Here is a 72089-nt window from a genome sequence, read left to right on the forward strand (position 1 = left end):
GGTCCTCTACAGAGAGTTGTGCCTTGGCTTCTCTTAGCTTTCGCTTCAAGGTCCTTTCAGGTTTAGGATCAGCCTCAACAAGAATGCTTTTGTCCTTGCTCCTGCTCATAAGAAAGAGAAGAGAACAAGAAAATGTGGAATCCTCTATGTCACAGTATAGAGATTCCTTGAGGTGTCAGAGGAAAAGAAAAATAGAAGGCAGAAGTAGAAAATTCGAACTTATCAAAGAAGATGGAGTTCGAATTTTGCATTAAGGAATAGTGTTAGTCCATAAATAGAAGGATGTGAGAAGAGGGGAAGTAATTTTCGAAAATCAAGTAAAAAATTTTGAAAACATTTTGAAAAACACTAATTGATTTTCGAAAATAAAAGTGGGAAAGAAATCAAGTGATTTTTGAAAAAGAATTTGAAATTAGAAATCAAAAAGATTTGATTGAAAGTTATTTTGAAAAAGATGTGATTAAGAAGATATGATTGGTTTTAAAAAGATGTGATTGAGAAGATATGATTTGAAAAACATTTTTTTTTTAAAAAAAAAATTTTTGATTTTGAAAATTAATGACTTGGCTATCAAGAAAAGATATGATTCAAACATTAAACCTTTCTCAACAGAAAAGGCAACATACTTGAAATGTTGAATCAAATCATTAATTGATAGCAAGTATCTTTGAAAATAGAAAGAAATTGAATTTGAAAAAGATTTGATTGAAAAGATATGATTTGAAAAAGATTTGATTTTGAAAAGATTTTGAAAACTTGAAAAAAAATTTGCATTGAAAACAAAATCTTCCCTCTTGTGCCATCCTGGCGTTAAACGCCCAGAATGGTGCACATTCTGGCGTTTAACGCCCAAAACTCTACCCTTTTGGGCGTTAAACACCCAACCAGGCACCCTAGCTGGCGTTTAAACGCCAGTCTGTCCTTCTTCACTGGGCGTTTTGAACGCCCAGCTTTTTCTATATAATTCCTCTGCTGTATGTTCTGAATCTTCAATTCTCTGTATTATTGACTTGAAAAGACACAAATTAAAAATATTTTTGGTTTTTATGATTTTGTAAATTTTTTTTGTGCTTTTTCGAAAATTAAGTGGAAAAAGAAAATGAAGGTATCAAAATTCTTAATGAGAATCCCAGGAATCATGCAATGTTAGTCTAAAGCTTCAGTCTAAAGGAATTAGACATGGCTAGCCAAGCTTCAGCAGAACATTGCATTCAAGAGCTAAATTGATGAAGATCAATCAGCTTTGGTGATGATAAGAACATCACCTTGAAACACTAGAATTCATTCTTAAGAACTCTGAAGAAAAATACCTAATCTAAGCAACAAGATGAACCGTCAGTTGTCCATACTCGAACAATCCCCGGCAACGGCGCCAAAAACTTGGTATGCGAAATTGTGATCAATACTTTTCACAACACAAATAATCCCCGGTAATGAATCCAAAAACTTGGTGTTCAATACCATGGCATAAACACAACTTCGCACAACTAACCAGCAAGTGTACTGGGTCGTCCAAGTAATAAACCTTACGCGAGTAAGGGTCGATCCCACAGAGATTGTTGGTATGAAGCAAGCTATGGTCACCTTGTAAATCTTAGTCAGGCAGACTCAAATGGATATGAATGATGATATACGAATAAAACATAAAGATAAAGATAGAGATACTTATGTAATTCATTGGTAGGAATTTCAGATAAGCGTATGAAGATGCTTGTCCCTTCCGTCTCTCTGCTTTCCTACTGTCTTCATCCAATCCTTCTTACTCCTTTCCATGGCAAGCTTATGCAAGGGTTTCACCGTTGTCAGTGGCTACCTCCCATCCTCTCAGTGGAAATGTTCAACGCACCCTGTCACGGCACGGCTATCCATCTGTCGGTTCTCAATCAGGCCGGAATAGAATCCAGTGATTCTTTTGCGTCTGTCACTAACGCCCCGCCTTCAGGAGTTTGAAGCTCGTCACAGTCATTCAATCATTGAATCCTACTTAGAATACCACAGACAAGGTTAGACCTTTCGGATTCTCTTGAATGCCGCCATCAGTTCTAGCCTATACCACGAAGACTCTGATCTCACGGAATGGCTGGCTCGGTTGTTAGGCGAGCACTCGGTTGTCAGGCGATCAACCATGCATCGTGTATCAGGAATCCAAGAGATATTCACCCAATCTAAGGTAGAACGGAGGTGGTTGTTAGGCACACGTTCATAGGTGAGAATGATGATGAGTGTCACGGATCATCACATTCATCAAGTTGAAGAACAAGTGATATCTTGGAACAAGAACAAGCGGAATTGAATAGAAGAACAATAGTAATTGCATTAATACTCGAGGTACAGCAGAGCTCCACACCTTAATCTATGGTGTGTAGAAACTCTACCGTTGAAAATACATAAGAACAAGGTCTAGGCATGGCCGAATGGCCAGCCTCCCAAAGAGGGTTCAATCATAAAAACATGATCAAAAAGCTCTATATACAATAGTAAAAGGTCCTATATATAGAGAACTAGTAGCCTAGGGTGTACAGAGATGAGTAAATGACATAAAAATCCACTTCCGGGCCCACTTGGTGTGTGCTTGGACTGAGCATTGAAGCATTTTCGTATAGAGACTCTTCTTGGAGTTAAACGCCAGCTTTTATGCCAGTTTGGGCGTTTAACTCCCATTCTTGTGCCAGTTCCGGCGTTTAACGCTGGAAATTCTGAGGCTGAGTTTGAACGCCGGTTTGGGCCATCAAATCTTGGGCAAAGTATGGACTATCATATATTGCTGGAAAGCCCAGGATGTCTACTTTCCAACGCCGTTGAGAGCGCGCCAATTGGGCTTCTGTAGCTCCAGAAAATCTGCTTCGAGTGCAGGGAGGTCAGAATCCAACAGCATCTGCAGTCCTTTTTAGTCTCTGAATCAGATTTTTGCTCAGGTCCCTCAATTTCAGCCAGAAAATACCTGAAATCACAGAAAAACATACAAACTCATAGTAAAGTCCAGAAAAGTGAATTTTAACTAAAAACTAATAAAAATATACTAAAAACTAACTAGATCATACTAAAAACATACTAAAAACAATGCCAAAAAGCGTACAAATTATCCGCTCATCAGTGATACCCCGGTTCAACCAAGGGGATACATCCCGCTCCACACAACCTTTGGAAAGGGAAGTCAGTCAAGAACACTCAAGATAGATTACATCATCGTTGACGTAAGCTCAGCCTACAATGCCCTAATAGGTCGGGAAACGTTAAATCAACTCGGCACAATAGTTTCAACTCCGCATCTATGCATGAAATTCCCAACGGCAGAAGGAATAGCCACAGTAAAGGCAGATCAGAAGATGGTGTGCCGTTGTTACAATGAAAGTCTAAACCTTAGAGGCAGGGGAGAAGAATTCCACACAATCGAGCTCGATGGAGTTCGGAGGCGGGAGGAGCTCCACCCACAACCTGAAGGAGAAATAGAGAAAATCCAGATCAGGAACACCCCAGACCAAACAACCAACATCGGCACACTCCTAAAAGGGGACATAAAAGAATCACTCATACAGTTCCTACGCGACAACGCCGACCTCTTCGCATGGAAAGCCGCAGACATGCCAGGCATAGATCCCAAACTAATGTGTCACAAGCTAGCAATCTACCCAGGATCTCGGCCGGTACAACAAAGGCGTAGAAAGCTAGGACCAGAATGCTCTCAAGCGGTGGAAGAACAGGTACGAGCTCTACTGGAGGCAGGCTTTATAAGAGAAGTCAAATACCCGCTATGGCTTGCTAATGTCATTTTGGTAAAAAAATCAAATGGGAAGTGGAGAATGTGCACCGACTATACCGATCCCAACAAAGCTTGCTCGAAAGATCCTTATCCACTCCCAAACATCGACGCACTAGTAGATGCCTCCTCCGGATACAAATACCTCTCCTTTATGGACACATACTCGGGATATAACCAAATACCAATGTACCCACCCGACCAAGAAAAAACATCTTTCCTAACCCCAAAGGCAAATTACTGCTACATTGTTATGCCCTTCAGTCTCAAAAACACGGGAGCCACTTACCAAAGATTAATGAACAAAGTTTTTTTGAATCACATCGGAAAGATCATGGAAGTCTATGTAGACGACATGCTAGTGAAAATGCAAAATGAAGAGATGTTATTATCCGACCTGACACAAGTATTCAACACCATAAGACGACATGGCATGCGACTCAATCCCACAAAATGTACCTTCGCAGTAGAAGCTGGTAAATTCTTGGGTTTTATGATCACACAGAGAGGAATCGAGGCAAACCCGGACAAGTGCAGGGCCGTACTCGACATGAAAACCCCGACTTGTATCAAAGAGGTATAACAACTCAACGGGCGGTTGGCAGCCTTGTCCAGGTTCCTGGCAGGATCCGCAATAAGATCTCTCCCCTTCTACGCCGCTCTAAGGAAGGGAAAAGAGTTTGAATGGACAATTGAATGCGAGCAAGCCTTCCAAGACTTCAAAAAATTTTTGGGACAACCACCTATATTAAGTCAGCCATGGGTAGGGAAACCACTCATCTTGTACCTCGCAGTGGAAAATCGGGCAATAGCCTCAGCACTGGTCTGAGAAGACAACAGTGGGCAACAACCCATATACTTTATCAGCAAAGCATTACAAGGGTCCAAGCAGAACTACCAGAAAATAAAAAAGTTTGCTTACTCTCTCATAATAACATCTCGACGACTTCACCCATATTTCTAGTCTCACACTATTAAAATTCGGACCAACCAGCCCATAAAAGGAATCTTACAGAAAACAGACTTGGCAGGTAGAATCTTGCAATGGGCAGTCGAGTTGTTCGAATTCGACCTTCAATACAAAGCTCGGACGGCCATCAAATCTCAATATCTGACCGAGTTCATTGCAGAATTCACAAACACACCGAAAGTCCCCACAGAATGGAATCTATACGTGGATGGCTCCTCAAATAAAATGGGAAGTGGCGCATGCGTAATAATTGAAAGCAACCAGGGGACCCAGATTAAACTCTCCCTCAAATTTGGGTTCCCTGCCTCAGACAATCAAGCGGAATATGAGGCACTACTGGCTGGTTTGAAGCTGGATAGGGAGGTTAGAGCTCACAAACTTATCATCTTCAGCGACTCACAGGTAGTCACTTCACAGATAATAGGCAGCTACCAAGCCAAAGATCCCACTATGAAAAAATACCTGGACAAAACTAGGGAACAGCTCGGACAACTTGGAGACTATGAGATTTGACACATACCCCGAGAACAGAATGCCCGGGTCGATGCACTCTCAAATCTAGCCAGCACCAAACCAGGAGGCAACAATAGAAGCCTTATCCAAGAAATTCTACAGAAGCCATCAATCTCAAAAGAAGAAAAGGTCCTAGCCATAACAGGTCGCGATCAGGGATGGATGACCCCCATAATTAATTACCTCACAACAGAGGCCCTCCCTACAGATGAGAAAGAGGCAAAGAGGTTAAAACGGGAAGCACAATACTATACTATCATAAATAATACTTTATACAAAAGTGGGATTTCAACACCATTGCTAAAATGCGTGCCGACTTCCAACACTAAGGATATCTTAGAAGAAGTACACAGTGGCATTTGTGGCAATCACCTTGGAGCGCAAGCACTCGCTAAAAAAGTAGTACGTGCAGGATTCTATTGGCCAACCCTACAAAAAGAAGCCACAGAAATCGTAAAGACATGTTCGCCATGTCAAAAGCATGCCAACTTCCACACCGCTCCGCCAGAGGAACTCATCAGCGTAACCTCACCTTGGCCATTTGCTAAATGGGGACTCGATCTCCTCGGACCTTTTCCTCAAGGATCAGGACAAGTCAAATTCCTCATAGTAGGAATAGACTACTTCACAAAATGGATCGAGGCAGAACCCGTAGCCAATGCCACAGCTCAAAGAAGTCAGAAATTCCTGTATAGAAACATCGTCACAAGGTTTGGAGTTCCATACTCCATCACTACAGACAATGGTACCCAGTTTACAGACATAGGCATCAGAAAACTAGCAGCCGACCTGAATATAAAACAACAATTCACCTCTGTTGAGCACCCCCAAGCCAATGGGCAAGCCGAAGCTGCTAACAAAGTTATATTAGCAGGGATAAAACGGAGATTGCAGGATGCAAAGGGAGCCTAGGCTGAGGAGCTCCCACAAGTCCTATGGGCGTACCGAACGACTCCACATTCCACGACAAAGGAGTCACCCTTCCGATTAGCTTATGGAATGGAGGCAATGATTCCAGTAGAGGTCAAAGAAAGATCACCCAGAGTAATCCATTTTAGCAAAAAAGTCAATTCCCAACTTCAAAGGGAAAAGCTCGACTTACTTCCAGAAATCCGAGAGAAAACTCGGATAAGGGAAGAGGCACTGAAAAGACGAATGGCCTCCAGATACAACCGAAAAGTAATACACTGGGCCTTTATTGAAAATGACCTTATCCTAATCCAAAACGATATAGGAACAACTCGACCTGGAGAAGGAAAGTTGGCAACAAACTGGAAAGGACCCTTTCGAGTCATAGAAGTATTGGGAAAGGGCTACTACAAACTTTCCGAACTCGACGGGCGAGAGCTTCTTAGATCATGGCACGCCTGCAACCTAAGAAGGTACTATAGCTAGGGATGATAAAAGATCTTGGACAAGGCGCACTCTTTTTTCTGAAAAAGGTTTTTTAACGAGGTGCCCCGCCAAGACCTACAAATCACCCGACTTAGGAAATTAACTCCTCATGTATATTTGCATTTTCCTTTAATAAAATTTGTTCAGATTCTCTACAAAATTCTCAAGTCGTATTATTCTGAAAACATTCATCTCCCGATTCTAAAGCTATAAGATCGACAAAAAGTGAAAATCAACTTCACTACGCGATCACGATAAAAACGAGGGCTAAAAACCCAAATTCTACAAAATCGGCAAAGATGAAAACAGAATAATGCAAGAAGTTATAGAAAGTGATCCATAGAAAGGACCTGATGAGGACCTAATAAAATGGATTGCTATAAAATAACTTAAAGACTAGCCGACACAAAAAGTTGGACCAGCCACAACAACCCAAGTTATAAGTAAAGCCCTGGAAAGAGGTCTGGCCAACCCTATAAAATAGGATTACTATAACTTCGAAGAGCCTGACATGAGGAAGTCGGACTCCTACAAAAAGTTACAAAAAAATAATCCCTGAAAGAGACTTGAAACAAGGTCCAAGAAAGAGGATTATCAAGTAACTCGACAGGGCCCGACGTGACAAAGTCGGCCTTGAAAGAAAAAGTTACAAAAGATAAATCCCTGAAAGAGACATGAACAAGGTCCAAGAAAGAGGATTATCGAGTAACTCGACAGGGCCCGACGTGACAAAGTTGGCCCGGAAAGATAAAGTTACAAAAGATAGTCCCTGAAAGAGACCTAAAACAAGGTCCAAAAAAGAGGATTATCAAGTAACTCGACAAGGGCTCAACGTGACAAAGTCGGTCTGGAAAGAAAAAGTTACAAAAGATAATCCTGAAAGAGACCTAAAACGAGGTCCAAAAAAGAGGATCATCAAGTAACTCGACAGGGCCCGACGTGACAAAGTCGGCCCGGAAAGATAAAGCTATGAAAAGTAATTCCTAAAAGATACCTGAACAAAGTCCAAGAAGAAGGATTACCAAGAAAACTCGACAGGGCCCGACCTGACGAAGTCGGCCCAGAAAGACGTAAAGCTACAAAGGTAAATCCCCAAAAAGAGACCTGAACAAAGTCCAAGAAAGAGGATTACCAAGCAAACTCGACAGGATCCGACATGATGAAGTCAAGCCCAAGACACAGAAATTACAAACGAAATCCCCGAAAGAGTTCTAAATGAGGTACAAAAAGGAGGATTACAAACGAAATCAAACCAAATAATCAAGATGATTATGTTGGACAAAATCTCAGCCTACTAAGGTACCAAGATAAGTGCAAGCAGACATGATATAAAAGCTACTAAGTTATGATAATAAACTCCAGAGGCCATCAAAGACCAGCCCCGAAAGCTCGAGAACTACTTTGTTTTTCAAAATAAAGTTTCTAAACGAGCAACCAAAGGAAGTATCAAACAAGTCACCAAAACACCAGTTACAAAGATAAAGAGTTCAAAAGCCCACAAAACAGGCTATACACAAACATGATAGAGAAATCATAGAGGATCCAAAGGCTTCCCAGTAGCAGCATCTTGGGGAGAAGGAGGGCGAGTCTGGAGAGGCACCGCATCCACTGTTCCGTCGCCTCAATTCAAGATCTGACAATCAGGATCTGGCTCAACTACGGTCAAGGGGACTGAAGAAACCGGCATAGCAAAAGCTTTAAGAGAAGGTGCAGGAGGAGGTTCAATGTCATCATCGGGATCATCCAGAGCAATCTTGCCATCCTTTATTACGTTATCAAGACTAACGAGAGTCAAATCAGCATCAAATGCAACAATCCGGAACTGCTCCACCAGATTCTCATAAGCAGCAGTTACACTACCTACAAGATGACCTTGGAGCTCGGCATAATCAGCTCGGGCAGACTCCAACTTCTCCCTAAGACCCATCAGCTCCTTATAAGTGGTAACATAGCTATCCTTGTGTTTTAGCGCCGTATCCTCGGCCAGTTGCGCAGCAGCTGCCAGAACAACAAACCGGGCCTTCTCCCCCTTCAGCTCCTTTTCCAACTCGGACACCTTCACCTCGAGCTCCTCCTTCAAACCCTTGATTCGATCAAACTCTGACTTTGCCTCCTCCATAAAAGCCTTGGTAGCATGAATAGGAAGATCTTGAGCAGTTCGGTATAGAGCCGCTCCCATGTGTGCCAGCGTAATACTGGTCTGGGTAATATAATCCAAATGACGAAGAATGGATACATCGTTAGTAGGCATGACACCATAGGGAGCAATCTGTTGATCCACAAATCTAACTGCATCAAAGTAAGTAGCACCAAGATTAAATGGCTCGACAGTCTGAGGTCTTTTTGGAGGAGGACCGATTGAAGGAGCAGAGGTACCAACTGAAGTTTGAGGCGGATCAACCAAATGAACCTGAGGGGTCGGGATCATCCTCCTCGGCCCAGGAGAGCTCGGGACAGACGGCTTCAACAAAGCCTGGGAGGACCCTTCCCTGACCACCTTGGCTGGGGCGCTTTGAGCCGCGGTAGCTTTCCTCGCCTTCTTAAAGGCCTTTAGTGAGTCATTATTCTTCGACATCTCTAAAAAACAAAGAAAAATACAAACGACTTATGAATACTGATGAGCGGATAATTTATACGCTTTTTGGCATTGTTTTTAGTATGTTTTTAGTATATTTTAATTAGTTTTCAGTATACTTTTAGTAGTTTTTAGTTAAAATTTACTTTTCTGGACTTTACTATGAGTTTTTGTGTTTTTCTGTGATTTCAGGTATTTTCTGGCTGAAATTGAGGGTTCTGAGCAAAAATCTGATTCAGAGGCTAAAAAGGACTGCAGATGCTGTTGGATTCTGACCTCCCTGCACTCGAAGTGGATTTTTTGGAGCTACAGAAGCTCAATTGGCGCGCTCTCAATGGCGTTGGAAAATAGACATCCTGGGCTTTCCAGAAATGTATAATAGTCCATACTTTGCTCGAGATTTGATGGCCCAAACCGGCATTGCAAATCAGCTTCAGAATTCCCAGCGTTTAACGCTGGAACTGGCATAAAAATTGGAGTTAAACGCCCAAACTAGCATAAAAGCTGGCGTTTAACTCCAGAAAAAGTCTCTACACATGAAAGCTTCAATGCTCAACCCAAGCACACACTAAGTGGACCCAGAAGTGGATTTTTACGTCATTTACTCATTTCTGTAAACCCTAGGTTACTAGTTCACTATTAATAGGATCTTTTGACATTGTATCAGTACCTCATGACACTTTACACGTTTCTTTGTGTACCTTCTACGGCATGAGTCTCTAAACCCCATGGTTGGGGGTGAGGAGCTCTGCTGTGTCTTGATGAATTAATGCAATTACTACTGTTTTTCATTCAATCATGCTTGCTTCCATTCTAAGATATCACTTGTTCCTAAACCGGATGAATGTGATGATCTGTGACACTCATCATCATTCTCAACTATGAACGTGTGCCTGACAACCACCTCCGTTCTACCTTAGATTAAGTAGATATCTCTTGGATTCTTTAATCAGAATCTTCGTGGTATAAGCTAGAACTGATGGCGGCATTCAAGAGAATCCGGAAGGTCTAAACCTTGTCTGTGGTATTCTGAGTAGGATTCAATGATTGAATGACTGTGACGAGCTTCAAACTCCTGAGGGCTGGGCGTTAGTGACAGACGCAAAAGAATCACTGGATTCCATTCCAACCCGATTGAGAACCGACAGATGAATAGCCGTGCCGTGACAGGGTGCGTTGAACATTTTCACTGAGAGGATGGGAGGTAGCCATTGACAACGGTGAAACCCTACATACAGCTTGCCATGCGTGCTTGAAGAAGAAGACAGTAGGAAAGCAGAGATTCAGAAGATGGAGCATCTCCAAAACCTCAACCTGTTCTCCATTACTGCAAAACAAGTACTTATTTCATGTTCTTTTACTTCTCACAATCAACCCTGATAATTATTGATATCCTGACTAAGATTTACAAGATAACCATAGCTTGCTTCAAGCCGACAATCTCCGTGGGATCGACCCTTACTCACGTAAGGTATTACTTGGACGACCCAGTGCACTTGCTGGTTAGTTGTGCGGAGTTGCAAAAGTGTGATTGCAATTTCGTGCACCAAGTTTTTGGCGCCGTTGCCGGAGATTGTTCGAGTTTGGACAACTGACGGTCTATCTTGTTGCTTAGATTAGGACTGTTCTGTTTTTGTTGGTTTAGAGTCTTTTAGTTGAGTCTAGTTTTATATTTTAAGTTTGGTGTCAATTGCATGCTTTTGTTTTTCTTTTAATTTTCGAATTTGCATATCCTTAGTCCCTTTTTGATCTTTAAAAATTCTAGGTTTGGTGCCTTCCTTGTGTTTTCCTTTAGGTTTTCGAAAATTAGTGTTTGATTTTCTAAAAATTTTAAGTTTGGTGTCATTTTGTTGTTTTTCTCTTTCCTCATTTCAAAAAAAAATTCAAATCTTTTTCAAAATAATTTTCAATCATATCCTTTTAATTGCCAATTCCAAAATCTTTTTAATTAGTTGATTGATTTAGTTTTCAATTTGCTTTGATTTTATTTTTCTTTTAGTTTTCGAAATTTTATTTTATTTTCCTTTTATTTTATTTTATTATTTTCGGTCATTTTTTAAAAAAAAATATATACTTTGCTTGTGAATTCATATCATATTCCCTTTCTCCATCATGGACCTAAGTGGAATTGAGCAGTCCAGAAGGACTCTGGGGTCATATGCTAACCCCATTACAGCTGCATATGGGAGTAGCATCTGTACACCTCCCATCAAAGCAAGCAGCTTTGAGCTAAATCCTCAACTCATTATCATAGTGCAGCAAAATTGCCAGTATTCCGGTCTTCCACAGGAAGAACCTACTGAGTTTCTGGCACAGTTCTTACAAATTGCTGACACAGTACGTGATAAAGAGGTGGATCAGGATGTCTACAGACTATTACTGTTTCCATTTGCTGTAAAAGATCAAGCTAAGAGGTGGTTGAATAACCAACCTACAGCAAGCATAAAGACATGGAAACAGTTATCAGACAAATTCCTGAATCACTTTTACCCTCCAAAGAGGATGACACAGCTAAGGCTGGACATCCAAGGCTTTAAACAAGAGGATAATGAATCCCTTTATAATGCCTGGGAGAGGTATAGAGGTATGCTAAGAAAATTCCCCTCTGAAATGTTTTCAGAGTGGGTGCAGTTAGACATCTTCTACTATGGGCTTATAGAGAAAGCTCAGATGTCTTTAGACCACTCAGCTGGTAGATCTATACACATGAGGAAGACAATTGAAGAGGCTCAAGAGCTTATAGACACTGTTGCTAGAAATCAACATTTATACTCTAGCAATGAGTTCTCTACAAAAGAGGAAGTCATGGCAGTAGCCACTGATCCTAATCCTCAAGAACAGATAATTGAGCTTAATCAACAATTGCACCTGATGACAAAACAATTAGCAGAATTTAAAGAGATGCTCCAAGAAACTAAAATTGCTAACAAGAACATAGAACTACAATTGAATCAGGCAAAACAGCAGATATCTAAACAGATAACAGAGGAATGCCAAGCAGTTCAACTGAGGAGTGGGAAGACATTGAACAACACTGCTCAAAGTAGCAAAAAGCCAAACAAGGAACAATTGACAGAGGATAACCAAACCACTGTTCAGAATCCCTCTGAGGACAGTAAGAGCCCAGAGAGGAGCACTTTTGGCGTTCAAACGCCAGAAAAGGGGGGAGAACTGGCGTTAAACGCCCATTCCCTGCCCAATTCTGGCGTTCAAACGCCAGAGAAGGGAGAGAAGTTGGTGTTAAACGCCCAATCTTTACCCAATCCTGGCGTTCAGACGCTAAGGGAGGATCAGACACCTGAGAGTGCTGACAGTAATCCCTCTAAAAAGGCTTCTTCAACCACTTCTGTAAGGAATAAACCTGCAGCAACTAAGGTTGAAGAATATAAAGCCAAGAAGCCTTATCCTCAGAAACTCCGCCAAGCGGAACAGGATAAGCAATTTGCCCACTTTGCAGACTATCTAAGGACTCTTGAAATAAAGATTCCGTTTGCAGAGGCACTTGAGCAAATACCTTCTTATGCTAAGTTCATGAAAGAGATCTTAAGTCATAAGAAAGATTGGAGAGAAACTGAAAAAGTATTTCTCACTGAAGAATGCAGTGCAGTCATTCTAAAAAGCTTACCAGAAAAGCTTCAAGATCCAGGAAGCTTTATGATACCATGCACATTAGAAGGAGCTTGCACCAAGACAGCCCTGTGTGATCTTGGAGCAAGTATCAATCTAATACCTGCATCCACTATCAGAAAGCTTGGGTTGACTGAAGAAGTCAAACCAACCCGGATATGCCTCCAACTTGTTGATGGCTCCATTAAATATCCATCAGGCATAATAGAGGACATGATTGTCAAGGTTGGGCCATTCACCTTTCCAACTGACTTTGTGGTGCTGGAAATGGAGGAGCACAAGAGTGTAACTCTCATTCTAGGAAGACCTTTCCTAGCAACTGGACGAACCCTCATTGATGTACAAAAAGGGGAAGTAACCCTGAGAGTCAATGAGGATGAGTTCAAGTTGAATGCTGTAAAAGCTATGCAGCATCCAGACACACCAAATGACTGCATGGGCGCTGACATTATTGACTCTTTGGTGGAAGAGATCAATATGACTGAAAGTCTAGAATCAGAGCTTGAGGACATCTTCAAGGATGCTCAGCCTGATCAAGAAGAACCAGAGGAAACAAAGGAATTTTCGAAAATTCCTCAGGAGGAGGATAAGCCTCCCAAACCTGAACTCAAACCACTACCACCATCCCTGAAGTATGCATTTCTGGGAGAGGGTGACACTTTTCCAGTGATTATAAGCTCTGCTTTAAATCCACAGGAAGAGGAAGCACTGATTCAAGTGCTAAGGACACACAAGACAGCTCTTGGGTGGTCCATAAGTGATCTTAAGGGCATTAGCCCAGCTAGATGCATGCACAAGATCCTGTTGGAGGATAATGCCAAACCAGTGGTCCAACCACAGAGAAGGCTAAATTCAGCCATGAAGGAGGTGGTGCAGAAAGAGGTCACTAAATTACTAGAGGCTGGGATTATTTATCCTATTTCTGATAGCCCCTGGGTGAGCCCTGTCCAAGTTGTCCCCAAAAAGGGAGGCATGACAGTGGTTCATAATGAAAAAAATGAACTGGTTCCTACAAGAACAGTCATAGGGTGGCGTATGTGTATTGACTACAGAAGGCTCAATACAGCCACCAGAAAGGATCATTTTCCTTTACCATTCATAGACCAAATGCTAGAAAGACTAGCTGGTCATGATTATTACTGCTTTTTGGATGGCTATTCAGGTTACAACCAAATTGCAGTAGATCCTCAGGACCAAGAGAAAACAGTATTTACCTGCCCTTCTGGCGTGTTTGCCTACAGGAGGATGCCTTTTGGTCTGTGTAATGCTCCTGCAACCTTTCAGAGATGCATGTTATCCATCTTCTCTGATATGGTGGATAAATTCCTGGAAGTCTTCATGGATGACTTCTCAGTATATGGAGACTCATTCAGCTCCTGTCTTGACCACCTAGCACTTGTCCTGAAAAGGTGCCAAGAGACTAACCTGGTTTTAAACTGGGAGAAATGTCACTTTATGGTGACTGAGGGAATTGTCCTTGGGCACAAAATTTCAAGCAGGGGAATAGAGGTGGATAAGGCAAAGGTAGAGGTAATTGAAAAATTACCACCACCTGCTAACGTTAAGGCAATCAGAAGCTTTCTGGGGCATGCAGGATTCTATAGAAGGTTTATAAAGGATTTTTCGAAAATTGCAAAACCTTTGAGCAACCTGCTAGCTGCGGACACACCATTTGTGTTTGACACACAGTGTCTGCAGACATTTGAGACCCTGAAAGCCAAGCTGGTCACAGCACCAGCCATCTCTGCACCAGACTGGACATTGCCATTTGAACTAATGTGTGATGCCAGTGACCATGCCATTGGTGCAGTGTTGGGACAGAGGCATAACAAGCTTCTGCACATCATTTATTATGCCAGCCGTGTTCTAAATGATGCACAGAAGAATTACACAACCACAGAAAAAGAGTTACTTGCAGTGATCTATGCCATTGACAAGTTTAGATCCTATCTAGTGGGATCCAAAGTGATTGTGTACACTGACCATGCTGCTCTTAAATACTTACTCACAAAGCAGGATTCAAAACCCAGGCTTATAAGATGGGTGTTGCTTCTGCAAGAGTTTGATATAGAAATAAGAGATAGAAAAGGGACAGAGAACCAAGTAGCTGATCATCTGTCCCGAATAGAACCAGTAGCTGGGGCGTCCCTCCCTTCTACTGAGATCTCTGAGACTTCCCAGATGAGCAACTCTTTGCCATTCAGGAAACTCCATGGTTTGCAGATATTGCAAACTATAAAGCTGTGAGGTTCATACCCCAGGAGTACAGCAGAGTGCAAAGAAAGAAATTAATTTTAGATGCCAAGTACTACCTTTGGGATGAGCCGTATCTCTTTAAGAGATGTGCAGACGAAATGATCCGCAGATGTGTACCCAGAGAAGAAGCACAAAGGATCCTATAGCACTGCCATGGATCACAGTATGGAGGACATTTTGGAAGTGAGCGAACAGCCACTAAAGTCCTCCAATGTGGCTTCTACTGGCCTACTCTCTATAGAGATGCCCGAGAGTTTGTGCCTAACTGTGACAGTTGCCAAAGAGCTGGTAACTTGCCTCACGGATATGCCATGCCTCAACAAGGGATATTAGAGATTGAATTGTTTGATGTATGGGGGATTGACTTCATGGGTCCATTCCCACCATCATACTCAAACACTTACATTCTGGTGGCAGTGGACTATGTATCTAAGTGGGTAGAAGCAATTGCTACACCCACTAATGATACCAAGACCGTGCTGAAATTCCTCCAGAAACACATCTTCAGCAGGTTTGGTGTTCCCAGAGTACTAATCAGTGACGGGGGCACTCATTTCTGCAATAAACAGCTATACTCTGCTATGGTCAGATATGGAATTAGCCACAAAGTGGCAACTCCGTATCACCCACAGACAAATGGGCAAGCTTAAGTCTCTAACAGAGAGCTAAAAAGAATCCTAGAACGGACTGTGATAGCCCGAAGAAAGGATTGGGCAAAGAGTTTGGATGATGCTCTGTGGGCATACAGAACAGCATTCAAGACTCCTATAGGAACCTCTCCATACCAACTGGTGTATGGGAAAGCCTGTCATCTGCCCGTGGAACTGGAACATAAAGCCTACTGGGCAACCAGGTTCCTAAACATGGATGCTCAGTTAGCTGGTGAAAAAAGATTGCTCCAACTAAATGAGCTAGAGGAGTTCAGACTCAATGCTTTTGAAAATGCAAAAATTTATAAGGAAAAGGCAAAGAAGTGGCATGACAAGAAGTTGTCATCCAGAGTCTTTGAGCCAGGACAAAAAGTTCTGCTATTCAACTCTAGGCTCAGATTGTTCCCAGGAAAGCTTAAATCTCGTTGGAGGGGTCCGTATGTGATTACAGGAGTATCTCCATATGGATATGTTGAGCTCCAGGATGCTGAGTCTGACAAAAAGTTCATTGTTAATGGACAGAGGATCAAGCATTATCTTGAAAACAATCTTGAGCAAGAATGCTCAAAACTGAGACTTGAGTGATTCTCAGTGAAGGTCCAGCTAAAGACAGTAAAGAAGCGCTTGCTGGGAGGCAACCCAGTCATTAGCAGGTTATATGTTTTGTTTCTACAAGGGCAAGTATCAAAAATGAAGGAATTCACAGAGTTACAGAAGGATTCAGTGCAAAAAGTAGAGAAAAAGAGCTTACTGGCGAAAAAATGCCAGTAAGGGGTACTTTGGGCGTTAAACGCCAGAATGGGCACCATTCTGGGCATTTAACACCAGTAAAGGTGCCATTTTGGGCATTAAATGCCAGAATGGGCACCATTCTGGGCGTTTAACGCCAGGTGTGCAGCATCCTGGGCGTTTAGCAAAACGCCCAGTGCAAAGGGAATTCTGGCGTTTAACGCCAGCCAGGGCACCTGGCTGGGCGTTAAACGCCCACAATGGCTAGCAAATGGGCGTTAAACGCCAGAATGGATGCCATTCTGGGCGTTTAACGCCAGAAAGGTGGGGGACTGAGATTTTGCTTTCTGATTAAATTTTTTTCAAACTTTCCTTTTTTGACCCATACTTTTCTACATAAACACATTTCAACCTTTCATCATTCACCTTCAAATCTTCAAAAATCAAAATCATTCTTCAAATCTCTCTCAAATCAATCCCAAATCTTGTTCAAAAACCCACCCTTCTCTCCAATTCTCTCCATATCTTCTCAAATCTCCTTCCAATTTTTCGAAATCTCTTCCCCCCTTATAAAAGCACGTTCGGCCTCCTTATTCCCACCCACCATTCGAATTTGCTCTTCCCCTCTCTCTCTTCTTTCCTTTCTTTTGCTTGAGGACAAGCAAACTTCTAAGTTTGGTGTGCTTTTCCGTGATCACTAAGCCAAGATTCATCAAGATCATGGCTCCTAAGGGAAAACAAACCAATTTAAGAGGAAAGAAAGAGAATAATCCAAAGAATCTTTGGAATCAAGAGAAGTTCTTAACCAAAGAACATGAAGACCATTATCAAAAAATAATGGGTCTGAGGTCAGTGATCCCGGAAGTTAAATTTGATCTGAAAGAAGATGAATATCCGGGGATCCAAGAGCAAATTCGAAACAGAGGATGGAAAGTTCTAACCAATCCTGAGATAAAGGTTGGAAGAAATATGGTTCAGGAATTCTACTCAAATCTGTGGCTGACAGATAAGCAGAGAATGACTGGAACTGCTTTCCATACTTACAGAACCATGGTCAGAGGGAAAGTTATCTACTTCCATTTGGACAAAATAAGAGAAATCTTCAAATTGCCTCAACTGCAAGATGATCCTGAATCCTTTAATAGGAGAATGGTGAGAGCAGATAAAGGGTTGGATCAAGTTCTAGAGGACATATGCCTCCCTGGAACTAAGTGGATAACCAATTCAAAGGGTGTCCCAAACCAACTCAAGAGGGGCGACTTCAAACCAATTACAAGAGGTTGGCTAGACTTTATTGGGCGTTCCATATTGCCCACTAGCAACCGTTCTGAGGTCACTATCAAGAGAGCAGTGATGATTCATTGCATTATGCTTGGAAAAGAAGTGGAGGTTCATCATCTGATTGCTTGTGAGATCTACACAACTGCAAATAAGAATTCCACTGAAGCCAAACTGGCTTACCCAAGCTTGATCTCCTTGCTCTGTAAAGAGGCTGGGGTAAAGATGGGAGTAGATGAATTCATACCCATTGAACATCCAATCACCAAGAAGTCAATGGAAGGACAAATGCAAGACAACTCTATCAAAAGGAGGGCGCAGGAGTTCCTCCCTAAATTTCCTGAAATTGGCTACTGGGCCAGCCTAGAAGCATCTATCACCAAGTTGCAAGAAACTATGGAGCAACTTAAGGAAGAACAGCAGAATCAGAACTGCATGCTCTGCAAATTGCTGAAGGAACAAGAGAAGCAGGGGCGTGAACTTCAAGAACTGAAACGCCAAAAATTCTCCCCTCAATTTGAGGGAGCATCCACTTCTCAAAATCAAGGTTGTTGAGTCCTAACTCTGTGAAAACCTCTATCATTAGGAGCCTATTTAAATTTTTGTTTTCTATTTTTTTTAGTCTCATCTTATATCTATTTTTGAGTCTTGTTCTTAATTCATAATTAATAAAATTTAAAATTCATGTCTTAAAGCTATGAATGTCCTATGAATCCATCACCTCTCTTAAATGAAAAATTCTTTAATCACAAAAGAACAAGAAGTACAGGATTTCGAATTTATCCTTGAAACTAGTTGAATTAGTTTGATGTGGTGACAATACTTTTTGTTTTCCGAATGAATGCTTGAACAGTGCATCTGTCTTTTGAATTTGTTGTTTTGAGAATGTTAAAATTGTTGGCTCTTGAAAGAATGAGGGAAAAAGAGAACTGTTATTGAGGATCTGAAAAATCATCAAATTGATTCTTGAAGCAAGAAAAAGCAGTGATTCAAAAAAAAAGACGAAAAAAAAGAGAAAAAAAGAGAAGAAAAAGAAAGAAATAAAGTTGTGATCCAAGGCAAAAAGAGTGTGCTTAAGAACCCTGGACACCTCTAATTGGGGACTCTAGCAAAGCTGGGTCATAATCTGAAAAGGTTCACCCAAGTATGTGTCTGTGGCATGTATGTATCCGGTGGTAATACTGGATGACAGAGTGCTTTGGGCCACAGCCAAGACTCATGACATAGCTATGTTCAAGAATCATTATACTTAACTAGGAGAATCAATAACACTATCTGAGTTCTGAGTTCCTATAGATGCCAATCATTCTGAACTTCAAAGGATAAAGTGAGATGCCAAAACTGTTCGGAAGCAAAAAGCTACTAGTCCCGCTCATCTAATTGGAGCTGAGTTTCCTTGATATTTTGGAGTCTATAGTATATTCTCTTCTTTTTATCCTACTTTGATTTTCAGTTGCTTGGGGACAAGCAACAATTTAAGTTTGGTGTTGTGATGAGCGGATAATTTATACGCTTTTTGGCATTATTTTTAGTATGTTTTTAGTATATTTTAATTAGTTTTTAGTATACTTTTAGTAGTTTTTAGTTAAAATTCACTTTTCTGGACTTTACTATGAGTTTTTGTGTTTTTCTGTGATTTCAGGTATTTTCTGGCTGAAATTGAGGGTCCTGAGCAAAAATCTGATTCAGAGGCTAAAAAGGACTGCAGATGCTGTTGGATTCTGACCTCCCTACACTCGAAGTGGATTTTCTGGAGCTACAGAAGCCTAATTGGCGCGCTCTCAACGGCGTTGGAAAATAGACATCCTGGGATTTCCAGCAATGTATAATAGTCCATACTTTTCCCGAGATTTGATGGCCCAAACCGGCATTGCAAATCAGCTTCAGAATTCCCAGCGTTTAACGCTGGAACTGGCATAAAAATTGGAGTTAAACGCCCAAACTAGCATAAAAGCTGGCGTTTAACTCCAGAAAAAGTCTCTACACATGAAAGCTTCAATGCTCAGCCCAAGCACACACTAAGTGGACCCAGAAGTGGATTTTTACGTCATTTACTCATTTCTATATACCCTAGGTTACTAGTTCACTATTAATAGGATCTTTTGACATTGTATCAGTACCTCATGACACTTTACACGTTTCTTTGTGTACCTTCTACGGCATGAGTCTCTAAACCCCATGGTTGGGGGTGAGGAGCTCTGCTGTGTCTTGATGGATTAATGCAATTACTACTGTTTTTCATTCAATCATGCTTGCTTCCATTCTAAGATATCATTTGTTCCTAAACTGGATGAATGTGATGATCCGTGACACTCATCATCATTCTCAACTATGAACGTGTGCCTGACAACCACCTCCGTTCTACCTTAGATTAAGTAGATATCTCTTGAATTCTTTAATCAGAATCTTCGTGGTATAAGCTAGAACTGATGGCGGCATTCAAGAGAATCCGGAAGGTCTAAACCTTGTCTGTGGTATTCTGAGTAGGATTCAATGATTGAATGACTGTGATGAGCTTCAAACTCCTGAGGGCTGGGCGTTAGTGACAGACGCAAAAGAATCACTGGATTTTATTCCAACTCGATTGAGAACTGACAGATGAATAGCCGTGCCGTGACAGGGTGCGTTGAACATTTTCACTGAGAGGATGGGAGGTAGCCATTGACAACGGTGAAACCCTACATACAGCTTGCCATGGAAGGAGCCCTGCGTGCTTGAAGAAGAAGACAGTAGGAAAGCAGAGATTCAGAAGATGGAGCATCTCCAAAACCTCAACCTGTTTTCCATTACTGCAAAACAAGTACTTATTTCATGTTCTTTTACTTCTCACAATCAACCCTGATAATTATTGATATCCTGACTAAGATTTACAAGATAACCATAGCTTGCTTCAAGCCGACAATCTCCGTGGGATCGACCCTTACTCATGTAAGGTATTACTTGGACGACCCAGTGCACTTGCTGGTTAGTTGTGCGGAGTTGCAAAAGTGTGATTGCAATTTCGTGCACCAAATACCCAAAAAAGAAAGCAAGAAAACAAAGACAGGAGAACACAGTCTATAAAATACCCAGCACAGCACGAATCAAGGACGGATCCCCTAGAAATTTCTTGGTCTCAAGATGAGGAGGTTCCCCCCCAAATATCCTCCAAAGCAGCAACAAAGGCCTGCTCGACCTCATCAAGCATCTCCCAGGTATACCTAGACACAACTACATTTCTCTGCCACTCTAAAGGAAAACGAGGCTCGTCATTCTCATCCAGGAAGAAAGGGCGAGCTCCTTCAACAGCTCGGATCTTGAAAAAGTAATTCTTAAAATCGCGGAAAGACTCATCATACATAGAGAAGACTTTATGCCCCTGGGCAGACCTAAAAGAAAGAAGCTTTCTTTTTGGTAGTCCCAGGTTTGGTCAACACAAACAAATACAGAAAAAGAGTCAAAGAGGGCTTAATGCCAAATTCATGACAAACCATCTGAAAAATCTTAATAAAACCCCAAAAATTTGGGTGAAGCTGAGATGGGGCCACGTTACAAGACCACAACAACTCGGTCTCAAAGGAAGAAAAAGGAAGAGTAATATCCATCTGGATAAAAAAGAAATCATATGCATAGAAAAAAGGACACTCCCCCTGGGTCAAAATAGGAAAGCAGACCCGGTCATCAGAGTCAGGTGCCACCAACTCATAATTGCATTCTTGATTCTCACTACTACATATCCGATGGTGTTTTCTAAGTGTCACACAGAACTCCGAATTAGCCAGAGACACACATAACAGCACAAGGGAGTCCAACCAGTCAGACATTCCCTCGGGAACTTTAGAAGATGCCTCGACAATATTTTTGCGAGAAGACATGGTTAACTAGTTCTACAAGAAGAAAAGAAGATTGGATTACTCAAAAAACACCTCGGACACTAATTGAACAACTCGGGCATAAACAAAGGCAAAAACGGAGGCAACTCACAAAACTAAAGCATATAGGTGTCAGAGAAACCAGAAAAAGCAAGAAAAGGAAACCCCAGGACCCAATCCAAAAGGTTCTAGGGGCATCCTTTGGAGGGAGAAAGAAGATTTAGGGAAGCCAACAAAGCCTACATCTTTTCACATCCCAACAAAATTCAAAAGAAAGTCATCAAAAACCATCATCTCTATTGAAGAGCAGTCATCAACCAGTATAGCAAAATCATCAACGAAGCAAACAAGTTATCAAAGGAGCAACCTTTTTCGAAACAGCAGTACAGAAATCAACCCTAAACGGAAGCCAGAACCAGAAAAATCACCCAAAGCATACATAAGGACGAAAGAAGACCAGAAAAAAGGCATCACAGCAATAAACCAAGCACATAAACAAGAAAAAGGTTCAAACTTTCCAACGTACAAAATCAGAGCGTCATCAAAGAAATCAAAAACAAAAGTAGTAGAAATAAAAAGGTGAAGAGAAAAGCAAAGCCAACCTGGAAGAAGGAAGAAAACTTTTAAAAGGAGCAGTGGAGATTCGATCACAAAGCGGAAGCACCAAGCGAATGCCAAAGCGTCACGAGAAATGTAGGACAGGAAACGGCGAAAAAGAAGGGAAGTTACAGGGAAAGGAAAACCGTCTCTTGGATACAAAATTTGAATAAAGGAAACCAAGAGAAACGGGGCATTAAAACCAATTAATGATGGCATTAAAACCCTCGCACATTCCAAGGCTATGTCACTAAATGCAAAAGCGCGCGCTTTTAGAGGAAACGAAACAGAAATGTTCCGCATTCAAAAGAAGGAGAACTCTACAAAAAGAAATCGACAAAATGCTCGAGTTCGGCTTCACAAAAGAAGGATCGAAGTCCTAAAACTAAAGACTTGACCTCAAAGAGAAGACTGAGCTCGAGAAGGGGCACTATTCATACCCTGGGTCGAGCTGTTCGACCCGGGATTTTCTACAGACAAAACGACCGACCTCTTCAGGTCAGCACAACCCGACCCCTTCTCAAAGAGCTCGGCCAAGTCACAGAAAGCCCAAATAAAGGGCCCAAATAGAGGAACACGTCCCAAATCCAAGGGCAACCCAAGCCCGTAGAGATAAAGGCGGTTCCCTTGAAGATAAGATGACCTCACTTGAAGATAAGATAAAGATAAGATAAGATAACTAACTTATCTTATCAAAGAAGGTCATTCTACGCTATTATAAATACACTGGAACACCCAGGTATAACTCATACTCTGATTCTACTCAATACCTGCTTAATACCCTTGCTAACTTAAGCATCAGAGTCCCTTACAGGTACCCCCCACCCTCTGGGGACGAAGGATCAGCATCATCACCAAGTCCAATGAGTCGGACACAGTGACTCCAATCACCATCATCAAGATCGGACTCCGCAGCTCCGACCAGCACAGAAGATCTCATCCGAGATCGACCTCTAGTTTCAGGTAACCCTCGGAACAGTATCCATATGTAATAATTCCAATACATAAAATATAGTTTTTGGAAAGCGCCCCTACCTCGGTAAATCAAAACTATCACCCAACTCATTAACTGATTCCTTTTTGCTCAGCCTGAAATCACCGACAATCCGAACCTCGGCCCTACTTGCTCTCTCTCTCTCTCTCTCTCGAAAGCAGAAACAGCTACAAGCGGCATAAACAAACCAGATTCTAACTCCTAAAACTATTAACATTGCAATCACATTACTCCACGGAACAGAACACCAACGCAGGGCTTTCGAAAATCAAACATGCTTACCGAAACGAAGAAAGAACGGCTGAACTAAACAGTGGCGGTCTCTGAACCGGTTCGGTGGCAGTTTTAATCATGACTTGCAATAACCGGAGCTTGACCCTATGATACAAAACCTCAGAATCTCTGGCCAAACATACCAGCATATTGATTTTCAAGAGCTCCGGAATGAAAATGCTTACCGTGAGAAAGGATCAAACACTGAATCAAACTGCAGAAGCTCTAGTGATGGTTCCGACGACCACAACAGCTTCTACGGCAGTGACAATGTAACTTATGACAGCCACTTCAATAAATACAACAGTTTCAGTGACAGTTTCAGAGTAAAATTGAATTGGCAGAACTAGGAGGAACCAGAAACAGGGCAAGCTCACCAGAATGGCAGTGACCAAAAATTCTAGCGGCGGAAGAGGAAATTCCAGCGGCATAAACCACAGCAACGGCGCTAATCTCCCCTCCTCCAGTGGTGACGCAGGTGGCTTCCACGGTGGTGGTTCTCCGGCATGACACCAGCCACAACAAGGATGGTGGCGGTGAGACCCCCACAGAGCTGGCGCGACTTCCCTAATTCTTTCCGTCGCGATTCACCTCTCCTCCATTCGGGCTTCTCCCTTCAGGCTCACCGTGGATGACGAGGGCTCTTATTCCGCGGTGGGGATGACGACGGCGCAAGACCGCGCACCCCTTTCTCCTCTTCTCTCGCGCCAGTCTCGATGGATCAACAGCGACAGAGGCGGCACGAGTTCTCTCTCTACACGACGCTGATTCCACGCCTCTCTCTTGGTCTTTCGCTCCCTTCTGATCACGATGAAGATGAACAGCAACTGACGGCGAGGCGCAGCGGTTGGATAGCAGCGCGGAGCTTCAGCGACAGTGACGCGGATGGTATCTCACAGTGTTGCGACGACAGCGGTGGAGCCCAGCACGCCGGCACAAATCTCCTTCCTCTCCTCCTCTCTCCTCCTGCGGCCCTATCTTTCCTATTTCCCCATCTTTCTTTCTTTCTTCTTTCTTTCAAGGAACACAAAGGGAACTCAGCGTGTTGCTGCTGCTGAGAGTAAGGAAAGGTTGGGGAGTGTGGCTGAAGGAAACCGGGTAATGGGTTAGGGTTTCTTTTTTTTAATTAGGATTATGGACATTTTAGTAATTTCACTTAAAAATAGGGATAATATAGTAATTAGAAATGAATTCTAATCCAACAATAATAACGTATAAAAATACTATTTGCTCATCAATTTCACACTTTATTTTCAATAAAATGTTCAAATCCAAAAATTAGAAATAATAAACATAATTTCTTCATTTTTCCAAATAGTAGTATTAATATCTTAAAATATAAATTATAAAATTAGATAATAACTATAACTTATTTCAAATTTAGTAAATCAAAACTTGCTCTAATTATCTTTAATAAGATAATTTTTGTAATTAAAGCTACAGAAATACTGAATTTGAAATTAGCTAATGATAGCCCTTTTTCAAAGGTTTTGGGTCTTACAACGTCCACACAAACGGCACCTCCTTCCTTGTCAACTTAGTCATCGGTAGTGCAATCCGGGAAAATCATTCAATAAATCTCTGGTAATATCAGGCTAAGCCCAAGAAACTTCTGACTTCCGTCACCATCGTTAGTCTTTCCCATTCCATCACCGCTTCTACCTTAGAAGGATCTACAGCTATTCCTCCCTTGCTCACCACGTGACCTAGGAACTTTACTTCCTCCTTCCAGAACTCGCATTTGGACAACCTAGCATGCAATTTCCGCTCCTTTAAAATTTGCAGCACAATTCTCAAGTGTTCCTCATGCTCCTTCGTCGTCTATGAAAACCACCACGAATTTGTCCAAAAAGAACGAAATACTCTGTTCATGTAATCCATAAACACAGCAGGTGCATTCGTCAACCCAAAGGACATCACCACAAACTCGTAGTGTCCATAGCGCGTCCTAAACATAGTTTTCAAAATATCATCCTCTTTCACCCTTATCTGTTGGTAACCTGACCTTAGATCAATCTTTGAAAATAATCCATCTCCTTGCAGTTGATCCATCAAATCATCTATTCCTGGCAACGGGTATTTGTTTTTCACAGTCACTTTGTTCAACTGTCGATAATCCATACACAATCGCATTCCTCAATCCCTCTTCTTTACTAATAAAACTGGCTCTCCCCACGGAGATACACTCGGTCGAATGAATCTCTTGTTCAGAAGCTCTTCCAACTGAGTCTTTAGTTCAGCCAGCTCTATCGGAGCCATCTGATACGGTGCAATCGACACTGGTTCGGCTCCCGGCACCAATTCAATCGTAAATTCAATCTCCCTATGAGGTGGGAACTCAAAAATATCTTTTGGGAATACCTCCGAAAACTCTCTAACTACTGGAATCTAATCTAAGTTCTGTGCATCACCCAAAGCATTAGCAGCAAACAAGTTATAGCCCTAACACTCTTTTCCACTACAGTGCACCATTACAGAGTTCAGGTAATAACACTCAGCTACCACTACTCCATTTTCTCCTACCGTCATAAACTAAATTGTATGTTCAAAGCAATCCCACAAAACCCGGTTCTTTGAAAACCAATCAAACTCCGAAATCATCTCCAATCCAACCATTGGTAAACAAATCAAGTCATGCACAAAGTCTCTACCCTCAAGCTTAGAACCTACTTGCCTACAACATGACCTAGTCATAACCGTCTGATGCGGAGTGTGTACATGCAATTCAAAAGCTAATTCTGACACTTTCAAGCCTAGCTCCTCAACTTTGTCAAATGAAATAAACAAATGCAAAGCTCCAGTATCATACAATGCAACTAAGGTTTTTATCGCCAATTAAACATATACATCTCACCAGTGGATCCGCCTTAGCAGCATCCTTGGCGTTCACAGCAAATATTTGCCCTTGATGTTGACTCTGACCCACATTCGGGTTCCTCTCACGAGTGCAATCTCTCGCAATGTGACCTGGCAAACCACAGTTGAAGCAACTACCTAAACCAATCTTGCAAGAGTCATATGGATGAAAACATCCACAACGATCATAGGCTAAATCCGGAGAAACCTTACTCTGATTTCCTCTCCCTTTGCCACGCTGAAACTGATCATGAGTTTTCTTTCTAAAGCCTCCTTGTCTGTGAGGCGCATGTCCTCCTCTCTTGAAATTCTGCTCCCTCAGCTGAAAGTACTTTTCACGTCCCCGACTAGTGTTTCCTCTATGAGTGTCCTTTGACGAGACTACTGTCTTCACGTATTCCTCAACCACCATCACCTTGTTCACCAAATCAGAGAAAATATGAATCCCATAGGAGCCACTGCAGTCATGATGGTATCCTTCAAGCCCCTTTGATACTTAATGCATTTCCAACTTTCGTAGGTCTCCGGGGCACCCTGACACACCATAGAGAATCTATAAAGCTCCTTAAATTGACTAGTGTAGTCCACCACAGATAAGAAACCTTGCTTCAGCTGCATAAGTTCCATCTCCTTCGCTTCCCTTGTAGACTCAGGAAAGTATTTCTTGTAGAAGACTGCCTGGAATACATCCCAAGGGATATCGGCATTCTGAAACTGGAGCAAGCGGCATTCTCCTTGCCACCAATGTTGTGCCTCTCTCAAAAGGTGGTAGGCAGCAAACTCTAGATATTGGTTATTTGGAACATGTTATGCTTGTAACGCACGCTCCAAAGCCTGGAACCAAATGTCCGCCTCTATGGGGTTGGTTGATCCTCTGAAACTTGGAGGATGAACCTTGAGAAAAGTAGCCAAGGTCATCAGAGCACCTCCCATATTATCGCCATTCCCTCAGCATTATCATTTGCATTTCCCTCACCATTTTTGTTTCCGTTCCCAGCTGGTTGGCCTAACCTCTACACGGCTTGCAGAGTCACAGCAGCATTAGCCACCATGGTGTTTGCAAGATTCACCATTGCCGCCATGAATTCGGCATGGTTATTGGCCGGTTGCACGTTTCTATTCTCTGGTCGTGAATGTGTATTCTGCGAGTGGCCATTAGGGTTCTTGTCTACATCAAACAATCGATATCAAGGTGATCAGTCTCAATATCAAAGGCCTAATGCTCCAATTATCCCAACCAGGAACTCAAACAAGCATGCTATGCAATATCAAGTAGATAACCTAATAGCATCAAAGAAAAAGACACACAGAGTATGCAATAAAGCAGAATTGGTCCATCCCTTAGGCTCACGAGGACGAGCCACTCTGATACCACTAAATGTAACACCCTAATTAGCATAAGCCTTACCTGGCATCGTAAAGCAAAGGTTAATCAAAGGTTATGACTGTTCTAAGCTCATACATATAATATATAGAAAGAATTAATATATTCTAGAAGTCCGATGAAGGATATAGCTCAAAAACAGGATTTGAAAAGCGCAAAACATACTCACAAAGCTACTAACTTAACGCACAAGGAACCGATATAATATAACAAAAGATAAGAGAATAATAGCATAAGAATCTAGCCAAGGCTCGCGAAGTTTAAGCCGGCTAGCTATAAATAAACCATACAGAAACCTCACAGTTAAGACAACTTATACAATTTTTTCACTCAAAGAAAGCCTCTAGGCAAAGAAAAATACAAAAGTGAGAGATATAAACAAAATAAACAAAAGACTCCAAAAGTATATCCAGGATCCTCCGCTTCTGTCACCATCAAAGCAACTCACCGAGGTGGGTTGCGATCCGCATCTGGAAAACAACCACAGAATATGGTATGAGAACCGGAGGTTCTCAGTATGGTAACAGTACCCAGTGATGTAAGATATAAGACCCCGGGACGCCAAAGGCAATCCTAGAACTTCATATCCATCACAAGATTCATCTTAAAGCATAACTAAATAGTAAAGCATAACATAAAATCTTAACATGATAAAAGGGGTAGTCTATCTTAAAAGATTTTCTAATCTAACAGTTCTTCGCTGTCCCACAGCCTTCACCAACCTATCCTCCATGCGATCCCATCGCCACCGCCTTCCAAACCTCCTCAATCCCAGTAGAAAGCACAGATAATATCAATGCAAGTAAAACACAAGTATATGCATATATGGCAAATAATTCAACTAGGCAATTAGAAATGTTATACACTTAGGCAAGCAATTACAAGTCGGCAAAGAAAACAAACAGATAGAAGATGCACAAAATGAATGCCTGTCTTACTGACTGTGATATCACATTGTCGGTTCAACTGCCAACCCCACACATCTCCATGGAAATGTCGCCCTTCGGAATCATCATTGGGAACACCCGAGATATGGTGCTCGAAACACCATCCAGGATTTTGTGCCTGCACACTCTATTGATCCGAAGGGATGCGAGCGGGATACTCTTACCACAGACCTCACATCTCAACACAAGCAGGAAGAAACACCGCTCTTACGCCGCCGTTGCTACCTCGACAAGCGGGATCCAACCGGCGTCCCTGCCGGACGCATATCGTCTTAACAATCTCAGTATAAAACAGTAATTCAGTGGTTTTCAGAAAACATTTTCAGTATATCATGGATCCATCATTTCATTCGGAGTCCTCGACTCATCTCAACCACTGACAATTCAACATTTTCATTCAAAACTCATTAGTTCACCAGTTTCTCAATTCATATAACATTCTTCTTTCTCACTCCACCAAACCCATCCGCAGTACACCAGAAACCAATGCCTCCGTCTTCTAACTTTTCAAAATAATACCAATTCAAATCTCCTAGGACCTTTACCATTTTCTAATGCCCGATAACAATCCCAAGAGTCTTAATTAGGTGTCACAGAAGTATACAAGCTTGTTGGGAAGGTGAAATAGTTGAAAAACAGGGCATGTGCGTACGCACAGGGGTGTGCGTGCGCATGCCCAAAGAGATTTTTGAAACGTGTGCGTACGCATATAGGTGTGCGTACGCATGAGTACAAAATTTCACGATTCTATTCGCTCGCACAAGGTGTGCTAGCGCCCTCAACAGAATGCCCTTCCCAACATGTGCGTGCGCACAGGTTGTAAAACTTCGTTGGTTATGTGCGCGCACAGGTTGTGCTAGCGCCCTCAACCAAAGGCCTTCCCCTGTGTGTGCGTGCGCACAAGGCTGTGCGTGCGCACAAGGCTGTGCATGTGCACAGGTTTGAAAAATCACAGGGGTGTGCATGCACACAAGGCATCTGCATGCGCACACAAACCAGAAATAACAAAATTCTGCAACATTGCAGAATTTAAATTTCTACACCAAACTTTGAATGATCATAACTTTCTCTACAAAAATCCAAAGTTTACAAACTTTATATCAATTTGAAGATTTTTCAATGAACTTTATTTCTAAACAAATTTCAACAAATTTTGAAAATTAAGGCACAAGTTATGACCCCTCAAAGTTCACTAAAAACCAGTTTTTACCAAATTCCACAAATTTCTCAATTCCTTGCAATACACAACCAAAACCAAATCAAACCATTCCAAACTCCAATTTACATCATAACTCACCCTTCATCTCACTTTCCACCATTCATACCAAAGTTTCCGTCCATATTACTATATCATCGGCCTCAACATCACATATATCATACCAAACCATTTTTCAATCCACACAATCATCCATCATCATTATATCATTAACAGTCATCATAATTAAACTCATTCAACTTTAATATCACTCTTCAACATCATTTTATCAACATTAACAAGCACAATTCACCAAAATAGCCAAAGCTTATCAATTCATCATGCATCAAATCTCAACAATTCCAACAACCAATTTATTTCAATCATATCATATGGGTCACTAGCCTAAGTGTCCAGAAATATTATATATTATATAGAGAAAACGGAAACCATACCTTAGCCGATTCCCAATATGTATCAAAACACCAATTGAGCACAAGTTAAGCTTCCAACCACAATCCAAGCCACCAATCAACTCCAACAAGCATCAACTCAATTCCAAAGGCTTCCAAACTCACAATAATCAAGCTATATACACACAAATCATAACTAATCAACCTGGGGTTCATCATAATTAAAATTTCACAAGGGTTCAAGACCTCTTACCTTACCCAACAGTTTTGGAAGCCAAAACCCAATGGTAATCAAATGCTAGAGAGTACCTAAACACCCAAAATCACAAAATTTCACTTAACACAAAGCCCTAAAATTTCAAAATTTTGGAAGGAAGAACTGAGAAGGATTTCGTCATTACCTTACCAGTTTCTTGGGTGGATTTTGTAGAGCTCTTCACGATGAACGCATGGTCACAAACGGTGCAGCGATCAGAGCTCCGTAGCTCAAGTTATGAACGTTTGAAGATGATGATGAATAGTAACTATCAGGTCTCTCTTCTTTCCCTTTTCAGCTGGTAGGTATGTTGTGTTTAAGTGTTGATGTGTTGAATGGGTTCAGTTATGAACCTATATATATGTTGGGTTTGGGCCCAACTTGGGCCCGTTCCAACTTGTTAGCATTTTTAGCCTGTTTGGCCCAACTTTGGGCCAAACTTTTAAAATTAACACCCGGTTTTTCATTTCTAATATTTTTCTAAGATTTTTTTACTGTTTTTAATTTTTCTCGCACAGTATCAGACAGACTTGAACCGGTTCAACCGGTTTGGCTGTCGATTCACGGTTTTTCTCGATTTTTTGCAAAAAATACATTTTCTGACTCAGAAAAAATCTACTAAATCCAAAAATCATATTTAAATCCTCAAATTCTCATTCTAAATTTTTGGATCCTATTTTGGGCAATATTAATTATCTAATTCAACGGTTAATTAGTCGTGGTTCTTACACATTCACTCTCATCATCAATTATATCATTCATAATCATCATATATCACTTAACATCTTGTCCATTTCTCTCAATTTTACTAACTCAATTCATTTGTCTTTACCTCTAACTCGTCCATCCTCAATTCCACCGACTCTAGACTCGTATCGAAGTTTAAAAAGGTTTAGAAGGCCAAAATAATGGTTGAAAACCATATAAACACATTTTTCCAAATTCTGGGAAGTATGCGTACGCATACATGTAGTGTGCGTACGCACAGGCAGAAAATTTGGGAATCCGCTTACGTATGCAAAGGCCCGCATACATATAAGGTGAAAATTTAGTAAGTTGCGTACGCATGCATGGTGTCGCGTACGCATGAGCCTAATTTTGGACCATTACGTGTATGCATGTAGTGTCCACATACGCAGAGGCACTTGGCAGAGGCCAATGCCCGCGTACACATGTCAAATGCCGCTTACGCATCCATATAAGAAAACAAAAAATTTGATATGTTGCAGAAATTAGTTTTTCAGTCCAATTTTCAAAACCTCATAACATTTTTCAGAAAATTCTTTTTTCAACCATTATTAAACCATTGGAAAGATCGTTGAATGAACTTTCATAAAAATCTAGTTTTGAATAATTTCCAACTCCGAGGACCGAATTACGGACCACCGAAGTTGGTCAAAAATTAGTTTTTACCTAAAAACAGAAATCACCATTTTTCCAAGGTTCACAAGCCAAATTCATTTTTATCTATCAAATTAACCCCAATCCAACCAAATTCACCAATTTACACTCAACCAAATTCAAACTCATCTCATCTACATAATCCAACCCAAATTCATTACATTCCACTCCTAAATTCCTAAATTCTTTTTATTCAACAATCATTCCATTTATTAACACATTCAATATCCAAAATCCATTCAATCTCATATGACATCACACAATACACACATCAACTCACCTTTCTTACCTTTTCTGGCCTCCGGCCCAACATTCATCAAATCAATATATATATATATATATATATATATATATATATATATATATATATATATCTGTGTGTGTGTGTGTGTGTGTGTGTATGTGTGTGTGTGTGTGTAACTCACAAATCACAAAAATTCATTATCTAATAATAATTCCAACAACACATCAATTATGCACTGTTACACAAATCTCATCCAAACCCTCAAATACCACAACATAATATCTACGAATATCGAATTCATCTAAATACATAATTCAAACCTAATCCTAGCGGCATTTAACCTAGGAATTCTCATCACACCATATGGTACTTAAATGAAACTTAAATCGTACCTCTTGGAAGTCAAATTCAAGCCCTCACTTGGGAGTCTCCACCAAAACTCAGCTCCAAGCTCCACCAAGTACTTTCACAAGCAAGATTCAAGTTCTAAAAGTGTACCCAATACTCTAACACATACATATATCAACTTAGGGATCACAAAATCTCATAAATTACAAGGGTTAGAGGATTCCTTACCTTAACCCACAAAATTAGTTAGTGGAACTCACCAATAGTTCATATTAGAGCACCCCTAAACAATCAAAACCACAAAATTTCTCAAAACCCAAAGCCAAAATGCGTTTTCAGAGGAAAAACAAAACTGAGAAGAGTTTAGAGAATTACCACAATACCTAGATAAAATTGAAGAGGACGAAGAGAGCGACGCATGGCCATAAATGGCTCATCAATCGGAGTTTCGTAGCAAAAGTTATAGTGGTGTGAAGGTGAGGGTGGCTGGGTTTTCTTTCCTCTCTTTTCTCTTCTCTCAATTCCGTGTCTCTCTCATAAAATTGGGGAATTGGTGGCTGAAAACTCATTAAATGTGGATATATATATGCGGGCTTGGGCTCGATTCACTTGTTTTAGCCCGTTAGCCCAATTTTGGGCCAAAACCTTTAAGATTAGTGTTTTAATGTGCGCTTTAATTATTTTTACCACCTCAACAACAAATATTTAACTTTTTAACATTTCTCACTCATAATTAATTTTCTCAACTACAGTACTAGACAAATCTCAGCCGGTACTATCAGTTAAATTTTTAGTGCATATTTTTATGCATAAAACTATGTTTCTGACCTAGAAAAATCCACTAAGTCCAAATATCATATTTAAATAATCAAATTTTGATTGCTAAATTTTCTAACCATATTTGCTCATATTTAATTTATTATTTAATAATTATGGTTTGACCAGATTTTGCATATGATGGTAGAGGTCGAAGACTCACACCTTCATATTGCCGGTGGATGAGATTATCATTACACTGGAAGATGTGGCACATATATATGACCTACCTATTGATGGATAAGTTGTAACTGGCTAGACAGATAGCAGTTATGACTTCTTGGTCAACTAGAGCATAGCATTGTGAGTAGTTCTTCTAAATCTTACATAAAGTTGGCATGAGTTTGCCATATCAGAGACAAAGAGCCTTTAGATACATTGGAATCTATTGGAAGATACGTTAGGTGCCACATCTTCTATTTTCTGGTACCGTCCTCTTCACGGATATGTCAACGGCCTATGCTCACATGACGTATCTACCAATGCTGCGATTTTTAACGGATCCACACTTACAATTCGAGGGCAGAAAGTCTCACACATCTTTAAATGGTATTGTGTCATGCATCACAATACAATTGCAAGAAAATGGATGACCCTCTTTATCTTTTGTTTATTTGGGCATGGGAGCGAATGCCATGACTTGCGCCCATTTCGGAACAACAGCTTGCACCAGTTGAAATACCAGTTGCTCAGAGGTAACAGATCATATTTTTTCTATATTTTATTGATGGTACATAGTTTATATGATTGTAAACATTATGTATTGTAGGTGGAGTCATTGCCCATGATCTAAAGTGTGGACATCAAAGACCACAATGTCTTTTAGGCAGAAAATAGACATGGCGGAGGTCAATGTTTATGCTTTGTGTATGTTAATATTAAACACGGTTGTAATTTTCTAATTTTCCAACAATATATTACAGTTTATCTAGCAGCTGTACGAAGGACTGATCATACTCAACAAGCTACATGGACGTCCTGAAGTATGTGACACAGTGGCGTCGTTGTTGTAGTTTGAGTGTGTCGAACGAAACCACGTGGACCAAGTGATGCGTCAGTTTGGGTATGCACAACCCAAACCTGCACCTGCAAAAGTCGTTAGCATGGATGAGCATTGCATCACTCTTTGCAGAGTGCAAAACCATGACTGCAACAAGTTCCATGCGGGATGGATAGAGAATTGGGACAACCACCGCAACATTTGGTTGCGAGAACAATATCCCCTTCCAATCGCGGACTTTTGATCATTTGTTGAATACCGGACTTAGTACTTCGGTGCTTTCGGAGTATGGCTGAGATTGTCAGAGGGAGTTTCTTAGCAACCACCTCAGCAACAACTGCAACATTTTCTAGTCTGTCAACAATTTTTTTTATTACCAACAATATCCACCACCCCCACCACCAACCACCAGAACCATCACAGCCACCCTACCCGTCACAGCTATCACATCCACTACGAGCCACCACCACTGCCATCACCAACATTACACGAGAGCTCAATCTATAATCTTCTGTACTCAGACTTCTCCCCAATCCCATTGTAGATGCCTTTATTAGGGATGATCAAATCGAAGGCTTGGTTGCCACTGGTGTAGGTAATTTCCTGTATTGGAGCATATATGATCCACAACTGTCTCAACCACAACAGGTGTCGACTGATAGTTCCTATCATTGAAGGCATACTACTTCTCATAACACCTCAAGTCGTATGTTAGTTAATTCTCGAGGGAGTGGTAGCACCGCTTCGCACTTTACAATCGACAAAGCTCGTGTTGATGTACCACCCAATAGACCGAGCAATCTTGACTTGAACGTGGCACAATAGGTGGATGTTGACGAGTACAACCCCGGTGTGACTGCTCCTAGAAAGGCTGCTGAGTCAGGCATGGTAGAGGGAGAGAAAGGTGGATTGAGTACGAAAAAGGTCAGTGTTTCTAGCCGGGGTCATCCTTATAACCTACGGACTGAAATCAATCCGCCAAATAAGTTTTCTCCATCGTGGTTTGGTAAGTTGATGAAGAGGGGGATGAAGCGGATGACTAGAAAAAAGTAAGCAGGTGTTTTAGTTTTTGTTAAATTTTTGTACAAGTTCATTGTATCGAATTTTTGTATCAATAATAAAAGTACTTTATTCATTAAAAATTTGTGTTTAGCCATGTTTAGTTGTAAAATAAACCAAAATTTTCAACTGCATTAATTAACAAAGTTATCAAATAAGTTCAAATACATTAATTCATAACATTAACTGAAAAATGAAAATACATTAATTCATAACATTAAGTCAAAAATGCAAACACATTATTTAAATACATCGACCAACAAAGACCAATGAACCACCACTGCCACCAATCCCCTCAGTGTAGCACGTTGAGGACATCTACCCTAGCAATGACCTTGTCTCTCGTAGAGATGGTATATTTGAAGACCATTTTATTCAACTAGTGTTTGATTTGGGACGACCTTTTGACATTCCCCTCAAGGTAAGATTCGCAACCATCGTTGGTTCGGGTAAGCAGGTCATGACTCTGGATCGCCTAAAGGGACAAACTCCACCTTGAAGACTTTGCGAATCTCTGACATCTTATACACATCATCGACATTAGGGGTGTTCAGCAGTATAGTTTGGTTCAGTTTTTTTAGAGAAAACTCATCCAATCCAATAGTTCTAATAAACTAGGGTTTGATTTGGTTCAATTGTTTTATCAAGACCATCCGAATCGAAATCGGTTTGGTTTGGTTTGATTTGTTCGGTTTTTTCAATCAACTCAAAGAAAAACTGCCATACTTTTTTAGAAAGTCATAACATTGAAATCATATAACACAAATACATAACAACTAACAAAAGTCTTGATCCAATGAAATTCAATGACAAAAGAAATCAAAATAAATGAAACTCAGCATCAAAATTTCACAGCACGTGTCGAGGAATTCCTAAATGTATTAAAACAAATGAACTAACTCAATGAAATGACAGAAAATAACACAAGACTAACAGAAATGTCATTGCATTATGCAACAAAATAACACAGATAAAAGATCTAAAGTATATTAAAAACAATAAAATTCTTCCTTTCTATTTTTAATACTATTATGTCAGTATATTTAGAATGATCAAGACATCTTTCATGGTACAAAAAAACTTCATAACTTGCAATTGAAATGCGCTCTCTCAAAAAAAAATCCAGGAAATACATAAATACATTGTGCCCACCTAATTCTCTTGAAATTGAAAGCCGCAACCGAGACGTGTAAAAAGTGGTTTACCCTTCATCTGCTGATCTCATCTAAAGATTACAAGAATTTCACATAAATAAACTAGGAATACAAATATATAATATAGCTTTCAAAATTAAACTGGCAAATCTTTCATTATATAGAATAAATGGTAGTTTACCTGTCTGGTATAGAAGGTAGCTTCACCATGACCACATTTATCACATTTCTTGTTGACCTGTCAATAAAATAGATCATTAATAGAAAGTAAATACCTACTTGATGATCATGACCTTAGACTTATTCCAGGATGCATTACCTTGGACAATTGCACCTTCAATTCATCAATTATATTGATTCTAAATTCGCTTCTTATATCCTGCCAAAGACTAATACCAGATAATGAACAACAAATACTAGGAATCAGCAACAATGAACAATGAACAAATAATTAAAAAAATAGAAGCAGAAATACAACAAAATAAAATTAGTAGCAATCAGCAACAATGAACAACAATCAGCAACAATGAACAAATAATGAACAATGGACAACAATGAACAAATACACTAAAAAAATACATTGAACAGAAATTGAATACCTGACTCGGAGGCTCCATATCTGACTCGGCAAGGGAAGCGCAACGACCAAAGAGGAAGGGAGGGAGAGAGGACCGCGCCGAAAAGAGGAAAACGCGGCGACAAAAACGGTGTTGTGGCTTGTGGGTGCTGTCCGCAAGGAGCTGTTTGGCGAGGTCTTGTCTAGCAAGTCGACGACGGTGCTGTGGACGGTGGAGGAAGACGATGATGCTAGGAGGAACGGGTTTGGCGGCTGGGGCTTGGAGCTTGGTCTTCCTTCATTAGATAGAGACTGTGAAACACTGAGAGTGGCGCTATTAGGGGTTATCTGATGTTTGGCCCATTGGGTTTGGGGGTTGATTTTTTAGAATTTTTTTGTGACCGATTCGGTTCGATTCGGTTAGGGTTTTCAGTCTCAATCGAAAACTGAACCAAATCGCAAAAAAAAAAACAGCAAAACGTTATTTTTTTATTTTTTCAGTTTTTGATTTGTCGATTCTTGATTTTTTTTGTTTTGTTCGGTCTGGATCGGTTTTGAACACCCCCCTAGTTGACATACACCTACCAACAAGGTACTAGTTAGCACAACAAGCAATAACAGAACGACAAGGTAGTCGCTCCACTTGAAAGTGGCCTCAGTCACACCCGCCGCGCAAGATCAACTACTAACACTTTTTCACTAGCCATTTTGCGCACCTTAAACACCTCATTTCTTCTATCAAACTAGTGCACAATTATATTTCCTTCACATTGCATATTTGCTTCTATCTTCTGAGTGGCAAATTCAGAGTAAGTAAATCTGGCATGCTTGCACTCATGAGTCTCACCACTCTTCTGCTTAAATAATCCATTCAACCTATAATATGTTTGTGGAAGCCAACACATAAAGATTTCGGACACCCTTCAACACTAAATTAATGCAGTCGACTAGGCTTGTCATGTGATCTCCATCGATGTCCCTCGTCAAATGCCAATACCCACTAGAGAAATTCAATGTTGTCGCACCGCCAGGCATATGTTGACCTCACTCTTGCGACTTCTTGTACTTGTTGTTGCACTCCTCCGATGTCCTTGAATAGCTTGCAAATCACATCGTACATGGTCGTATTAGGCACTACCAACACATCATAAGTGGAAATAACAGTAACGTCAAATATCTCTATTGACAACAAGCATATGCAAGTACGGAGCCTTGAACACCTTTGAGAAGTTGCTATTGATGTGCCTACTGCAATACATCCACCATGCTCTTGGATGTTGCCAATCACCATTGTTACGATTTATTGTTGCTTGTATTGACTCATGTCAATCAAAGATTATCCCCACGTCGTCTTTCCTAACAACATGCCTTCGTAAATTACTGAGAAAAAAGTACCATGAATCAGTAGTCTCCCCCTTTACGAGGGCAAAAGCAATAGGCACAATGTTTGGGTTCTTATCTCGTGCAACTGCAACCAGAAAGACATCTTTGTATTTTTCATAAAAGTATGTGTCGACAACTTGAACCAAATGCTCACAATGCCAGAATGCTCTAATATTTGGATTGAAACTCCAGAATATCCAGTGGAGTATCCCAACACCGTGTACCTCTTCACTCTCATTATACTTGGGTTGTGTTTCAATTTAAACAACTAAGTCAAGATCTTATAAACCATTACGGTGCACCACAATGACAAAGCTTAGTAAGATTCTTCCAACCATCGAAAACTTTTTTGATCGACTTCTACTTTGCTAACCAAATCTTTCGATAACTGGTGATGTAGTTAAACATAGACTGAACTAGGAGGCGCGCTGAGTCAGCACGCGAGACACGTGTTGGCCACATGTCTAGATCTAAGCCAACACGCAGGGGGACGTGTTGGCGACGTGTTAATATCCAAGCCAACATGCAAAGGGCGTGTTGGTCATGTGGCGAAATCTTAGCCAACACGCAGAGGCATGTTGAGCGTTCTGCCTATAAAAGCAAAGCGCATTACCATTTACTTCATTGTAAGGAGAATTGTTTTAGTGTGTTAGTGGTGTCATGGAGGATACCACAAATATGATGGCATATCACAACTATGGGATTATTCAAAATACATGAGTGGGTGAGTTTTGCGGATGAAAATCCAATTTCGTTTATGGTTCCATGCAGTATGACATTCGCAGAGCTATAGTACAATCTATGTCAAAGTATAGAGAGTGATATCTTAAAGAAGGTGAACAGTATTCTGTATAGGAATCACATTATCGTATTTAGTGGGCTAATACAATTTGATATCATGCCGATCATTGATGAAGCAAGTTTGCACCGTACATTTTATATTCACCAGCAAACTCAGGTGCAACAACTAAAGATTGAGTTGTATATTGAGTTTGAACATATAGCTGCTGATGGGTTTCAACATCACTCAAACATGAAAAATGATAGAGCTGAAATATATGAAGGAATGAACAGTGATAGCGATGATGACTTTGAAGCTACCTACAAAGCCAGTGACAAGTACGAGGATGGTAATGGGGAGTAAAAGTCATCGTGAAAAATGTAATGCTTCCACCCATAGGTAGCTTAGATCTTGATATCATGCATGCACCGGAATTTTTTGGATATGCAAACATAGGTAGGTAAAGAGTAAGCAATATGTTTTCTTTAATTTATATTTTGGATGGATTGATGAGTGAGAATTTGTTTTTTCTATAAGTGTTGTTGATCCTAAGGATGGAGAGTTCAAGATCAAAATGAAATACAATTCTAGAAGGTCGTCGCAGCAATCTACGGAAGAAAGGTTGTTGAGAGATATGGAAATACAACGGTAGACACACGTGCACCAAGAAACGATCTCACAGGATCATTTCAAGTTGGACTCAGATATGGTTGCTGAGGTTATAAGGCTATTGGTTGAAACTGACCCATCCTTAAAGGTGAAATCTATAATTATAGCTACGTGTTGGGCTTATTCCACCTGCAACATTCACTCACCTGCAATTATACCAAATAAACCCCATTTCTAGCAGAAACACACACAAATTTCACGTAGAAAAAAATGAGCCACAAATTGATGCAGTTTTCAATACCAAACGTACAATAGAAAAGGAAAACATAGATCGTCTTGAAATTAAGGACAAAATTTTTGGTGTAGCAAATTCTTTGAAAAATGAAAAAGGCTTTTAAAATAGGCTGAGAGCATGAAAATATTGTACATTACTTTTCATTTCTTGTGGCAGTTTTGTATAGGCACACCAGAGTCTTGAGTCAATTTTTTGTAGGCAGCTTGTAATCTCTTAGTGACTGGTCCTACTTCTCCATTACCAATGATGCGTGCATCAACCTTCACTACCTATATATATATATGTGCCATACAAGAGTTTATATGCTCGTCGTTTTAATTCTTTATGAAATATATTGTGCTGCAAGAAGTCATGCTAATCTAAATATCAAAATTCTGAGTTGTCACGCGAATTCAAAGCCACATGGATTATTTGCATGATTGGTATAAAATTAGAATTATAGTAATTAAATTGTAGCACAAAGTTTTGGTTAATACGTAATTTGTTATTGGGCTTAATAATATTAAGCATTCTTATTAACGAATGTCATGATGGAAAGGCTAGATCTATTATCTATCTTATAGATTGTGTTTGCATTTTACTCTTTGAAACAAAATACAGATATAAAGAGACGAGTAAATTTTCATAATAATTCTTGAAATTCACAGGATTACCCGATTTGATTTTTGAGGTATTAATTGCATCATAGTGGTCTCCCAGATTCACTTTCGGACACCATAATAGTCTCTAGACATATTTCTAATGCTGAATCAGATGACGAAGTGGTGACGTGGCCACAGTGTGCCACGCTGGAAGTCCCAATTGTTAGATAATGTGACAAGATTGCAATTGGATCCAATTTAATCCTTCTCCATTTTAAAATCCTAATTCATCTCCAATCTTCAGATTGCCTTCCTCTTCTTGTAACTCTTCTTTTTCTTCTTGTAACTCACTAAATGCTAAATGCTTGATACCTATCCTTTTCACAAAAGAAAGAAATAATGGAGGGGTATGCGGAAGTCTCACCTTTAGTCCCTTTTGGTAGTTCATAATATAACCTAGCTGCAGTCCAGTACTTCATAAAATTCTTCTTCACTCACCTCACAAGGTCCAAGATATAGTCACCTTTATTGTTATACTTATAACAATTGTCCAAATGTATTGAACATCCCTATAAACATCCTCAGAATTCATGTACTTATCTCTCTTTACAAGATTGCTGCATATAGTTCCAAAATCAATTGCAGTGTCAATGATATTAAAATAGTCCTGGTTCCAAAAAGCATTATGGCGTTAAACACCTGTAAAAAACTAATCACAATTTTTTGTCAGCAACGCGTACGCGTGACAAGCGGCACGTGACTAAATTAAGGGCAATACGCTGAGGGCGATTTCTGGACCTACTGAAGTCCAATCCAACTCATTTCTAAAGCTATTTGATGCAGAATTTAAGCTTGGGTAAAGAGGGAGAGCACTTAGTTGTAGGATAGCACCATGTAAGTTAGTTTTCTAGAGAGAGAAGTTCCCTCTTCTCTCTAGAATTAGGGTTCTTAGGGTGATTGCATCTTAGATCTAGGAATTGATTTTTGTTTCCTTTACAATTTCTTGTTTTTACTCCTTCATTCTCCTAGTTTGTAGTGTTAATTTTCCTTTTATGCCTCTTTTATGTTCATGCACTCATGTTGGATTTGGATCTCCTTTAAAGCAATTTGATGTTTGATGTTCTTTTATTGTTGATTTGAGTTGTTGACCTTACTTTTCTTGCAATTGGTAGTTGTTAGATTTTATCTTTCTTTGCAAATTATTATGCTTTCTTTTTATGTCTTCCAAGTGTTTGACAAAATGTTTGGTTTGATGTTAGAGTAGACTTTTGAGTTGTTACTTAATATTATTTCCATTGACTCTAATCTCTTGCTAATTCAATTAGTGAGTTGATTAGGACTTTTGGATTGAGATTAACTAGCCTTATTTGACTTTCTCTCTTGTGAAGATAACATTATACCTTCTTCCGATGTTAGAGATGACGAAATAAGATAAATTCTTGTCAATTATTGTTATGATTAGTGACTAGGATAGAAAGTATATATTCTTAATCCTTGCCATGAATGTCTCTCTTTATTACTTGCTTTATTTAGTTGCTTGCTTTTTTTTCTTGCCGTTTTATAAATCAAACCCCTTGTTTCTTCATAGCCAATAATTGACCACTTCATTGCAATTCCTTGTGAGACGACCCGAAGTTTAAATATTTCGGTTAATTTTCATTGAGGTTTGTACTTGTGACAACCAAAATCTTTTAAATTTGATTTGAGTATTGTTACTTGGTTGGGAACTATACTACCAACGGAAAATATTTTGTGTGAAATTCCTAACCATATGAAAATACTCTTTCAAATTTATGACGCTGTTGGCGGGGACTTGCAATCGTGTTATATTATTGGCTATTGTGAATATTGTGAATATGTTTGCATTTTGCTTATTTGTTAGTTTTTGTTAGCTTTAGGGCTTTGTTGCTTATTTTTGTTAGCTTTTGTTTTATTTGCTACTATCTCATCCTTTTAGCTATGAGTTTTGCTTAAATTATGTTGTAGGAAATGAAAACAACAATGATAATATGCATCAAGGATGGAACAATCAAAGGTGGGAAGAGTCTCAAAAAATTTATCACCCTTCTTGACAACAACCTCCTCCGTTCCTTATAGGTATAATTCCACCCCTAATGCATATCAATCTAATGGATGTGGTGACCCTCATTGTGGTTGTCAACAACCACCACCGTATGCCTATGAACCACCCCCTCAACATAGTTTTGAACCACTTTACTCACAAGCCCCTTACCACCAAACACCTCCATATGACCCTAATCCTTACCCACCATACCAACCACCTTATGAGCCACATGAACCATATATAGAACCACCACCATTCTAACACAATTACTCCCAAGAACCACCTCAATATACCTCATCTCCATACCCTTACCATGATGAACTGCCTTCCAATTATGAGTCATTTCTCCCAAACAATGAACCCTCTCTTACACCACTTCCAATGGATGAGTCTCCCCATGCCTTCAAGCTAGCACAACAAAGAGATATTAGCTCTTACCTCCAAAGGCAAGAAGAGACACAAAAGGAGTTCAAGAAGATAGAAGCCGTGCTTGCCACCGTGACAGAAGTCGTTCGCAACATGGTCTCCTCCCGTCTAAGCATATGGGATCAAGGCACTCCCATTGTTGAATGTGGAGAAGCAATCAAGGAGCATAGTGAGGGAATGAGTTTGGAGCTTCAAGGTGGAGAAGAGGAGTTGAAGCAAGGAGTGCAACAAGAGGAGAAGGTAGAAATGATTGAAATGGAAGGAGTAGTTGAAAACCTAGGAGATGTTGAAAGTCCATGGGAATGTAGAATCATAGAGCCCTCTTCCAAAAAGCTTGACATTGATGTTGAGGAGGGTGCGTAACCTCCAAAGCATATCATGATTGAAGACTTTGAAGAGGTTGATCAAGAGATGGATTCAATCATTGAGGAGTTCCTATCTACAATTGAATCCACTCCCATTGGGCTTGACATAGAGAGTAAAAAAGAAGATACCTCACCTCCCATACACTTGGTAAGCAATGAAGAAGAGATCGAGTTGGAAGGAAGCTACCAAGAGAAAAAGGTTGAGCAAAAAGTAAATTCCATTATTGAAGATGATTCCACACCAACCAATGTATCTTTTGGAATTGATGAACCCCCTCATAGTGTTATGAAATTGATGACAAGGAGGACCATGCACAACCTCCAACACATGGTTTGAGCAATGAGGGGTGTATAGAAAAAGTTGATGAGCAAGGAATTGAAATTGAAGAAGTTTGCAAAGAGGTGAAAGTTGCAAAGGAAGAGCACAAGGGAATGTATCTCGCATTGGCTAAGTGTGGGGAGGTCCCCCTTCCAAAGTCACCATCATCCAACACAACATTCAAGTGGGTAAAATTCTTATCCCTAATCTTTACTTTCTCACTTGAATATGGTTTGATTGAAAATGATGGTCAACTTAGAGCTCTTTGTGGAGTTAAGAGTAGGAGAGAGTTGTGTAGTAGTTGCAAACATCACTCTAAGTTCATGATGGTTGCACGCTCGAAGTTGAATAGCAATGGTTAGTGTAGAACCAAATTGCATAGGTATAGGAGAATGTTTGGATGCTTAATTGAAAATTCACAACCCTTGTCACCCAGATTTAACTATGATAGTCAACAAGAAGATAGGTGCAAGAACAAAGTTTGGGACCCCGGAATTCATTTCAACAATCATAACTCTTGGGGTCTTGTCATTTACTTAAGCTTACTTGAGGGCTTTATGCGCCTAATTTGGGATCCCAGTGGACATTGGAGATGCAAACATTGGTAGGGATTCAAGAATTAATTCAAGCATAAGCCACCACATCAAGGACCCCATCAATGGTCCAACTTAAGGACTTAAACTAAAAGTTTTAGGTGGGAGACACCCCACCATGATAATCTCTTTCCATTCTCTTGTAGATATAATCAATTAATGAATTGAGTTGCCATTATAGGTAGTTTTCTTAATTTCTATACTCTTATACATTTTGCTTTGATTGTTAGGTTGTTTGTTAGATTCATGTTTTGATTAGAATAGTTGTATTTTGCTTGAAGTGTAAGTTTTGCATGTTTTGTATTTGAAATTTTTTCAAAAACTAAAAAGATTTGTTGTTAAATTTAAATTTTGATTGTTTTAAAATGCTTGTAAATTAGGAGAGTGCCCTGTTTCTGTTTTCATGTTAAAAAAAATGGCGAGCCACGCTTACGCGTACGCGTCGTATGCCATATTGGGACTCCTGGTACAAAAATCCAAGAGTTGTGCTGGAGTGGTGCAGAATTTGTGCGAATAGCATAATCTACACCCACGTGCTGGACTTTCTGCGTTCCACGCGTCGCTTGTCTCTCCTGCTTACCGACGCGTACGCGTCACCTTCCGCGCCCTGTTTTTCCCGTCTCTGCCCTGTTTTCTTTGTCCCTTCTTCTCTTCTTTTCTTTCTTCTTTCTTCTTTCTCCTATCTTCTTCTTTCCTCTTTCTTCTTCTCTCCTTCTTCTTTCTTACTTTCTTACTTTTCTCTTTTTAAAATTCCACTTCTCATAATTTTTCATTTTCTTTTATATGTTGCATTTGTATACTTTTATTCATTGCATTTTAATTGTTTTTATAACTTGTCTTCTTTTCTTTTCTAAGATCCTTATTTTAATAATGTTGTTGAATTCTCCTAATCAATTGTTGAGAATTTCTTAGATTATCTTGGTTCTTCTTGACTTGTTTGATATTATTGGGTGATGAAACTTTTAAATCAATGTTTAACCTTTGATGATTCTTGCATACTTTATGCATTGATATGAACTCATTATCTTTCATGACCCACTCTTTCTTATCCGAACTTGATGCTTCGAGTGTTCTCCTCATGCCATTTATTTGTGCTTTATACTCTTGCATCAAGTGTTAATTGATATGCCTTAGCTTATATTGTTTTCTCACTTATATGTTGTAGCTACCATGTAGTTGAGAACCCTACTCTTATTTGGCATTAGTCCCCGCCTATATTCTATTTGTTTTGCTATCTTTGTTGTAGGCTTAATTTTCTTTCTTTTTCCTCTCCTTTTAGGTTGGCCACCAAGAAGGAAAGCAATGAAAAAATTTTTAAATGAAGCAACAAACAAGTCCTTCCGCACAATCTTTTGAAGAAACTCATCAGTTGTAGAAATCCGTCCACCTTGCTCTTCTTTGCATGCACCGAGGACGGTGCAATCTTCAAGTGTGGGGAGGTTCGGTCGATGACCGACCTCCGTCGATAACCACTACATTTTTCAACACCAATGTTAGATTAGTTGTTACATTGTATAATAGGGTGCATGTTAGTTAGAATTTGTACATATTTTACCACTTCTTTTTATGTTAGGACTACTTGGTTAGGGTGATAATTTCTTTTCCAAGAAACTGTTTTTAGGATACTCTACCAATTTGAAAAAAAAAATTGTTGAACTTGATTGAAGAATTTATTTTAGAACATAGTTTTTGAACTAAGAATACAAGCATGTGAGTTTTGAGCCCAATTGTTTGGTTACATCATATAACCACTTATTTGTATTCTTGTGTGCATTGTTCTCTTTCTATGATTGTAATCTTTGATTTGTTTGATTATATATGTCCATTATTCCATGTATACATGCACTTATATGATTGAGGCCATCATTTCATTTAACTCGCTTACCCAAATAGCCTACATTTCATCAACCATGGTTAGCCAATTTTGAGCCTATTTAATCCCTTTTGTTCTTAATTTTAGCACATCACTACCCCTAAGTGAAAAACAATAAATGTTCCTTAATTTGGATCTTTGATTAGCTTAGACTAGTGAAGATGTGTATCATTTGGGTATGGAAAACTTGTGACATTGATTGAGGTAAAAGTGTACTTTGTATTTTTATTGAAAATATTGGGAATTAGGTACATACTCATACATTAAATATGTAAAACCATATGCACTGATACGTTTGTATATACTTTAGTGAAAAAAATGATAAAGAAAAAAATGTGAAAAAAATGAAGAAAAAAATAGAAAAATAAAAGAAACAAAAATATATAAAAAAAATGCAATAAAAAGAGGACAAAATATCCCAAAATAAAGTAATAATAACAATGCATATAGAATGTGAATTAAAAAAAATGCATGAGTATATGAAAAAGTGTGAATCATGGGTAGCTAGGTATTGTATTAGAATTGTATAGGTTGTCATATGCGTTTGGTGAGAGCTTAGGTTAATCAAAGATTCAAATTTCAAACTCACTTGATCATATGAATAAGACCTCATGATAAATATATGCATGTATTGAATAATTGTTGATTGTTAGACGAAAAACAAATCTTGAAAAGCATGATTAGAAGAGAATTGAGTGATCAACCCTATACACTTGAGCGACTAGAGTAGATACACTTCTAGTGAGGGTTCGATACTCAATTCCTTGTTCCCAGCTTTCATGAGCTTTCCTCTTGCAAGTCTATTTGAACTTCATTTTGATATTTGAATTGGTAGGATTTATGAATCACCATATGACCTTAGCCCTACTTGTTCTGGAGATTGATTTACTTTTAACCAAGTAGATAGAATCATTTTGCATTTACCTGCATTCATATAAATAGGTGCATATAGTTTATTAGCATTGAATAAATGATCATATCCCTTTCCTTGTCTTTCTTGGTTTAGCATGAGGACATGCTTGGTTTAAGTGTGGGAAGTTTGATAAACCCCAATTTTGTGGTTTATTTTGTGCTTAATTTGGGAAATTTTATCAACTTTTCTCACATTTATTTAATGAAATAGCATGGTTTTGTGAATTTCTCCTAATTTGTGCTTAAGAGTAAAAACATGCTTTTTAGGCCTTTAAATAGCTAATTTTAATTCACTTTAATTTCATTCGATACCTTGATATGTTTGTTAAGTGATTTCAGGATTAAAAGACAAAAATTGGGTTGAAGGAATGAAAAAAAAGTATGCAAAAATGGAGAATTCATGAAGAAATGAGGATTTGCTTAACTGAAGGCCACGCGCACACGTCACCCCACGCGTGCGCGAGATGCAAATTCGCCAGGAAAGTTGTCAGCGACGCGTACGCGTGACCCATGCGTACGCGTGACAAGCGGCATGTGACCAACTTAAGGGCAATTCGCTGGGAGCGATTTCTGGACCTGTTGAAACCCAATCCAACTCATTTTTGAAACTATTTGATGTAGAATTCAAGTTTGGGCAAAAGGGGAGAGCACTTAATTATAGGATAACATCATGTATGTTAGTTTTCTAGAGAGGGAAGCTCCCTCTTCTCTCTAGAATTAGGGTTCTTAGAGTGATTGCATCTTAGATCTAGGGTTTGATTATTGTTTCCTTTACAATTTCTTATTTCTATTTCTTTATTCTCTTAGTTTGTTGTGTTAATTATCTTTTATGCCTCTTTTATGTTCATGCACTCATGTTGGATTTGGATCTCCTTTAAAGCAATTTGATGTTTGATGTTCTTTTATTGTTGATTTGAGTTGTTGATCTTACTTTTCTTGGAATTGATTGTTAGGTTTTATCTTTCTTTACAATTTATTATGCTTTCCTTTTATATCTTCCAAGTGTTTGACAAAATGCTTTGTTGGATGTTAGAATAGACTTTTGAGCATTCTTAACTTGGAAAAAGTAATTAGGTTATCTTAAGTCATTAAGACCCAACTCACGTTGGTGATCTAGAGTTGTTAGTTAATATTATTTCCATTGACTCTAATTTCTTGCTAATTCAATTAGTGAGTTAATTAGGATTTTTAGATTGAGATTAACTAGTCTTATTTGACTTTCTCTCTTGTGAAGGTAACATTATACCTTCTTCCGATGTTAGAGATGACGAAATAAGATAAATTCTTGTTAATTATTGTTATGATTAGTAACTAGGATAGAGAGCCTATACTCTCAATCATTGCCATGAATATCTCTCTTTATTACTTGCTTTATTTAGTTGCTTGTTTTATTTTTCTTGCCATTTATTTTCTTGCTCTTTTATAAATCAAACTCATTGTTCCTTCATAGCCAATAATTAACCACTTCGTTGCAATTCCTTGTGAGACGACCCAAAATTTAAATACTTCGGTTAATTTTCATTGGGATTTGTCTTGTAACAACCAAAAATTTTTAAATTTGATTTGAGTATTATTAATTGGTTGGGAACTATACTACCAACGGAAAATATCGTGCAAAATTCCTAATCATACGAAAATACTCTTTCATTTGCCAAAGCCGTGTTGCTCGCTACTCTTATCGGTGTCACTATGTGTCGAAGCATCCGAAGACGTATGCTGGAAATGGGAGTCCAACATCTTTGGAGTCTTGAGCTTCACCTTAATTCGCCCAACCCCGAGCGGCTTCCCCAGAGCCTTATCAATGGAGCTATCGGGATTAATGCTGGCCATATTGTAATGCTACTGATCTGTCCCAGTTGAGGAAGGTGTGTCAACCTCCATTCCAAAGTTATCATCCTTATCATCATCATTATCATTATTAGTACCATAATCTTCCAAAGCAGAGGTTTCTTCCTTATTTTGAGTCTCATTGCCACTCACTACATGCTTGCTACTGCCCTTCCCTTTCCCTTTATATGCCCACGCTTCCGCTTCATCCTCTAACAAAACCACACTTTGTTCGAAAGCCAATTAACACCAAATTTGAGTTTTTAACTCACCAGACTACAAATTACAAAAATTTACCTAATCGAATTGGCTGCAGCACTGCCCCCACCTCCCATCATAGTTTCTCAACCTCAACTAACTGCAGACGATCATACACATTCCATTATGAAGAAGAAAAATAAGAGTTACAAGAAGAGGAAGGAAATCTGAAGATGGGAGATGAATTAGGGTTTTATAATGGGGAGGAACTAAATTGAGTCCAATTGCAATTTTGCCACATCATCTAGCCATTGGGATCTCCAGCATGGCACACTGTGGCCACATCACCACTCCGTCATCTGACTCAGTGCCGGAAACATGTTCAAGGACCACTATGGTGCCCGGAGGTGAATCTGGGGGACCACTATGGTGCAATTGGAGCCTCGAGGATCAAATCGGATAATCCCGTGAATCTCATAGACTATTATGGAAATTTACTCAAAGAGACAAAGATTCTAGGATATATAGAAAACTTTTGTTTTAATCCATATCTCCATAATATGTCTGTTGTTTTTTAATTTTTGTCTTAAAAGTTAGAACAAAGTCCCCACTCCTAGTCACATATGTTGCCTCCATTGAGACACACAACCTTAGAGCCCCAAAAGAATAAAACACACTACACAATCTAACTTTGTGAAATACGAGTGTAAATTCTCTTTTCACACTTTCCTCTTTGTGGTCTTTGTTAGATTTAAAGGGAAAACTATAGACTATTTGTCTCCCTAGGTATTTAACTATTTATAACACTTAATCTCCTTTATTATGATGATTAATTATGGATGCCATAATTGGGAACTAATATGTATTTTGTGAGTAGGAAGTTTTAATTGGATACTGTGAGTAGGAATTTATTCATGCCATTTGACTTTATTGTTTCCTTAAAGTTCCTGTATTACCAATTATCATGCTTGTCATCAAATTCTAAGGGATCTAGACTACATCATTTAGTATCAAAGACACATAAAAATGCTTTCAAAATTTTGAAAATCATGGTTACCAATGAAAACTCTAGTTAATTTTGAAAATTCTCCATCACTGGTTAAATATCCTAGATGCACATCAAGTTAAATATAATACAGTCCAAATGGAGTCAAAATTTGAACCTAGGGGGAATTGAAAACAAAACCAAGTAATTTATATAGTATTCATGCCAGATTAACATATCAGACAAAATTCATATGGTATAGAGCACTTACTGGGCTTAGTTCTCCCATTGTTCCTGTAGTCCATATCTGCAAGGCAAAGGCAGCCTTCAAATTACAACGAACAACATAAATTTGAAGCTTTGAAATGAGAAGAGGGGGCGGGGTGAATGGATAATCCCAAGTGTATAAAAGCGGGGGAGTTGTGTTAGGCACTTCAAATCCAACATTAAATACTTTAGAATTTTCATTACATCGATCAACAATTGATTTTTTATAATAGTATCTAGGCTGTAATCCCTAATTTAGATAAGTTGGCCACAATCACATAGGCTACAACAAAAATCCCATTAGGTGTAATCACATAGGCTACAACAAAAAACCCTTTACCCTATATAATATCCCATTATAGACCATGTCTGATATTAATATGATCACAATGTAGATCCTCCAAGATATTGGAAAGATCATGCAATTTCTCTGATAGTATCTTGAAAGATCTCCTACTGACACTACCAATTCCCACAATTGGAGAGATTGCCATCCCGTCAAGGAGGAAGATCTCGCCGCAGTTCATCCCAATTGTCTCATCCTGGTATGGGTTCTCAAGAACCCTGTTGTCCCCCTCTAGAACACTACTATTTATTTACCCTTTGTTTGATCTGCTTTTCTTATTAGAGTTTCTACAAGTATTCTCCCGATACAATCATACCATCTCATGTGTGACATTTCAGAATTATAAACACCATTCAGTGAAATAAAAACTAAAAAATTTTAAGAGCTATGTAAGTTAATATATATTATAGGTAAACCTCATCTGCAGTATGCACTTCTGATAGGCTGATTCTCCGCTCCTCTAAGATCAACTGCTGCTCCACCACAAGATTCATTACCTTAGATTGTGAAACAGTTAGAGTTCCATCAGTGCCAAAATACTTGGTGAACATTCTTAAGAATTTAATTAGGCAGGAGAAAAAAGTATTTGCCATTCTGCCTTTTATGTTCTTCAAAAATTTATTTTATGCCAAGAAATGGTGCAATTAAAAAGGTGAGTAAGAGTACAAAATATAGTTATCACCGGGGTTGGAAAGTCATCGTGTATTTTGATGTTCCAACATATTTGCTACAATATACCTCAATTTATAGTAGTTTGGTAAGAGTCGTACAAAATATTTCATATAATACCAGTATTGAAGTATATATAGAACTTATTGCACACCTTTAATACTATTCTCTTGTTCACAATTGGTCTTGGACAATCATAATGAAAACTTATCGTTTGAGCACTATATTTTACTTAACCTAAAACTTTAGCATGACTAATTGGAGCATAAAAACCCCTTGTAATTCTAGTACTTTGTTTTTTAGTGAAATCTAAATCGGTATAAAAAGAAGAGTGAATTTACACAACTTACAGTAGCTCGAGTAATGCCTGGAAGACAGTAATCAGCATGAGGTGTTAGGACACGACCCTTTTTAACTATGAACTGCACCAAGCAAAGCAACAAATAATTTGAAGTGTAGCAAATCACTATAAAAGGAGAATCATATAATCCTTCTAAAGTATTGGGACTTAACGGAATTTTCCACACTTCTAGTATACAACCTAGGTGAAGAAAATTAACAAAAAAAAATTGTTTGTACTGATGGATCTTGTAGGGAGATGATTTTGCATAAATTATGCATTGAATTGACTGACATTCATCAATCTTCAATATTTAAGGTCATCTATGCTAAAGATTATCTTCTTCCTTTCAAAGTTTTTCATATATCTATAATGGCGTACAATGTTTGTTGCATTGGTTTCAGACAGATAACCATCTTTGTCAAGCATGATTGCATCATCTGCTTTTGCATTATTGCCTTCAATCTGCAATGGACAAAAACAATATAATAAGGAGTACTGTTCAGAATGGCAGCATATCATCATAACAAAGTTTTAATAACTATGGTCTCCGGCATGGTTGCATTAATCAATTATCATATACAACAGTTCCTCTTGTAGTAAAATGTAATCAATTATCGTAAACACTCCCAAATTGAGAATGTATCAGTGTGCACAAGGAAAAAAGAGAGTTGCAATTATTTATCTTTTAAGATAGTGTGCTCAGTACTCTAGATTGATATTTTTTTGAAGAATACACCTTTCTAAATTCATGATTAGCTCAACAACCATCATAATTCCAATGTAAGATAATCTATCAGCACTCGGTACCACTCAAACTCAACACCCAACATATTTTTACATACATTACATGTAATAATTCATTAGGAAAATAGGAAAATACCTTTGCAAGTATATTATTAAGGAGGTTATTGTGATGAATTTTTGAATCCAGAGTCTGGTATGAAACAGAAAAAAGGGGACATGGTCAATTGATAGAATAACAAAGTGTGTAGCTCAAACAGGAATTTTGTTAGTTTCAAATGAATCTAATGCATTCATTGGCATAGCCAATGCAATACCTTCTCCATTTCAATTATTAAAAATGTTATATAAACAAGAAACTTACATTTGGTGAATTACGGCGTGTTGAAGCAGTCACAAGAACTATACCATGTGTATTATCATAAACTGGGGGCTTCCACTCAGCTAGAACTGCACATTTCAAGAGGGACCATGCTCAGCACAAAATTGCTTATCCATTTGAAGAGCACATTGGATAACCCATAAATTTAACAAATGTAATTTATAAGCAGAAAATGAACTCAAATGAAAACCTCCTTCATAGCTCCATAAAAAACTGAGGCATTGTTCTAAAACCAAAATAGTTCCAACTTCCACATTAGATGTGTAAAATCTTGAATTGTTGCTCTTACAAGCATCCCATGTTTATTAATCCATTGTATATAATATGATAAACCCTAAAAATCATTATTCCTAACTTGGATCATAAGAATTTGACTAAATCATGCTGTCTAAGGCCACATGAACAAAATCTGGCTGCTAATATAATTGTTTTGGAACCAAATATTGGACTTGATGATACATGCCCACGAGGACAAACTGAACATCCAAACACAGACAAAATGAAAATCGTCTGACAGTGCCATCACTAGGGCATGTCCAAAGAAGCTCAAGGAGAGCTTTGAGAACTTAGCAAGACATGAAGAAACAAATCAATTGCTAGCCAAGGAAGAGAAGATCAAGCCCAAGAGTTTGTTTCAAGTTCATTAGGTATGAACTGAGACAAAAGTTTAGAATTAAATTCAAAATTGATTCTGATTCTTATCTTCTGTTCAAATTTCAAGTAGGATAGTTTAGAGTTAAATTTGATTTACTTTTGGTCTCGTTAAAAGATTTGATTTGGTTTTGATGTTTTTAGCATATCTTTAGGAGTTTAAATTTTAAATAAAATCTAATCTTAATTTATTAAGATAAAATTTGATTTAAATTTATCAGAATCAAGTCTAGAATCATATCTTTAGTTTAATTTCAGATTTTATAGTTTTACTCTAGGGAGATCTGACCCACATTAAGACCGGTCAATTAGGGGTCTATGTAAACAATTTTCTAAGACACTTTGATGCGATTTTGATGAATAAAATTCTCTAGTTTCTAATGAAGCATGAATTTATATGTATTCAAGTAAGGTGAACAACTTGTTTTGCTTGCTGCATGAAGAAATTGTTTGTTCTTTCAATTTATTCCTTTGATCTAGGTTATCAAAGACAAGCTTTTTGAAAGCCTAGTAGGGAAAACTCTTTCAGTTACCTAGGTTACTAAAAATAGGTTTTTTAGAAGTCTAGTAGGAAAACTCTTTTCTTTATCTTATAGTTTCGGTGTTATTCTAGGTTATTTCTCTATCACTTAGAAGATCAAAAGCCATTATACATTCATTGCGGCAGTTCCACCATTTCTTCAGGTAACACCAAACTTAACAAAAATCATGTATGCAATTAATACCAATATACCCATGCTTTTGCCCATGCAAAAATCAAATAAATAAATAAAATGGAAACGATAAAGCAGATCTTGGTCTACTAATCCAAAATTTTGGACGTGCCGAACTGTGCAAACATTGATATACAATTAATCTTTTGGGAATATAAATATTTTTTATACCAAAATCAATGTTAATTGGTAAAAGGATAGGACGTTACCAATTAATGTGCATCCATACAGATTGAATGCTGGACTCATGCCAGAAGTAACCTTGAGAATAAAATAATATTTTTTTCCATCAGTTAAAAGCAAGATTATTCAACAGAACTATTATGATTAATGACTTCATAGCTGTTGCTGAAGAAAATGGAATAACATATTGCCACATAAAAATATAGATTAACCATTCGGCTTATGCATATTGACATCAGATTCATTGATAAACCACAGTGGCAGTAGGACACTTACATAAGACCAGACTCTCTTAATTTTCATCAATTGTATCAATCAATTTCACTTAGATATTTATTATACTTTTTTGACACAACTCATTCAAGAGGTTTCTAATGGACCCAGTTTTTACCATCATTGAGATTTCAGGTCAGTATAATAAATAGAAGAAACCGAGTTGAAAACCTGCAGCTTCTACCATACATTCCGGTAACTTTGATGAATAAATTTAAGTTTGGATTCATTACAAAAGAGGAATCTACATAACTGAAACTACAGAGAGAAACTGGGAGAAAGCAAAACCTTCTTTCCCCGTGTCAGAGAAAGCCGGATGTGGGAATTGTCAAACATTCCATTCCTTACAAGTGTTTGGAAAATAGCTTCCTTGATCTGCAATGCCATCACAACAATATTCACTATGAAAAACTAAAATCAAGACTGAAGACAACAGAATTAGCACTCCTTTTTTGAAGTGATGCATGATAAAGGCATATTCAGACTCACCTCATCTCGTGTTGGAACATTCTCAAAAGCTAAAGCTTTTGCTGAATCAAACATCCTGTTGAGAAGCAATAAATGTCAAGAGATAACAAACAGTAGTGAGGGAAACCAGATCATGTTACAAAATAAAATACTATATCATGAATCCAGAGTAAACTATGAGTCATTCAATCTATTGATCTTCAGTTAATCCGTTACGACATTATCTGAATAAAATGACAGAAACCAGCATCAACTATTTATCAAGTTTATCACACTACCTGTCTAGGTGTCCCTCAAGCTTAAATATCTTTCCATTATACACACGGAGACCCTCCCAAACTGAGTCACCTCCTTGGACAACCGAATCAAAAACAGAAACCTGAAAGGTTAAGTAACAATTAAAAACCATCAGATTTTGTGCATCGCCCATAGAAATGTTTTATTCTACTGATAGGAGAACCTTTGCACTCTCACGTGTCACAATCTCATCACCAACCCATGCAAGCAATTTCTCATTTGCGGGAACTGGAAGGTCGGGAAGAGGTAAAGGAGGGCTCAGAAGAGATCTCTTCTTTTTCACATGGCGCCGAAGCAAATTGTAAAGGGGTAGACTTTGCTCTAGCAAAGCATATAGAGAGAAGGGAAATGGCTGAAATGAAAATAAGAACACAACAAAACATTAGAAAAGGTATTGTGTACCCCTACAACCAATCATACAACCTTAAAATGGTCATCTTCATTTCCATAAGGGACTTGTCGTTTATGTCGTAACAAACATTAAGGCTAACTTAATACTTTAAGCTTATATCGAAATGGGATGAGCTCAAACAATTACTAACACTGGATAAGGGTACATACAATGAAAAAGAAGTATTAACAGGAATCCGTGCAACTATTGATTCCTACAGCATCCCACAAAACAACTTCATACCTGAAGATCCTTCCTTTCTTGCTTAAAACCAGTAGACTTATGTACTGTTTTGTACCGCCAAGGAGCCCACAAGCCGTCTATTGATTTTGGACCTGCTTCCCATCTGGAAAGTTTAAAATTTGAATTGTCACTTCTCATCTATGTATGCAAAATAATTGTTGCAGATATTTCATATCACCAACTTTTTCACTTAAATAATGAATAGACAAGTTCTGTTTTTTCTTCAATCATTAGGAGATGGAAACAGGAAAATGTTGATAACAAAAGATCAAGAGAAAGTGCAGCACAAGGTCTAGCGATGAAAAATTTAAATCTATTCATACTTGAGCATAGCAGGTTGATAAGGAATCTCCAAGTCATTACAAAGACCTCGTAAAGTATCCTGCAAACCAATAAATTCATGATATTGATGCAGGATAAAAACATAATTGAGGTTTGCTTATATGATGTAACAGTGGCTGTATGATGTCTTCATTCTTAATTTGCTTCTTTTTTTCTTTTCCTTTTAACCAAGCAATAATAGAATTTAATTTTGAAGCATCATTAATGTTACAGTTTCTCATGTGGTCATCCATTTTATTGTTACATGTTTGATTTTTACCTTCATCTTAGAAATCATATTGCATAGACTTATATAACTAGATGACTTTTACCTCAGGATCTTGTTGAAGTTCTGCAGCATCAATAACCACCGGCGGTTTTCCAAGCTCATAAAGTTCACTGTATATACAAACTAGCTCCACGAAACCCAACTCAGAAAAAGTTGGAAGGGCATCATTGTCAAATGATGACTGGAGAAATACACACATGCACACACACCAAATCAATATAGCATACAATAAACATCAACAAAGGTCCAGAGGAATGGATAACAGAATTTCAAAAGAAGCTGCTCATATGAATATGCAGGTTGCAGAATCTTTTAAGCATTTTTTAAACATGAAGCTCGTGGGATTCCAGCACTCTAGCCAACAATCTTAGTATGCAGCATTGGATTTTTTATTTCAAGATTGAAAAATTGTAAATAATGCAGTAATCGTCGTCTTATTTACAAGAAATCTAACCAGTATGTCAAGAGGATTTCTTATGAGAATGAAGTGCTTTCCATTCTTCATTAGATCTTCAGTCAAACCTAGAACCTTTTGTTTCGACATATGCTGTAGAAGTTGAAGTGTCAAAAAATCATTAAGGCATTAGAATTATTCTCACCAAAAGAATACACAAGCGAACCAAATAGACTCAGGGCCCCCTAGAACTCAATAATTCAAGTAAACTTAATGTAGGATTTTAATCAAACACCTTGAGTGCATGAAAGTTAAGTTCTTCACCAATTGCACCTTACCTTACAGAATCTATACTTCTTGCTTCCCGGACGAGAAATGATGTCCTTAACAACCTTATTTCCATCGGATTCCTGTTTAACACAAATGAATGAGAACTCATAATCGGATTTATTTTATTTTATCCTAAGAGACATACCATTTTGGAGAGTAGTTGGTCCCTATAGGGTTTATGAAGACCTGATACGCGAAGGAAATTAGCATAGAGAGGCTCATCAAGCACTTCCACATCATCCCTCTGTGATGGTAAAACGACAAATGAAGCATTTCAAAAATAAGTGCCGTTTTTGAATGCATTGAAGAAAAGAGATGAAGGTGAAGTGAGACCTGAGCAAAAGAGTACATGAGAGAAGTACTAAGGGAGCATGGAGAAGACCATGAGTGAATAACAGTAACCTCACACACTGCCATCTCCCACTTGGTGCACTCAAGACTCATGTTGATGAATTCTTATGCTTTTCTATCACCCAGTCATTCCATCAGAATGTTTGCAGAAACTCATGATTCATTCTTATTTTACTGAATGAATTAATTAATGATAAGAAGGTGCGACTGACATTATCTATCTATCTATTAATTGGGTGAGCTTACAAGAAAAGATCTTTTTTTGAGTTATCTTTTTTTAAAAGATCTTATGAAAAAGTAAAAGTAATTTTATGTTTGGGTATCTCATGTAAAAAGATCTTTTTATTTATCAATTACGTTTGGGTATAATAATATAAAAGTACTTTTTTGTTTATTTATTATATGAAAAACATCTTTTTTTTAAGGAAAAAAGATCTTTTAAAATAAGATGTAAATTACAGCTTCTCAAAAAATATGTTTTTTCTGATTTTTCTAGTGCTTTTACTTTTACTACTAGAAATTTGCCAAACACACTAAAAAATAAAAAAAAAAGATCTTTTTTCAATAGAAAAAGATTTTTTTTATCAAAATAATGGCGCCCAAACAAGCACATAATCTATCTATCTATTTTAATATATAATAGGAGAGTAATAGTAGATTCAATGCTTGACAAATGTATAGGCTATTTACTCAACAAGTGTTTTATTTAGATGGTTGACAAGTGCCTTGCTAACCAAAAAATATAATAAATAACAAATATAAACAAAAAAACAAGCAGAATAACAACTTTTTCACACAACTTTCACCTGTAAAAGCATTCGAAGTCAATTTATAAATCTAAATCAGTTGCATGTTGAGCACGCTTTTTTTCTTTTAGGATCAAAATTTGAACTTGCATTGAAACCAGAGCATGATTGAACAAATTTCAAATCAGAATTTTAAAAATCAGATCTTTCCTTGATTTTCTCTCTCTTTTTTTTCTCGCGCTCTCTCTCGGATTTGTTTTCTCTATCATCTTCTTCGTCCGTATCGAGGAAGCTAGCGAGCAGTGGTAGAAAGTATTCATTAAGTGAGAGTGTTGAAACAAGCTAAGAAAATGAGAGCAAGATCTGAGAAATCAGAGGAGGCAGACAAGGAGAACCAAGCTTCAGGAGCAGAGGCAAATAGAACTTTCACAGTGGAGAAGAAGCTCTCATGTCAATGTCAAATATAGTTACTGCGATATGTGTTTCTTCTACTGCTACTCGGTCATCATTCTCTTTCACTATGTTATTCTTATTTAGAAAGCTCAACCAATTTGGATATAACTATCTAGGTTTCTTTTTTCCTGACGGTTGTCGGTTTCAGATGCACTAAACTTTGGTGCTGTCAGCGAAGAAGCAGCAGCTCAGTAGTAAGGTGGTGACGCCGGAAAGCTAATCGGTGGATATTCACCATTGGAGATTGAGGAGAAGAATGGTGGTAGATATCTTGCCATTGAAGAAGTTATCAGCTGTGAGGCTTCATACACGGACGGAGCAATGCGTATGCATGATGGGCCAAATGCACTCCCATGCGTACGCATGGCCTCTGTTTCAGCAAACATGGATTTTGCATACGCATGGCTCCGTCAAGCTCCCATCAGGAGTGGTTGAGGACATGATTGTAAGGGTTGGCCCTTTTACATTTTTCACAGACTTTGTGATACTAGATATGGAAGAGTACAAGAATGCTTTTATCATTCTAGAAAGACCTTTTCTGGCTACAGGGAGAACCATTATTGATGTTCAAAAAGGAAAAATGACACTAAGAGTCGATAAGGATGAGTTCGTACTAAATGCTATCAAGGCCATGGAACACCCTGACCCCCCTAGAGGAATGCATGAAGATTGATGTCATAGAACCCCTGGTTGAAGAGGTACGTGAGATTGAAAGACTCGAGGAGGAGCTGGACAACATTCTTGAAGATGCCATGCATGAACTGGATGAACCAGAGGAGCAGGAGGAAACGCTAAACACCCTCAAAAGTGGAAGATAGACCTTCTAAACTCGAGCTCAAGCCTTTTCCACCATCCTTAAAATACGTGTTCTTAGGAGATGGTGACACATATCTAATGATCAAAAGCTCTGCCCTAGAGCAGCAGGAAGAAAAGGTGCTAATTCAAGTACTCAAGGCCCACAAGACAGCTCTCAGATGGACCATAAGTGACTTAAAGGGAATCAGTCTAACTCGATGTATGCACAAAATCAAACTTGAAGATGACGCTAAACCGACTGTGCAACCATAGAGATGATTGAATCCAGCTATTAAGGAAGTGGTCCAAAATGAGGTTACAAAACTATGGGAGGTTGGGATCATATATCCTATTTCAGATAGTCCCTAGGTAAGCCCTATACAAATGGTACCTAAGAAAAGAGGGATGACAGTGATCCACAATGAAAAGAATGAGTTGATCCCTACGAGAACTATCACAGGATGGTGTATGTGCATTGATTATAGGAGACTCAACAACGCCACAAGAAAGGATCACTTTCCCCTACCCTCCATAGACCAGATGCTGGAAAGACTAGCTGGCCATGCGTTCTACTGCTTCCTGAATGGCTACTCGGGCTACAATCAAATTGCAGTATATCCTCAGGACCAAGAAAAGACAGCGTTCACATGCCCATATGGAGTGTTCGCTTACAGGAGGATGCCATTTGGCCTATGCAATGCACCAGCAACCTTTCAAAGATGTATGCTCTCCAGCTTTTCAGATATGGTCGAAAAATTCCTTGAGGTATTTATGGATGACTTCTCGATTTTTGGCGACTCCTTCGACTCCTGCCTTAACCATCTAGCACTGTTACGAAAACGATGCCAAGAGACAAACCTAGTTTTAAACTGGGAAAAATGTCATTTTATGGTAACTGAAGGGATTGTTCTTGGTAATAGGATTTCAAACAAGGGAATAGAGGTCGATCAAGCTAAGGTGGAAGTAATTGAAAAATTACCACCATCTACTAATGTTAAGGCAATCAGAAGTTTCTCGGGAAACCCCTGTGCAATCAAAGATTTTTCCAAAATTGCGAAACCCCTGTACAATCTTCAAGTTGTTGACACTCCTTTTATTTTTTATGAGGATTGCCTGCATGCCTTCGAAACTTTAAAAGCAAAGCTTGTCGCTGCACCTATCATTTCTGCACCCAACTGGGCCCTACCATTCGAGCTGATGTGTGATGCCAGTGATTATGCCATCGGAGCAGTTTTGGGACAGCGGCATGATAAGCTTCTGCACATCACTTATTATGTTAGTTGCGTGTTAAATAATGTTGAATGGAACTACACCACAACCGAGAAAAAACTAATAGCAGTTGTCTATGTAATTGATAAGTTTAGATCTATTTAATTGGTTTTAAGGTTATTGTTTATACTGACCAAGCTGTTCTCAAGTACCTCCTAACCAAGCAAGATTTTAAACCAAGGCTAATTAGATGGGTACTGCTTCTTCAAGAGTTTGACATAGAGATCAGGGATAAAAAGGGATTAGAAAACCAAGTGGCAGATCATTTATCCTGAATTGAACCTAAAGCAGGGATGCCCCCCTCCCATTACCAAAGTGTCGAAGACCTTCCCTAATGCGCAGCTTTTTGCAATCTAAAAAGCACCATGGTTTGCAAACATTGCAAATTATAAGGCCATGAAGTTCATTCCCAAGGAGTACATCAAACAGCAGGTTCGAAAACTTTTGCATGATGCTAAATACTACTTGTGGGATGAACCCTATCTCTTTAAGAGATGCTCGGACGGTATAATCTGACATTGTGTCTCCAAAGAAGAAACCCAGCAGATTCTCTGGCATTGTCATGGTTCTGAATATGGAGGACATTTTGGAGGAGAGCGAACAACTACCAAGGTTCTTCTAAGCGGATTTTACTTGCCAACCCTCTTCAAGGACTCACGAGAGTTTTTCCGCAATTGTGACAAGTGTCAATGAGCTAGAAACCTCCCTCATAATCATGAAATGCCACAACAAGGAATTCTGGAAATTGAGTTGTTTGATGCATGGGGAATAGACTTCATGGGACCGTTTCCACCCTCATATTCAAACGCATACATCCTGGTGGCAGTGGACTATGTGTCTAAATGGGTTGAGGCAATCGCGTCACCTACTAACGACACCCGAGTGGTGCTAAAATTTCTCCAGAAGTACATCTTCAGTAGATTTCGTGTCCCACGGACAGTGATCAGTGACGGAGGCACTCACTTTTGTAACAGATAACTTAACTCCATTATGCAGCGATATGCTGTTCGTCAAAAAATGGTAACCCGCTACCATCCACAGACAAATGGACAAGCTGAGGTCTCCAACAAGGAACTCAAGAGAATCCTGGAGAGAACAGTGAACACCTCCAGGAGGGATTGGGCAAGGAAGCTTGATGATGCTCTCTGGACATACCGGACTGCATTCAAAACCCCCATTCAAATATCCCTCTATCAGCTGGTCTATGGTAAGGCATGCTACCTACCCGTGGAATTGGAGCATAGAGCTTACTAGGCAACAAGGTTCCTCAGCTTTGATGCCAAGGTCGTAGGAGAGAAGAGGTTACTCCAACTAAATAAACTGGATGAATTCTGACATGCTGCATTTGAGAATACTAGGATCTACAAGGAAAGATCCAAGAAATGGCTTGATCGGAAGAAATCTTCCAAAGTCTTCCAGCCTGGCCAGCAGGTTCTACTTTTTAATTCTAAGCTCAAGCTCTTCCCTGGAAAGCTCAAGTCACTATGGACAAGACCCTTTGTGGTCACTAGAGTGTCACCCTATGGTCATATAGAACTCCGGAGCAGGCATTCTGATAAAATATTCACTATCAATGGCCAAAGAGTCAAACACTATCTAGGGGATCCAATGGAACAAGAAGATTCCACCCATCTGCTGATATGACAACAATGATGTCCAACTAATGACAATAACGAAGTGCTTGTTGGGAGGCAACCCAACTGTTCCGAAGGTTACCTGAAACTGAAGGTCAATTGCGGACGAGATCTTCTGGTGTGATCGGAGCTATTGTGTTCGACTTGCTGGATCTTGAGGTGCTGCTGATCCTTGGTCACCGGAGGGTGGTGGTACCTGCAAGAGACTCCGATGCTTAAGTTAGGACAGGATTTAGGTAGGTTTTGTGTAGAATTAGAGTATGAGTTATACATGGGTGCTCCAGTGTATTTATAGTAGTGTGGGGTGACCCTTCTTAAGATAAGTTAGTTTATCTTTATCTTATCTTTTGTGGGTAAGATCACTTATCTTTTGGCCAGCCGCCTTCAGGTGGGCTGTGATCCTCTGCTTTGGGCCTGTTTTGGGCCTTTATGGCGGTTTGGCCGAGCTCTTTAGGAAGAGCTCATTTTGGTCGACCAACCTTTAAAGAGGTCGGTCGTTTTGCTTTAATCCATCCCGGACCTCATAGCTCGGTCAGGGTATGAACAGTGCCCCTGCTTGAGCTTCGATCTTCCCTATGAGGTCGTGCTTCTTAGCTTCGATCCTTTTGAGGAAGTCGTGCTCAAGCATCTGTCTGGTTTGCTCCTCCTTTTGCGAGTTAACTGTCTTTAAATGCTGTTTTAAAAGAGCGAGGTGTTTTTGCTTTCGCTCCATTATTGCTGCGCTCATTTCTCAAGAGCGTTGTTTCCTTGGGAGTATGTGAGCGCTTTTAAAGCCTATTGATTGGCCTTTTAGTCCTTTGGCCGTTTCTTTTTCCCTCTTCACACTTTATTTGAAATCATCGCTCTTTGCTTGCTTTTTTGTCTTCGTTTTCTCATACTTGAAAAAGGATTTCTTTCGGCTCTTTCTCCTTTGATATTTTGCCCTAAGCTTCATACTTTCTTTGAGGCGCTCTTTGGTGTGGGTCGTTTGTGTCTCTGCTGTGCATCTGTTGCGGTTATTTCTCCTTCATCGCAAGTTGGTGCTTTGCTTCGCACCCTTTCGCCTTTTATGTGTGTTCTTTTTTGTTCTTTACTGTTGTATGCTCTTCCTTTCGCAAAAAGTTTTCATCTTGCTGAGCCTTGATTTGAAAAGGTCGAAGCTTTCTTGGTGATTATTGCATGCCTTTATTTCTTCGTAGTTGCAATCCTTTCATTTTTGTTTTGCTTCGGAAATGTAAGCGCTTAGGTTTCTGTTACTACTTCTTGATGTTTATTTTTGCTTGAGAAGTCTAGGGTTTTAGTGATTTGTGACATTTCTTTTTCTGTGCTCTGTACTATTGCCTCCAAAGGATGTCCCTGGGCTTTAGGTGTTGATCTCTGTTGCTTTGTGTGAATCCTGGGGTGCCTTTTTACTGCCATAACTGTTGCTTGTTGGTTGTTTTTTCCTTTTCTGCCTCTGTCCGAGTTGTTTGGTAGTGACCCTCTTTATTTTCTTTTACTGTAGGTGTAGTTTACTATATGTCTTCTCGTAAGAATATTGTCGAGATGTCTACAAAGGTCCCCGCTGGTATGGCCGATTGGTTAAACTCTATAGTGTTGATGTGTGTCACTGTGGGCGACCCTGAGTATTGTGAGAAACTTAGGCGATTTCATAGGATCTGTGAGCGTAAGGAGGACGAAAAGAATTATGAATTGGTGTTGCCCGACCCTGAGGAGAGAGTTAGTTTCCCTCCTTTAGTTCAGACAGAACGACCTTTCTTTTATGCCTATGACTATTTCTTTAGCCAACTAGGTATTACCCTTCCTTTTACTACCTTTGAGACTGAACTCTTGTGGAACTGTAATGTGGCCCCTGCACAGCTTCATCTGAACTCTTGGGCCTTTATGAAGATTTTTCAATTACTGTGCTAAGAGCTGGGTGTCCGACCTACTTTGTCCCTTTTTCTTTACCTGTTTGTGTTGACCAAGCCCGGGGTGGCCAAGAAGAAGGCTTCTTGGATCTTGTTCCAAGCTACCCAAGGGAAGAAAGTGTTCTCCATGTTTGACGACTCTATCCATGACTTTAAGAACTTCTACTTTAAAGTCTGAGCTGTTTAGGGTGCTCACCCTTTCTTTCTAGATGAAAATGGTGAGCCGACCTTTCCTTTATGGTGGCAAAAAGACCCTGTAGTCCTCAAATATCCTTGGGAGAGTTTAGATGAAGTGGAACATGCTTTTTTGAATGTTTTAGAGGAGCATTGGGGGGAGCCTCCCCATCTGGACACTGAGAGATTTCTAGGAGATCATTCCTTCCTTCGTTCTGAACTAGGTAGCATCCGACTTCTTTTTTCATAGAAGTGGTTCTCGTGTACTGTCTATGGTCTTGTCCTTTTTTTGTGTAACTATTTTCCTGGATTTTTTCAGAGATGGTGTCTTATTCAGATTCGATGAAAATGTTTCGCAAAGCAAAGAAGGTAGTGGCTACCCAGAACTTGTCACAGAAGACTTCGGGGGAGGGGTCTTCAGCACAGTTGCCTCCGAAGAAGTCGGTAGCTGAGTCTCAGGGTCCGAGGAAGATTATCCCGACCTGCAAGTTCGGACAGTCACGTCTGACCCGTCTCAGACGACCTCTGGTGCTGCCTCTTCTCTTACTTCTACTGGTCCCCCTCCCAAAAAGCAAAAGACTATTGGTACTTATAATCTAGATGACAAAGAGTTTGATGGTGTGGCCTTTGCCACAGAGTTGATTGCTTCATATGGTCAAGTTTCGACTGATGATGTGTCTATCCTTCACCATCTCGATTTTATATCAAGCAATAGTGTTCGGATGGCCAATCTCAGTGTGGCCTTGTCCCGGGTTATTAAGGAATCCCCCGTTCATGCCACTAAAGCTTTTCTGGAGGATGCCAAGGCTGATTATAACTAGGTGAAGGGTCTAAAGGATGAGCTAGATGCCAGGGTTGTTAAGTTAGAGATATATGTTGAGAAGGAGAAGACTCGGGCCACTACTGCAGAGGCGGATGCAAATCTGGCTGAGGAGGCAGCTACAAAGTACAAGGAGAGCTATACATGCACATATGGCGAACTCTTGGAGACTAGGGAGAGGCTTCAATCCACCCAAGATGATTATGATGAGTTTCAAGGCCATATGGTTAGCAGTATGACCGATATGTATGAAAACCTGAAGGCCCAGGTCCGGGTTCTTGCTCTCGATGTCGACCTCTCTCCTTTTAGTATGGACAATGTGGTGGAGGATGGCAAGATTGTGCCTGTCCCAAATGACGATGACGAGGGTCCTCCCCTTGCGCCTCCGTCCAAGGTTTCTGTAGCTTCAGCTTCTACATCCCCTTCTGCAGAGGTGGTCCCTCCCAAGCCTGACCTCGGGATCCTGACTGGCCCGAATGAGGTTGTTGGAGCCATCCCCATCTCGACAATCCCTCCTTCTTCTCAGGATGATGCAACTTTGGATCCTTTATGATTTTCTCTTTATATCTTTGTTTTCAATTATGTATTGGTATAGTTTGACCTGTGGACTTTGTTGAACTTGTTGGTTTCTGTGAGCTTCTGTGGATGACTTTGTGAGCTTCTTAGCAACTTTTTCTTTAAAAATCACTTTTAACTCTTGGGTTGCTTTTAGGCAGCCTTTGAGCCTTCAATATTTCAATTTTTTGTTTTACGGATACGTTAATCCAACCTTTGGATAAACCCCAATTTGACAGTTTATCTTGTATTGAATTTAGAGTATTTTGATAACCTTTTGTCACATTTAGCCTATGAATTAGCATGGTTTTGTTATCTCTCCCATATTTATGCTTACGTGTAAAAACATGCTTTTTAAGCCTTATTTTGATGAATTCTAATTTCTCCTTGATTCCATAAGATGCCTTGATATGTTTTCCAGTAATTCCAGGATTGAAATAGGCTAGGCATGGGTCAAAGTAAGTAAGGAAGGAAGCATGCAAGTGGAGAGAAGCATAAAAAGTCAAAGAAGCAAAGTCAGCCATGCACGCGCACGCGCACAAGACGCTCGCACGCACATTGCAGAATCGGCCAGGGACGCGCACGCGTATCGTGCGCGCACGCGTCGATGATCGCACATGACTTCATTAATGCAACACGTGCCTGGCGATTTGAGAGGGTTTCTGAACCCATTTTTGGCGCCAATTGCTAGGAGAAAGGAATAAAAGGATGAAGGATTAAGGGGAAGGCATGGAGGGATCATATAGGATAATTAGGATTAGTTTAGAGTTAGTTTTTAGAGAGAGAAACTCTCACTTCTCTCTAGAATTAGGATTAGGTTTAGGTTAATCTCTCTTCTTAGATCTAGGTTTAATTCATGCTTTGATCCACTTTTCCTTTGCCAATTCTCAATCTTCTCCTCTTCCTCTTTCTAGTTAAGTGCTTTAATAATTGTAATTCTTCATTTTGTTTTGGATAGATTGTTGTTCTTTTATTTCCTCTTCCAATAATGCAATTTGAGGTAATTCATGATAATTGTGATTTCCTTGATTGTTGTTGTTAATTCTTTGCAATAATTGTTGTTAGATTCTATTCTTGTTCTCAAATTACCATGCTTTTCTTTTGTGCCTTCCAAGTGTTTGATGAAATGCTTGGTTGGATTTTAGTGTAGGTTTTGTTCCTCTTGGCTTAGGTAGAGTAATTAGTGACTCTTGAGTTATCTAATTCCTTTGTTGATTGATAATTAGAAGTTGCTAATTGATTTGAATGCCTCTAAAGCTAGTCTTTCCTTTAGGAGTTGATTAGGACTTGGGGAATCAAATTGATTCATCCACTTGATTTTCCTCCATGGTTAGAGGTTAACTAAGATTGGATCAAGGGAATGAAGAAAGAAGCATGAAAAGTTGGAGAACTCATGAAGAAATGAAAGAACCGGAAAGCTGTCAAGTCGATCTCTTCGCACTTAAACGACCATAACTTGAGCTACAGAGGACCAAATGATGCGGTTCCAGTTGGGTTAGAAAGCTAACATCCGGGGCTTCGAAACGATATAAGATTTGCCATAGTTGCTACACGTATGGTGGCGCGCACGTGCATAGTACGCGCACGTGCCGTTGCTGCCACCTGGTTCACTTAAAGCAAAACGTGGCCAGCGAATTCTAAAGCCTTGTGGGCCAAATCCAACTCATTTCTGATGCTATTTAACCCAAGGAATGAAGAGGGAAACACATGTTAGTTACCATTAGTCATAGTTTAGCTCTAGAAGTAGTTTCTAGAGAGAGAAGCTCTCACTTCTCTCTAGGATTAGGATTAGGCTTAGTTCTTAGATCTAGATTTCAATTCACCTTCTTCTACTTCTATCTTCTCAATTCCTTATTGTTACATTCACTCTTCTTCCATTCTTTTGTTGTAATTTCCTTTATGTTGTTCTTGTGTTTTGTTGTAGATCTACTTTTGTTTCTTCTACTTTCTTCCAATTCAATAAGAGGTAATTCATACTAAATGTGTCTTCTTTGCTTTTCTATTGTTGATTTCTTGTTTTTGTAGTTGTAGATTCCTTTAATTCTTGCATTTAATAATGATTACTTCTATTGCACTTTATGTGTTTGTTGAAATGTCTCTTATAGATATAGTATAGATTTTGTTCCTCTTGGCCTAGGTAGAGTAATTAGTGACACTTGAGTTATCTAATTCCTTTGTTGATTGATAATTGGAGAGATTGCTAATTGGTTTGGAGTGCACTAAAGCTAGTCCTTCCTTGGGAGTTGGCTAGAACTTGTGGCTCAAGTCAATTCATCCACTTGACTTTCCTTTATTTAGTAAGGGTTAACTAAGTGGTAGCAATGAACAATTCTCATCACAATTGAGAAGGATAACTAGGATAGGACTTCTAATTTTCATATCTTGCCAAGAGCCTTTTATAGTTGTTAGTTTATTTTCATTGCCATTTACTTTTCATGCTTCTTATCCAAAACCCCAAAACACATTTCTAACCAATAACAAGGCACTTTATTGTAATTCCTAGGGAGAACGGCCCGAGGTTTAAATACTTCGGTTTATAGATTTTAGGGGTTTGTTACTTGTGATAAACAATCTTTTGTATGAAAGGATTATTGCTTGGTTTAGAGACTATACTTTACAACGAGATTTTATTAGTAAAATTCTAAACCGTCAAAAATCCAATCATCAAAATGGCGCCGTTGCCGGGGATTGCAATGGTGTTATGTTATTGGTTATTGTATATATGTGAATATTGTGAATAACTTGATTTTGTTTGGATTGCTTGCTAGTTAGGACTTTGTTTCATTATTTCTTAGTAGTTTTTATTTTTATTTTCTCTTTTCACCATGAATTCTCATTTTGGCTATGAGTTGTGTAGTGGTTGCAAGTTAGGAATTAGGCTCATTAAGGTCAAAGCTTCAAGGTATAGGACCGATGATTGGAAGAATGCCACTTTACAAGGGTCTCGATGGAAGGTTAGGTATGCTAAAGAGAATTCTATATGTCAACCGCCTGGAAAGAAAAAGTATGAAGATCAAATTGAAGACGGGTGTGAGGATAAGGTATGGGATCCCGGTTCGCTATGTGAAGACCGCTTATGGGAACTCATATCTTGGGTAGAACTTTGCCCAAGCTCGATGAAAATGGTTGAAAATTCTGTCAACCAATTAAGAAGCATGTATCCTTGGAGATTCAAGGATGAGTACAAACATAAGCCACCATGACAATAAGCTCCTCAAAATGTCCAACTTAAGGACAATAAATAAAAGTGCTAGGTGGGAGACACCCCACCATGGTAAACTCTTTCCATTCTCTTTTAAATTTGCCCAATAAGTGATTTGAGTTACCATTGTAGGTAGATGTTTCACATAAATTTGTTTGTACAACTTAATAAGTGATTGAGTTAGCTTAGTCACATGTATGTTGTGTTTAGTAGTAGATGAATAATATCAAATTGCATTTTTGTGAATTGTATGATGGTTGATTGAATAAAGAGTTGTGAGCAGTATGGGGAGCACCCAGCATAATTTTTCTGAAAAAAAAAGGGTGGACGCGCACACGATGTACGCGCACGCGTCCCTGAGCGGATGCATCATCACCCACATCCCCGAGAGTTGGGCCTCTCTTGGGCAAACACTATGTCTTGAGCCCAACACAATCCACGCTGACGCGCACTACGTGCGTGCGTGCCAATCATGAGAACAAGAACATGTACGCGGACGCGCACTTGTCGCGCCCACGTTGATCTGTTGCTGCAATTCTTTTGAGCCAAGCCCCAGAGAGTTGAGCCGGATCTGGTTATTTGAGGCAGGAAATTCAAACTTTAAGGAGAGCTCAAGTTGAGTTCCTTTATTACTTTCTATGATTACTCCGGCTCCACTTCTGATTTTGTTTGATGAACCGTCAACGTAGAGGTTCCAGTCAGTGGGGGTGTCTGGGGTGTAAGTGTATTCTGCAACGAAGTCAGCCAAATATTAGTACTTGATGGCTGTCCTAGCTTCATACTTGAGATCAAACCCGGACAACTCGACTGCCCATTATAGAATTCTTCCAGCTAAGTCTATTTTTTGTAGAATACTTTTTATAGGTTGATTGGTTCATATTCTGATAGTATGGGCCTGAAAGTATGGTCGGAGTTGTCGAGAAGTAAGTATAAGAGCGTAGGCGAACTTTTCTATCTTTTGATAGTTTAGTTGAACCCCTTGCAAAGCCTTATTGATGAAGTAGATAGGTTGCTGTCCGTTCTCGTTTTCTCTGACCATTGCTGAAGCTATTACCTGACTTCCTACAGCGAGGTATAGGATTAGCTCTTCACCTTCCCTGGGTCAGGTTAGGATAGGTGGTCGTCCTAGGAATATTTTGAAGTCTTGGAAGGCTTGTTCGTATTCTGAGGTCTATTCAAACCTCTTTCCTTTCCTTAATGTTACGTAAAAAGGGAGAGATCTTAAGGCCGCTCCAGCTAGGAATCTAGATAGAGCCGCTAGTCTTCTGTTGAGCTGCTGGACTTCTTTAACACAGGTCAGACTTTTCATGTTAAGTATGACTTGACACTTATCCAGGTTTGCTTCAATTCCTCTTTGGGTGAGCATGAAGCCCAAGAATTTGCCAGCTTCTACCGCAAAAGTGTATTTTGCAGGGTTAAGTCTTATCCCATACTTTCTTATGGTGTTGAACACTTCAGTGAGGTCGGATAACAACGTTTCCCCTCTTTGTGTCTTTACTAGCATGTCGTCTACATAAACCTCCATTAGCTTCCCGATGTGATTGGCAAATACTTTGTTCATCAGTCTCTGGTATGTAGCTCATGCGTTCTTGAGTCCGAAGGGCATGATTATATAGCAGTAGTTTGCTCTTGGGGTTAAGAATGACGTTTTCTCCTTGTCGGATTAATACATCGGGATTTGATTGTATCTCGAGTAAGCGTCCATGAAGGAGAGATACTTATACCCCGATGAAGCGTTGACTAGTGTGTCTATGTTCGGGAGTGGGTAGGGATCTTTTGGGCAGGCTTTGTTATGGACGGTGTACATCCGCCACTTCCCATTTAACTTTCTGACCAGTACGACATTGCCTAGCCATAATGGGTACTTTACCTTCCTTATGAACCCTGCCTATAACAAAGCTTGTACTTGTTCCTTGACTGCTTGCAATCTCTCTGGGCCGAGTTTCCTTCGTGTCTGTTGTATTGGCCGAGATCCAGGGTATACTGCCAGTTTATGGCACATTAGTCCGGGATCAATGCCAGGCATGTCCGCGGCCTTCCATGCAAAGAGTCGAGAATTATCCTTTAGGAGCTTTGTTAGTAGCTCCTTTAGGTCTCCTTTTAGATTTGCCCCTATGTTTGTTGTTTTGTCTGGAGTGTCTCTGACTTGAACCTTTTCGGTCTCACCTTCCGGTTGAGGGTGGAGTTCTTCGCGAGCTCGGATTCCCCCGAGTTCTATAGTATTGGTTTGTTTTCCTCTGAGGATGCCTTTAAGGTTTAGACTTTCAATGTAACAGTGTCGCACGAGTTTTTTGGTCCCCTTTACGGTAGAAATCCCTTTTGTGGTTGGAAACTTCATGCATAGGTGTGGAGTGGAGACCACCTCGGTGAGCTGATTTAACATTGTCCGACCTATGAGGGCATTCTATGCGGAGCTTACGTCGACTACGATGTAGTCTATGCTCAGCGTTCTTGACCGTGTTCCTTTTCCAAATATTGTGTGCAGTGGGATGTACCCAAGTGGTTGGATTAGGGCGTCTCCAAGCCCGAACAAGCTATTTGGATATGCTCTGAGCTCTTTCTCTTGTAGGCTGAGCTTATCGAAGGCGGATTTA

The 72089-nt window shown here is 39.4% G+C and overlaps 1 protein-coding gene across 12 annotated transcripts; it reads right to left on the reverse strand.

Moving 5' to 3' along the window:
* Positions 1-36371: 36371 nt before the first annotated feature.
* Positions 36372-58161, reverse strand: LOC112710873 (branched-chain-amino-acid aminotransferase-like protein 1). 12 transcript variants are annotated; one of them, XR_011865679.1, is made up of 22 exons: positions 57941-58161; positions 57753-57851; positions 57616-57687; positions 57338-57430; positions 56927-57064; positions 56597-56655; positions 56274-56376; positions 55803-55991; positions 55621-55721; positions 55364-55418; positions 55163-55249; positions 54628-54679; positions 53037-53122; positions 52812-52865; positions 52310-52393; positions 51939-52010; positions 51336-51416; positions 50578-50613; positions 40300-40431; positions 36858-36917; positions 36720-36776; positions 36372-36609 (listed from the first exon to the last, which is right to left on the reverse strand). XR_011865679.1 is itself a non-coding variant. In XM_025763315.3 (21 exons), the coding sequence occupies exons 1-21, from the start codon at positions 58049-58051 to the stop codon at positions 36586-36588; spliced, it is 1713 nt and encodes a 570-aa protein (XP_025619100.1). In that variant the 5' UTR covers positions 58052-58161; the 3' UTR covers positions 36372-36585. The 12 variants fall into 12 exon arrangements, 9 of the variants coding, with proteins under 9 accessions (XP_025619100.1, XP_025619104.1, XP_072059014.1 ...); XR_003157077.3 differs by having other exon boundaries at positions 36858-36927; XR_003157082.3 differs by lacking the exon at positions 40300-40431 and having other exon boundaries at positions 36858-36927.
* Between the last annotated feature and the right edge of the window lie 13928 nt (positions 58162-72089).

This window comes from Arachis hypogaea, chromosome 9 (assembly GCF_003086295.3).
Source record: "Arachis hypogaea cultivar Tifrunner chromosome 9, arahy.Tifrunner.gnm2.J5K5, whole genome shotgun sequence".
Lineage (NCBI taxonomy): Eukaryota > Viridiplantae > Streptophyta > Magnoliopsida > Fabales > Fabaceae > Arachis > Arachis hypogaea.

Excerpts from the sequence above, each read along its gene's own strand:
- LOC112710873 (XM_025763315.3), bottom strand. The coding sequence starts at position 58,051 with ATGAGTCTTGAGTGCACCAAGTGGGAGATGGCAGTGTGTGAGGTTACT. Across the intron at positions 36,777-36,857 it reads TGAAGGTGCAATTGTCCAAG|GTCAACAAGAAATGTGATAA; the intron begins GTAATGCATCCT and ends TTTTATTGACAG. Across the intron at positions 36,610-36,719 it reads CTACCTTCTATACCAGACAG|ATGAGATCAGCAGATGAAGG; the intron begins GTAAACTACCAT and ends TGTAATCTTTAG.